Here is a 60,948-nt window from a genome sequence, read left to right as displayed (position 1 = left end):
AATATGAAATTTGGTATGTAATATCAATGTAATGGGAATGCATAAAAAAATATTGAAAAATATTCTTGATAAAACTAAATGATCAAAATTTGGTGTCAAAATATTTTATAAAAAATACAAATAAATAATGCAAAGGCGTGTCATTGTGATTTGGTCCATCTTAGCTATCATTCAGATCGGCGAAAAAATTAAAATATATATATATATATATATATATAATAGAGAAATTATATATAATAGAGAAAGTATAAAAAGGCTTTCCCTTGACTAACTACCATTTTACCTACCCTTTTCTTGGGATTTCGCTTTTACCTATGTACTATTTTACCTGCTCTTCCCAATAACCGTCCTATTTAACCTATGACGTGACCCTGCTTTTAGTAGCGGCCGTTACCAAAGGGCCCCAAATTGAAAAAAAAGGAAACGGAAAAGAACTGGACGCTCTTATTAAGAACTAAAAGAGTTGCAGAGGAAGATGAGAATTCATCCACGCAAGCTTTACACAGTTCATCAATGGCGTCTATAAAGACTTATCAAAGGGCAGGGGATTAAACCCATTTGCTCTCTCTGTTTCATCTGTTATTATGCTTGGTATTTTAAGAGAAGATGAATAGTTTAATGGCTTAGGCTCTAGTTTTCGCTTTTTCGGACTTCGTGGAATTTGTTCAGTTTTTTTTTTTCTTTTTTTCAAGAGTTTTAAGTGATTCTTGAGATGCTCAAAAGATCCACTTTCGAGAAGGAAGCCAAAACTTTAGGGCAAAAAGATTTGGAGATCAGAAAAGAAAAGCAGAGCAATTAAGTTTCAGGTATGGTGGAATCAATCCCTGCTTTCCAATTGTTTCCATAAATAGCATAATTCTGTTACTTCTCTCAGTCATGCTTAAGTGAAGAGAGAGAGGAACTGAGCTTTCAGGACTACCATTATTCAATCTCTTGTATCAAAGATTCTTCCTTTATTTCCTGAAACAGTAAGCCGTTGCGGCTATGGCATATGCTATGTGTTACTGAATGAGGGAGTCTGAAATCAAGAAGAGAATTTCCGGAAATGGAAAACATTTCATCGCCTTTTCGTGTTCTTCAATAAGCCATTTGAAAGCTTCAGGTTTGGATCATAGTAGGGAGGGAATCAGTGTGTGGATCTCTGCTATCAAACTTTATTTCCTTAAATGGTAAGATGCATAGAGCTTTCCTTCCTTTTTTTTCTTTTGACTAAGATAGATTTCTCAAAATCCTCCATTTTCTCTTTTCACTAGGCTTTAAATTCGTCTCTCTTTAGACTAAGCTTTGAATTTGAATTTTGCAGAGAAGAATCTGAGGTTCCAACTGAGAAAGGGTGAGTAAGATTCAAGTCCATTAGAGCTCCAAATGATGTTTTTCGGGCCTGATCCAGCTTCTCTGCAACTTCATCACCCATTCCCCTCCTCAGAACCTCAAGATCCGCCATTGATGCCAATTCAAAGCTCTGGAAAAGAAATACTCTCAGACCCACCATTAAAGCCACTTCAAAGCTCCATCAAACCAAAATCAAAGCAAGTACGAGAAGCAGAGCAAGAACCGGAGCCCTTGATCCCAGGCCTCCCGGATGATATCGCTGTATCCTGTCTCCTTCGCCTTCCATTCCCGCACCAGTTGAATGTCAGGTCAGTCTCGTCTTCATGGAACAGATCAATATCCAGTCCTTCGTTCCTCAAACTGAAGAAAAAGCAGAGCCCTGCTTCACCCTATCTCTTTGTCTTTGCGTTCCAAATATCAACAGCCAAGCTTCATTGGCAGGCCTTCGATCCCCGCTCTCGACTCTGGTTCCTCCTCCCCCCTATGCCATGCACCAAGCCTGTCTGCCCACCGGGCTTCGCATGCACTTCAATCCCACAACAAGGCACCTTCTTCGTGTGCGGTGGCCTTCGTTCTGATACCGAGTCTCCCATGGATTCTATTTTCGTGTATCGGGCCTCAACTAACTCTTGGTCGGAAACTACACCTATGCTGACACCAAGATCGTTCTTCGCTGCAGGCGAAATCGAAGGTAAAATTTATGTGTCAGGGGGGACTGGTGCCAACGACGCGCTAGCATCTGTCGAGTCATATGACCCAGTAACGGGTCAGTGGGCCCGTGTGGCAGACATGAGGGTGGGCATGACACGCTACGATGCGGCAGTCTTTGCCCGACGCATGTACATCACCGAGGGGTGGGAATGGCCGTTCGACGTCCCACCCCGCGGTGCGGTGTACAATCCAGAGTCCGACTCCTGGGAGGAAATGCGCCGAGGAATGCGAGAGGGCTGGACGGGTCTTAGTGTGGTCGTTGAAGGAAACCTTTTTGTGATATCAGAGCACAAGAATTCAAGAGTTAAGGTTTACGTGCCCGAGAGAGATGTCTGGGAGTATGCCGGCGGGGGGTGCGTGCCAGGAGAGGTGCGGAGGCCTTTCACAGTTAGCGCAATTGGTGATAGAATGTATGTGGTGTCGAGCGGGTTGCATGTAGCGGTGGGGACGGTAGCGCGAGGACCTGGGGGGGTCTCTGTTGAGTGGGAGGTGGTGGCAGCACCACCGGGATTTGCAGAACTCATACCCTCATGCTCGCAGGTGCTGTATGCATGAGCCAAGACTAACCGGGTGGCTGAGCATGATCATTTGCCCTCCTGAGCCCGCTTGGTGCAGAGCACAGCCTAGAAGCAACCATGGTTGAGCCCACTTGTTGTAGAGCTCGAGCCTTGATGCAACCGTGGTTGACCCACTTGTGCTCCCCAGTGAACCCAACCTCTTGGTGAAATTTTGTGTTGTGATGAATATTGTTGGGAAGTGGGAGCCTTCCTGTCTGTGTGAAATACAATGGAAATACTAAGCATATGAAATATACTGGAAGTACCAAATACATTGGGAAAAACATCTATACATACCACCTATGAATAATCAGTGTTGTTCGTGAGCTCGGCCGAGTAACTCGACAAGGGTAGGCCGAGTCCTTAGGCCGAGCCGAGTTCTTGAGCATTTACATATACACCACCCATGAATAATTAGTGTTTGTGGACTCGGCCGAGTGATTCCGCAAGGGTAAGCTGAGTCCTTAGCCCGAGCCGAGTTCTTGAACATTATAAATTACACGGAAAAAAATTACCGTCATGTAGAGTATGAGGCTCACTTGTTACAACCCCATGATGCTACTTCTCAGATATCAGCTTTGATATCAATCGTTGGATCACACATTATTTTCATATACCAAATTCCATATTTGTCTCAAGGCAGAAAAGAAACCTCTTTTTTTGTTCAAAACACAAGTTTTTGAAAAATTTACTCTCAAGATTGTCTTTTAAGACACTAAGCTGGGTTGGGGTTTTGGAAACGTGGTTGTCAGTAGAGAAAAGGTGTCAAACACCCTCTTAACGTTCTATGTCATGTGGAGGCATGAATGGTGCACAAGCAACTACCCTCTCAGTCGTTTACATTAAGATCTATGATTAAAATAAATAAATGAACCAAACTATCCTTAGAATATTTCTGGATATTTTGGTTAACTTGCTTTTCTTTGAACCATTTTTAATATTTTTTTAGGTAATGCAAAATTTCATGTAAATCCAATGTCAAGAAAAAACTAAATTAAAATAGAACATAAAAAGGTGGCCTATTATTTTCTTCCCTTCGAATATGAACGGTTGGGAGTTGCTTGTTTGAGCATTCACAATCATATATACTCCATGTCACCCCTCCATCAAGAAAAGTATGGATTTATGGAACCAAGTCATATCCTTGAACTACATGTTCTCTATAGATGGTGCATTATTAGCAACCATTTGTAGGTGCATTATTAGCAACCATATGTAGAAGAAGCGAGAGTCTTCTGGAATTGAAAGTAAAACAAACTACAATTTTAATCTTTTTCGAACTCACCCGCTTCCTACATATGGCAATTCAATCAGCTCCCGTGAAAACACACTAGTCGAATTGGTTGAATTGGATTTTATAAAATAAATAAATTTAATAATTTAAAAAATACATTATATGTTAATATTTTTTACCCAACTTCATTAAATCAATCAAACCAATCTAGTTAGTTCAAACCATTTAGTTTTGGCTGCTTTTCGGTTTTACCGGATTTTTACTTTGAACCAAACAGCCAAGATACCGATAAGCAGTCCGACCAGTCCAGTCTTGATGACTATAGGTTGAATAGGGGATACAACAATGGCAAAGGGGTAGGAGATTTTGGAATATAAGAAAAGCTTGGGGAAATTACGGTTTTCATGGTTCGCATAGTGTTTTTTGTGTTTCTAGGTGAACATGTCAATAGTTTTGGGATAAGTATCGATCGTAGGGGTTTTTGTGTTTGGGGGCTCTTTGGCTTTTTTATTTTCGGTAAGGGGAGCGAAGGGTAAAGTTTTTACTTGGGGGAGAAAAGCACGATGTCTGGCTCGAGATATTCGAGAGGAATCCTTGGGTTTGGGAAAAGTCGGACTCGGGTTTCCACTCGCCGGGTGTCCAAACCTGACCCCGCTTCTCGAAAATTTTAACAAAAATATTCGGCGATGGGGAGACATAGGCAATTGTGGGGTGGTTTTTGGGCTTGGAGCTAGCCTTAGAAGTTAGAAGAAAGAGAAGTTCATCAAAATCCACCTCAGTTACGAACTATCTGATATTTTATCAATTTTAAACCATTACAACTCATGTAATTTGATGGAAGTTTGAAACTAAATCCAAAGATACAGAAAAATGTCAAAAATTTCATCTCTTGGATTTATTTTGATGAACTTCCCCTTAAACAATGAAAGACATGGGCAATTGTGAGATTTTGTGGACCGAAATTTTAAGCCTTTTGATCCGAGCGATTAGGAGATAGGACGTGATTTTTTAAACAATGATAGAGGGAGGCCATGGTAGCAGACACACTTGTAAAGAAGCTACATCTACAGTTTGGCATTCTAAAAAGCCAGATTTTATTTTTTTGTTTTTATTTCACGATTTAGCACAATTACCTTATTATAGGATTGTAAAGAAATGATTTGTATTTTTTTTCATTAATAAAATCGGATAGAGCCTTCTCTCCCGACTAACTCACCAAAGAGAGAGAGAGATTTTGGGAGGGAGAGATCATAAGAAAGGGGTAGAGGCATGAAGATATGGGCTACCCCGCGTGGCCATGTGCTTAGTTGGGTTGGTGGGTGCGTACTCTCATGCCTGGTGGTGGTGAACGTGGTGGTGGGGCCCTAATGTGTCAAATATAGAGAGGAGTTCGCTTCAAGCTTAAGTTTCTATGAAATTTCTCTCATAATGAATTGTGAGAGAGGAAGTGGTTGTGAATGGAAATGTGTGACATAACGGCTCACCTTCCATTCTTACCATTAACAAAAAACAAAAAAAATATCTCAAAGTTAGGGTATATTTTGAACGGTGTGGTTTGTATAGAGCCGAAGCTCTAAACAATCAAATTTAGAGCCTACCTTCAAATAGTATTGAGAAATGCGGTTTCAATACTGGAAATCTTTTTTATAGCCTTAAAATATATTTTCATCTTCATTTATAGCCTTAAAATATATTTTCATCTTCTTTTATAAAGTTTAAAGCTTCAAAATAGAGTAGATTGAGAGATCTATAAAAATCTTGAAAATTGATGGTCCAAAAATACGTTACAAAATATACTACTTTCAAAACTTGAAATCCATTTTTTTCTCATATCCATGTATCTTGATGTTGAGATGATCAATTTGAAAATATTTGGGCATCAAAACAACCTCTTCTGGTGAGAGTTTTGAGGTAGCCTCGAATTTGATTGTTTAGAGCCTCGGCTCTATGTAAACTTTTACCTATTTTTTGAAATGTAGGAAAACTTGTAACCTCTTGTTTGTTGCCAACTCATAATTTTAGACTAGAATAAAATTTTAAATGATATGGTATCTTTTGTGTAAGGGCATTCAACCCTTGATACACAGCTAATGTTGGATTTTTGAGTGGGTGCTATATAAGTTGTCAATCTTAAACAATCAATGTAGGGTCATCATCATCATCAAGTTCTTTTATCAACTAATTAGGGTCGGCTAAATAATGAAAATAGAGTATACTTCTAAAACTCCTAAGAAGGTAACAATTTTGGTATCATAAGTCATTACAATAGCCTAAAAGTCCATTTCCACACATAATTATAAAATTCAAAGCTCCATAGTAGATCGAGCATATCTATAAAGACTTAAAGTTTTTGAAAATGAACAGTGTAGATAGTGTGTTACAAGATGCACTATTCTTAGGAGTAGAAATCTTTTCTTTTTTTCATATTCATACATCTTTAGGTTGAGATGACCAATTTAAGGGTTTTCAAGCATTGAGACATCCTTTCTAGTGGGTTTTACACATGTTCCTTATTTTTATAACATAAGGTTCGTCCTTTGTATAGACTTTTTCCTATATTTTCGGGTGGGGATTTTGTTCTTGAACCGACGCACTCCATTCAAGTGCGGTCTCATTTCAAAATCCATATTAGATATGAGTTTTGGGTTTAAAATTTAGGTTGTGGCTTCTATAAGACCGAGGCCCTAAACCATCAAAGTAAGGTGCGCCTTCAAATAGTTGAGTTGGCCTGAAATTTTATTTTTACCTTGAATTATAAAATTTAAAGCTTCAAAAATAGTGTAGATCGAGCATATCTGTCAACATTTGAAAATCTTGAAAATTGACGATCCAAAAATACGTTGGAAGATCCACTATTTACAAGACTTAAAATCCATTCTTTTTCATGTTCGTACATCTTGAGGTTGAGATGATCAATTTGAGGATTTTTTGACATTGAAACAGCATCTTCTAATGAATTTTTTATGTGCACTTTAATTTGATTGTTTAGGACCTCGCCCGTATATAAACTCTTTCCTAAAATTTAACAGGTGATGCTCCAAAAATTTAATATTTTATACCTTTTTGGACAATTCACTTTAATTCTTTAAAATAATGTACTTTTAAATTTTATTTTTATATCCATAATTGCAATAATCAATGAATTTTAGATCTAAAATCTATTCTGAAAACAAATTAATTTTTAAAATGTATGTGGTCATGATAACAATATATGATAACAGAATGACCTTAAAGGTCATCACTGTCCCACATGGTATGGATTATATAATCCATATGGCAATGCCATTGAGCTGGTAATCTAGGCGGCCCTATAATTGTGTTTGCCAGCCTCCAACAATCGCCACTATTGACGTGTTTAGTGGGACCCAGGACTAAAATCATCTAAGGTCATGTTGTCGACATGACCACATGGATTGATCCAATCAAAAAGCTTGTGGGACGTTTCAATTATGTTAGGTCACGCATAAATATCATGACAAAATATATTCTCATCATCATTATCATAGTCTTTTTTCAACTAATTAGATAATGTTATTTTTAAAAAGGTATTGTATAGCTTAGGTGTATTACAACGTTCAAGAAAATTTAATTTAAAGTTTGAGCTTGGTCATTGGAATAAATGCAGCCATCTAATTTCACATCCAACGATCAAGATTAATTATAACTAGTTTGTACCAAAGATAAATGGTCTCATTGTAACTTTTCTTTTAAAAAAACCATCTAATTTATCACCTAGACCTCAATATGCTTTAATATTTTAAGTCAAGAAAGTAATGCATCTTATATAATGCACTATCTAAATCATCCATTTCAAAACAAAAATTAAGTATTTTTGGATCTACTCAATCTGCACTATTTTTTTAACTTTAAATTTTTATAATTAGGGAAAAAATGAATTTTCAAATCTCACAAGAGTTGCTGGTACCAGAATTATATCTTCCAACAAAGTTTAGAGGTGTGCCTTACTTTGATTGTTTAAAGTTAGCACACCTTATGCAAACTGCACACGACAAGTAAATATTCATTATCTGATTTATTTGGTTTGGTGTGTTAACCAATGCACATATTCAAATATATTTTGTTTTAAAAACATTATTTATGGATATTGGAAATGAAATTTAAGGGAAAGTATATAATGAGACCATTTACCTTGGATACAAGGTGGTCAAATTAATCTTGACCATTGGATGTGAAATTGGGTGGCTGCATTTAATTCATTGACCAAGCTCAAAGTTCAAAAGAAATTTTATAGAACTTTGTGACACATCCAGGCTATCAGATTTCACATCATATGGTTATAAGTAGTTGTGACTTCTTTATACTAAAGGTAAATAATCTCATTGCATACAACACCAAATTTAATTAGTCAATATTCTCGACCATCAAGATTATTAATTTACCCAAAAAAATTAAAAATAATATTTTTAAACTTTTCTAAAAGATAGATCACCATTCATTTTAATTCTTCACATATCATCACTTTTCTCTTATAAAATCATGGTTCTAAACATAAATGCTTGTAAAGTAAACTAAAAAATACATCGGGTTCAAAATCCATCTCTATAAAAGGAACTTCTAAAACATGGCCACATTTGAACACGACCAAACTTCTAAAACATTACCAAATTTGAAATGCGGTAATAAGTAGGTCGGCAATTTGTTTGGCTCCATAGAACATTACCACATTTGAAATGCGGTAATCAGTAGGTCGGCAATTTGTTTGGCTCCATAGAACATTGCCACATTTGAAATGCGGTAATAAGTAGGTCGGCAATTTGTTTGGCTCCTTAGTAATTATATGGGAAAATTACAAAAAAAAAAAAAAAACTTAAAGACTACACTTTTTATGCAACTTACCCCAACCGAACTTTTTTTTCTCACTTTCTTCTCTAAAACAAACTTTCTATGAAAATACCCCCAATGAGAAAAAGTTTGTTTTTAGATGGAAATGCCATTGCACAAAAATCATTTTGGTTAGATTTGACGGAGCGCATCATCACATTGTCGGAGCATCATCACATTGTTGGAGCGCATAAGTGTCGGACCGCCCTAAGATAACTACCGGACCGAAACTGAGTACTGTCATACTGCCCTTTACATAGTACCGGAGTCCTAGAATCCAGTAGCATTTACTGCCGGACTGCACTTTACACAATACCAGAGCCCTACTGCCGAACAATATTTTACACATTATCGGAGCCTTCCTGCCGAATTACATAGTGCCAGAGCTCTACTGTCAAATCGCATTTACACAGTGCCGGAGCTGTTATTTTGGTAGGATAGAGGAAAGCGAGGCATGAGTAAGGTAAAAGTAAGGGAGGGTAGTTTAGGTTTTTTTTATTTTATTTTTGATTGGTGGGTATTTGCATAGAAAATGCATTATGAAGAAAAAGTGAAAAAAAAAGTTAGGTCGGAGTAAGTTGCACAGAAAATATAGTCTTAGGTTTTTTTATAATTTTCCCTAGTTACATTTAGTGGATACAAAACTTACTTTTTGTGTGTGTGGGATGGATCATCGTAGCGTCCTTTACTTTCCTACCATCTAATAATAATACCTCAGACTTGGCAGGAAAGAGGTCAAGGGTGTTTAAAATTTCTTGTACCCAAAAACCACCGAAATTTGCCATAGATCACATGAGCCAGGCTCATTAGGATTTAGATGGACCTGGCTTATTAGGGCAGTCGTTTTACGTGCGGAAGCGATCTAATGTTCACTATAGAAAGTGTAGGTTCCAATGGCAAAAGCAACGTTTTGATCCCCAGATTTGTAGGGGTGGACCGTTAACCCAGAGATCCATGTTGGATCAGTGTAGAAAAAATCAAACCAAAATGGTTAATTGGATGCTGGATGCTGGACGCTGTTCAACCGGCCTAACTAGGCAAGTCTCGGGTGGTTAAAAAAATGTTAAAAACAAGGCACATTCAAATGAAGTTGAAAATTAATGAAAAAATAGATTTTAAATAATCGATTTGTGTCCAAAAGTTTTTTTTGAAATTTTCTAAAAAAGATGGGAAACTGTAAAAAGAAGTACCAATGGCCAAAAACGATTTCCAATACTTGCCAAAATGAATAAAAATATTTTTAAAAATATATTACAAACAAAATCCCTTATTGTTTTAGATTTTTATTTTTTTTTAAATACCAAGCCAGTTTGCCAAAACCAGCCCAAACCAGAGCCGACCAGCCGGCCCTGATCTAACCAGGTTTAAGTGGGCGGTTAGACCCGGACTTGGACCCAAACCCGAAAGTATTCGGGTCCAAAATTTGGACCCATAGTCCCGTCAGGTCTCGAGTCTACCCGTCAGGTTCCAAGTCTAGTCGGGTCCATGGCCGCCCTATGACTACAGACTTCCTTTTTTTCTTTACCCTTTGTTTTAACATCATACACTCTATGACTATGAGCTTCTATTTATTTGCCAATAATACTGTAAATGTTGTTAATATTGTGACAATATGAACACCTAGGACACGCCTAAATGATTGCCATCATATACCCTATGACTATAGCTTCAGGTTGGGTACGGGTTGGGTCCAGCTGGACCCAAACCCAAATAATATTCGGGTCCAAAATTTGGACCTATACCCGGACTTGAGGTTGGATCTACCCATCGGGTCCCAAGTCTAGTCAAATCCATTGCCACCCGTACAAACCAAGACCCACACCATCCGAAAGCTCGTTTGGTCCCAACCGACTTCCATCCAAATCGGTGATCCGATCATAAACCACCGCATTTTAAAACACTGGGACAAAGTACTGGTTCTACCTATTTCATGGTGTAGATCATTCAAAGACATGAAAAAGAGGATCATTTAAACTCCACGAGCCAGGATCATTAGGTCAATCACCATTAATAACTAGGGACCATTGTAGAGTGCTATAGTCATAATCGTGGCCCTCATTTTCAAGAGTGGCTGTCTCCAAGCTATGGTAGCTCATTATGGTATTTTCACTTTTGGCGAAAGTTTTCCTCAAAAGATTGTTGAGGAATGCCAAGAATATGTAAATTCTATGTGTGGTGGCTATTGGATGTCTGCATTGCCATAGGGATATCAGACAGAATTATTTCTTAGGGAGATTTTCATAACAATTATATATTACTTATTTATTATATTTTAAAATAGTCTCATGTATTTTATACTTTGCAATGTAGTTCAAATTTTTTATAACATAAAGTGTCTTTTAATTTTAATTTTTTCATTTATATTGTATTAGCCTTGATTTTAGTATATTCATACTTATCACCATCACACACGTATAAAAATAAATAAATAAATAAATAAAATTCTCAAACTACCTTTATAGTATTTAGGGGTTGTTTGGTAATTTTATTTTTTAAAATTTTTTCCATATATTTAATAGGTGTATGATAGTGAGAAACATGGGTATATACCAAATTTAAGCTTCATACAATGTATATAAAAAGAGATAAAACGAAAATACACTTTATGTTCTCAAAAATAGAATTTGATTGTAAAATATAAAATATATGGAACTATTTTGAAATATCAAAATAAAATAGAATTTACGTGTAAATTTCCCTTTGAGATGAATCAAGCGTTTAGTTATGAAAATAATTTTATGAAAAAATTCCATCTATAGTAAAAGTAGAAAAAAGTTTATATAAGTCGTCAGCCTTATATTATAGGCGTAAGATACACCTCAAAAATCCATTAAAAAAGACTGTTACGAATTTGGAAAACCCTCTGATTGTCGATCTTGACTTTGAGATGTACGGATATGAAGAAAAAAAAAAAGAAATTTCAAGTCCTAAAAATACTGTATCTTGTAGCAAGTTATTCGAAGAGTCTATTGTCAAGATTTCAAGTGTTTATATATCTACTAGATCTGGACGGTCTTTGAAATTTTTGTTTTCATAATCATGGATGAAAATAGATTTTTAAGTATCAAAAGGTTTTCAATTCCAAAACTAAATCTTCATGCAAACTTTAGAGAAATGACTTACTTTATGTGTTGGTCGCCTAATATTGACGTCACCCATAAAATAAGTTTAAGAACACATTGGAAAATATTGTTTTGACACTCGAAAGCCATCGAATTGATTACCTTGACCTCAATATGTATGGATATGAAATTAACTTTAAAAATACATTGGAAAATATTATTCCGAAACTAAAAAGTTTTATCTCGACTTTGAGATGTATGGATATAGAAAAAAAAGATTTCAATTCCTAAAACAATGTACTTTGTAATGCATTAGCCCCACCATCTATTTTCACAATTTTCAAGTATTTATGGACCTGCTTATTCTACACTATTTTTGGATTTTTTGGAGCTTTGAATTTCATAATTATAGGTAGAAATAGACTTCTAGGCCATATTAGGGATTTTCATCAACTTATTTGCATTTTCTCGCAAAGTTTGAAGGCAAGTCTTATTTTGATTGCTTAAGGTTGACGCCTTACAACTATCTGAATTAAAATCTGAGAGACGAAAGTGATTATGACTTCTTTTTATAAAAAGTAAATAGTCTATTTGTATATTTTTTTAATAATGTGTGTAGGACCCCAAAGAATCATTATTCTATGAGATCCTCCCACACCAACGTATGTAGAACCCCAAAGGATCACTATTAAATTTGACACAGATCTCTAGAAAAATCAAGTTCCACACCCATGTGATAACTTTTCTAGAGATCTATGCCAAATTTAATGGATCCTTTGAAGTCCTTTACACATGGGTATGAAAGGGTCTCCTAGGATCATTACTCAAATAAATTTGTTCCTATATCGCAAGGTCAATCACTTGCCCCTGTTTGCACATTACAATATCGGTGATATAATTCCATGGATATACTGATTCTAATCTCTTTTGCTGCCGGAAATAGAATTAACTAGAAGCACAAGCCAATGACAAACTACCAATGGAGTACCTCATCACATAAAAGAAACAAAAGCCAGTTGCAGTTATACCAAGTATGCAAAAGAAATATATAATCATCATACAAAGTAAAGCATTACAACAGGAATAAATTCATTGAGCACTATATCCCAGAGAAGTTCTCAATTTCAAACACTGTAATGCTACAAAATCACAGAAAAAACTGGAGTTTATATGGTTTTTAAGCACACAAGTCAATTGGAAGGCATTCAATGTGGGCTCAGACCTTGAACCCAGCTAGCTATCAATGAAAAAGAAAAAGGAAAGAAGGGCATTCACATTTGGAATAAGTTACATGGAGAGCCACTTCTTTGTGTCTCTGAGATTTCCTGTTCACAAGGTTAGAATCAAATCAAATATATGGACACAGTTTAGGTAGTTCCAAGAACAACTTAGACATGGATCAAAATTCTCAATAAGTGCTTTTATAGCCATAATCATATTTTTTGAAAGGATTGTCTACAAAGAGACCATTTCTCTTTTGTACATGGAGATTACAATCATTTTTGCCCCTTAAATTTCAAAATGAGTAGTTGAAAGAGTGTCATCGAATAGACACAAAGTTCCAAAAAAAAAATTTTCATTGTGACTCTCTCCAAGCCATCCAATTTGACATCTAATAAGTAAAAATGATTGTGACATCCATGTACAAAAGTTAAGTGGTCTCTTTATAAAATGAGTGAGAATGATTGTGAACTCCATGTGCAAAAGATAAATACTCTCTTTGTAGACAATCCCATTAAAACCTAAATACCCCCTCTTTCATTTCGAACCAATCTCCTCTTTAAGGATGGATCCAGAGCTTTAGCTTCCCATATTTTTAAAGCTTTTTAGCTTGCATAGGCCGTGAATCAGAGTCGCATGGGTGCCAATATTCGGTAACATACCCCTACTTATCATATCATCACGAAGATCAAAAGCTTCTGTTATTCTTCCTCTGGCACAGAACCCAAAAATAAGAATATTATACACCACCTTGTCTGGCTTTACACCTTTACTCAGCATCTCATACCATAGACTCAAAGCTTCCTCCAAATCACCCATTTTACAGTACTGAAATAGAAGGGTTGAATAACTAACACAGTCAGGCTTCACTCCATAAGATACCATCTCAGTTAGAAGTTGGGTTGCCCCCCGAATGCTACCCAATTTACAGAAACCCTTCATCAAAATATTGTAAGTGACACTGTTTGATAATAGCCTTGAAAGTATTTCTTTATGCAACTCCAAAGCATCCTTCATACTTCCTTCTCTTACATGGTAGTCAAGAAAACAACCAAAAGTTCTCTCATTAGGAAAGACATTCTTTTCCACCATTTCTTTACAAAGCAATTCGGCTTTATCCAAATCACCTGCCTTGCAAAAACCATTTATCATCACAGTGTATGTTACAGTATTTCTGATAGATCCATGTATGGCCATCTCATCCCATAGTCTACAAGCCTCTAAAATGTTTCCTCCAAGGCAATACATGTCTATTATCATTGTGTATATATATCCATCTGGATTCAATCCTTTAGATTCCATCTCCTTCAAAATGTGCAACAATGAAACCATGTCTTGTTTCTTACAGATACCATAAATAAGCACCCCATAACAAACAATGTCCATTTCTACTCCCTTAGATACCATCTCTTCACAAACCTTAAAGGCATCCCTAACCATTCCTTCTCTACAAAACCCATAAAGAAGAGAGCTATAACACATCTCATTAAGCCCAAAACCTTCCCTGTTAATGTCATCAACAAATTCTTTGGCTTCTTGAACTCTGCCTTCTATACAAAGCGAGCTTATCAAAGGCCTATAGGTATATGTATCGGGTACCAATTCTCGGGAAACCATTTCATCAAAGAGCTCAAATGCTCTCACCGTGTTTCCTTCCCTGCAAAACCCATCAATTATAACATTATAAGTAACCTCATTTGGTTTCACGTCTAGCTCTATCATCTCCTTCAGGAGCTTAACTGCCTTAGGCATCTGTTTAGTCCTGCAAAGACCATTGATTAGTGTAGTGAAAGTATACACATTCGGCAAAACTCCTCTCTCAGACATCTCACAACGAAACTTATACGCTTTATCGAAATCCCCATTCACACAGTGCCCACTAATCAATGAAGTATAAGTAACAACATTAGGGACCAATCCCTTGTTCATCATCTCCCTATAAAAAGATTCTGCCTTCTCAAGTTTTCCGACCTTACAATGCCCAGCGATTAGAGAATTATAGGGATAAACTGTGGCTTTAATCCCTCTCTTGTGCATTTCATCCAGCAAAATAAGTGCACCATCCAATCTCCTATTCTTACAGTAAGAATCAATCACTATCGAGTAAGTAATCTCATTAGGAACCAGGCCCCTATTCTCCATTTGTGAGAAAAGGCCAAGGGCCTCATCTAATTTACCATTTTTACAGAGAGAATTCATAAGTGCATTATAGGCAAACAAGTTGGGTATAATTCCATGTTTTCCAAGATAACCTACCATCTCAAAAGCCATTGAAATCTTCCCCTTTCTTCGCAACGCATCCACTAAGCAAGAGCAAGTAGATTCATTGGGAAGAAACCCTAATTCTACCATTTCATACACCAGTTGAACCCCCAACTCTAAGTCCTCGCTCCTACAAAGGCCATGAATAAGAGTACAATATGTAACAACATCGGGAAATAAGCCATTTTCGAATAATTTGTTCTTGATTTCATTGGCTTCTGCAACTCTACCATTTCTGCATAACCCATTTATCCAGATATTATAAGCTACAATGTTGGTGCATTTCTTCTCCTCCATCTCATTAACCAATTCTCTAACCGCAGAAAAATCTTTTCTTTCGCAAAAGCTCCGAATAACAGCTGTATAAATATAAACACAAGGCTGAACCCCCGCTACTATAATCTCGGAATAAAGCTCCAAAACCATATCAAAAAGCCTAAGTCTCACTAGGCCATGCAAGAGTTCACTGCAAGTCCTCAAATCAGGTAAGATTCTGTGGTTCAAAATCAATTTCAAAACCCTAGAAGCATCAAAAACCCTAGAATTATAAATGTATGCCTGAACCAGTATATCAAACCCTAATGTCGACGAAAAGTGGCACCTTTCATAAGCTATTAACAAAGATTCAAAGACTTCATTTGGGTTTAGGGCTCGGAAAATCAGAGTTTGTAGGAGTGAAGACGCAGGCCATGCTAGATTAGACGCTACCAAAGAATGCACAAGAATACAATAAGAGAGAGTAGAGTGATCGAATCCATTGTGTAAACCTAAGTAATTGAAGAACCTTAGAGACGAAGCGGCATCATCTGCGTTCTCCATAAGGAGCTTCTCCACATGGCGAGGCTTCAAGAGTTGCAGAAGAGAGGAAGGCAATGTCCATCGCTTCTTCTTTTCTTTCTTGCATTGGATGAAATCATGGAGGATTCTGATGAGTCCCCTTTCTCTCTCTTCTTCTTCTCCCAGGAAATGACGAGGAGAGTTGCAGAGGCCTCTAAGTTTTGTTTTTGTGAGGAGATGGGGGTTTATGGACCGATGGGGTTTCATTGGTTTGCTCAATTAGTGTTTGGACGAGAATTTCCACGGATTTTGCAGAAGTTTGGTGTTTCAATTAGTGTTTGAACGAGAATTTCCATGGATTTTGCAGAAGTTTTGTGTTAGAGCTTTGATGGCGGATTCTTGACAGTTGAGAGAAAGGCGCATCGATTATTCGAAGAGTTTTGGTGGTGGCCGTGGAGAGAGAGAGAGAGAGAGAGAGAGAGAGAGAATAAGTATTTTCGATTCTGTGAAGTTTGGAGTTTGAATTGTTTTTGGTTTTGGAGGATTTCAGAGAAAATATATAAGGAAAAAATAATGGAAAATCATAACAAAACCAGAAAATGCAAATAAAAAGTCTAAAAAGGAAATATTCTAATTTAAAATTTTCTCCCCCCAAACACTCAAAGGGAGATTAGGAATGTGTACTCATAGGGAGATTAAGAATGAGTTTAGGCTAGACGACGAAGGTGGTGGATCACCACAATATGACGTCTTGAGTTCTATTTTTACAAATCACATACCAATCAACTGAAGTAATTAAACTCAAGTTTCGAGTCGAATGGCCCAAATCCCCAAATGATTTTAGCCAACTTAGTCAATCCCTTTTTCCCAAAATGGAAAAACAAATAAAATAGAGAAAAAAATAAATATATAATTAAATATTTAAAAATTCTTGGGGTATAAATCAAATTTAAAATAAAAAACCCTATTTGGGAAGAAAATAGTAGAAAAAAAGACAAACAAAACAAAATCTATCTTGGAGACTTTTGGTTTTAATACAAAACTTTGTCGAAGTCTTTTATAGATCAATGTAAATGAATGTTTTACATAAAATTAAATGAATTTGGTACAATAGTGAGAGAGAATGAAAATTTTTTATTTTGGATTAAAAATATCAAAATTTAGACTAATTTGATTTTTTTTGCTTTCCAATCCAACAAATTGACAACGGGCTCCAATACTAACATTTTGTATCCATAATTTAAATCACATTATAGATGATTTGGTTGACAAATGACAGAGATTGCATGAAATATATATTGGGTTTTGAGGCTCAAAAAATGGTCAGATTTTGATATATATATATATATATATATATATATATAACTTTTGATGAAAAGAAAGGTTTTTGAGAGGTAAGAGCAACTGATTTGGGTCGAGATGGATCAAAACGGTGGTTCAAATTATGGGAGATGGATTATTGGTAAAAAAAACTTAGCTATTGCTTTTATCTGGCCTATAAATAGGGGCCATAAAGTGACTTGCCCCAGTCTTGGTGAGCACCAGGTTACTGACCGGGACCCAGACCCAATCTGACCTGAACCTGGACCCAAATATCATTCGGGGTCCAAGATTTGGACCCTAACCCAACCCGCCAGGTCCAAATTTTAGACCATACCCAGACCCAAATCGGGTCAACCCCTCGAGTCCCAGGGGGTCTAGGCCCATGGCCACAGATCAGGTCTACCCCTAGAGTCCCAGGGGTCTAGGTCCATGGCCACCCCTAGCTGGTATCCCGTCAATACAAGTCAACAAAGTGATTTTTTGAATTCTAGTGAACCCCTTTGGCAAAATCACTAATGCGGTAGTCAAATAATCTAAATGAATGTCATTATAACACAAATGCCACTACTCGGTCCAAGTTTCAAACCTAGAACATATTCTTATCCATCTAGATTTCAAACCAGGACACATTTTTTCATTAAAATCTCTTTGCTCAGGATTTGGAGCTCAAACAGGAGAGAGGAAAAGGGAACATTCGTTTTTGGCCTTGGCTTTTAAAGGGGAAAACTGGACTTCTTTTGTGAGCGAGCCCCTCCCCCTCCCCCTCTTCCTTTAAACAATCACTCCCAATTTGTCTTCCTTTAAACAATCACTCCCAATTTGTTTGGGGTAAAATATCTATCACCCAACCGCTAAAGAATGTTAGCATAGTCCGTCCTTTTCTGGCAGAATATTTTCCAGACCAGAGAAAATATTGGCTTCTCAACATTGCACAGAGGGAGGGGGCCACACACACACACACACATATATAGAGAGAGAGGGAGAGAGAGCGTGTGAGTGTGTCAGATAAACAGGAACCCTGGATCCTCCTAAAAACAACATCAAGTGATGTTATTTTCAGGGCCACATGAAGCTACGGCTTCCGCATAATAGCTTCCAGTCCAGCATAACAAACACAGGAGTGCTACAGTTTGTGGAAGCTGAATGATAGCTTCCAGTCCACCATAAAAAACACAGGAGTGCTACAATTTGTGGAAGCCGTGGTTCCTGGAAGCTGCAGCTTCTCTCAAATTTCCCAATGAATTTTCACCCTAGAAATCATGTTCTCAAAAATAAAACATATTTAGCACAAGACTGTCAGTTCAGCCCGTGTCATTCTATAAACTATTGAAAAGCATATGAATAATAATGGATAGACAAAAAACCATATCCAAAAACACCATCTATTTTTGACATCACAGATGAAATAGGGTCACGAAAGATCGAGAGGAGATCTAAAACAAGTATATGCCCAAGTTGGTGCACATAAAATCGTTACATATAAAGTCCCTCAGGTACACCTTCTTTCTTCTTGAACATAACCTTCTCCTTAGCTTTCTTAAAATCTGCATGTGTTACCTGAAACAGCCCAATGGAGACAAGAAAAAGGCTCATCTCTCGCACAAAAGCGGTTCTGTCTCTCGCCAAGCATGTATGTTACAATAAACACCGAAGAAATTTGAAAAAACTAATTAGAAACGGAAGAGAACAATAAAGGACAAACCTGTGACTCAGCTACCGGTCTCGATGTCCATCCCTACCAATGCTAACCCCTTTCGAAAACTACTAAAGGTTTCATAAATTGCTAACCCACTACTAACAGTTAGCGTTTCAAAAAAAAAGAAAAGATAGAACAATAAAGGGCAAACTACAAAGAACCTGTGACAGCAAAATGGATAAAAGAGAGAGGTTCACCTCACCCAAAAAATATACCTTCCAATACCTAAGAAATTTGGAAAAATCAAGCAGAAACTGAAGAGAACAATTACGTGGAAAACCACAAAGAACCCATCTTCAGTAATCCTAATTTGAAGACACAGGTCCCCAGCTTTCCAATAAGCAGGTTGAGATGAACTACAAGCTGAAAGTGCTCCAAAATCCGGTGGAAGTAAGGGATAATCAGAGCTGACAATGCTCAGACCCACAGAGAAGTCAGAGAGTAGGACTATTTCCATAGCATACAGAGAAAAGATGAACAACTCGAAGACAGAAACATGGGAAGGAAGATACAGAGATTTTTTATACTTGATGAACAAATAACAAATGGAAAAGCATACAAAGAGACCATTTACTTTTTAGTACAAGTAGTATGCTCAAGTTAAAAAAAATTACTCGAACTTCTTCGTAAAACACCCCAAGCCATCCAATTTGGCATCTAACGGCTAGGAGTGATTGTGACATCCTTGTAACAATGGTAAATGGTCTCACAGTATACAAACCCATAACAAATATTAACAAAGTGACAAGTAAGGGTGCAGTTGGCATATGGACGCATCCGTAGCTGTAGAGGTAAGATGCACCTTCAAATTTTATCACGGTATATAATTTTGATGTAAAATGTTCTTAGGATTATCTCAAGATCTATTTTTATATCTAATTATAAAATTTTCAATTTCAAAAATGGTTAAAATCAAGTAGATCTATAAACATATGAAAATCTTGAAAATCGATGGTTTGGATTATATGTTGTAAAATGCACTATTTCTGAGACTTGAAATCTTTTTTTTTTTCATGGTCATACATCTCAATGTCGAGATAATCAATCAAAGGATTTTCAACATTAAAACTATCTTTTCTGATGGATTTTTGAGGTGCATCCGTAGCTGTAGAGGTAAGGTTGCAACCTCATATAAACTTTTTCCGATAAGTAATAGTTTAGGCACTTGTGTAAAAGATACATACAAGAACCCGTAAATTCCCTATCAAGCAACCATAAATTTCTTTGGCATGGCGAATAACAGAATAACAGTTATCATATGTGATTCACTTGCATTGTTTTCTTTAACAATCAATTTGGAGATTCTCCACATAGTTTACCTAAAATCATTTTGCATGGCATATTTCAGAGATGGAGAACATACAATATAATGCATCTGTCCATAGGAGCCAAAACATAAAACTATCAAATGACAAATAAGCTACCAAATAAACTTCTCTATATATCCCAAGCATTGTTATCAAGATTGCACTCGGCTGGCAGGTTAGAACTGACTAGCACCTTGGCCAGTTTGGTCCGAAGCAAAATCAAATTTAATTGAAAATCAGTCAAAACCAATTTTTAACTATTTTTGGGCAGACAACCTGCCAATCTGAACTCTGGTTAAACAAACTAAACAAAATTAGGTAACTTTTTTGGTAATATATTTCTTCTTTTCTTTTTTTTAAAGTGTATATATTTCATATTTTCCACTATTATTCTTATGTTCTCTTTATTTTTGAAAAAATCTGATCTAACCAATACAATGATCCCAAGGCCAACCGAGCTTCACCAAGTAAAATCAATCACAGAAAACACAACTTTTTAGGTCACCTCCCCTCCAAAGGAGGTAACTTAGGTGCAAACACAAACCCATCATTTCAAAGTAATTAATGTACTCAAAACATAGGACAAAAATAGACCAAGATATTAGAGTTTCACTAATCAACACTGTAATCCTCTCATAGCCAAGAAAACGTATTATGCCACGAAATCAATCAACTCCTGCACCATCCTATCAACCCAATTAGCAACCAACATCATCTTCTCATTTCCCTTTCTTTTTTTTTTTTGGTGGCAATAAATTAATATTGTCACCAGCTCTTCTCATGTTAAACCCATAAACTCAGTGTTTCATTTCTGCACAAAAACCCATGACCTCGTGTTTCATTTCCGCACAAAAATCCCAACAAATGGCAACATAAAAAACCATCACCAATTCAAGATCAAAAGCTGAAGAACAAGACTACCAACGAATCAGCAAATTGCAAATATGGAGTCCCCTCTCCTCTTATAACAAGTAGATCCTCCTATGGGACAAGATATGCACAACCACTCACACCCCCATCAACAATTATATGTAAGTAGGTAATTATAGTGAAAATAATTTAATGGTTACCTGGACAATGATGACCAGTAGGCCAATCCAGTGATTTAAATAGCAGACCGCTCAGCGCTTGGGCGGCCACCTAGGAGGTCCAGAAGGCCTGAGCACATCGCCCAAGCCTAGGTGGCCAAATTAGGCAGATATCCCTGGGCGCCTCCTTAGGCGACCGAGAGCCCGACTAGGTGTGCACCCAGCCCTGAGCGGCTGCCAGGGCCTGCGCCCCACCCAAGGGCAGAAATGCCTTTTGTTGAGGGGCTTTTTCTCGGGTTTTTTTTAAAAAAATTGTTTTTAAAGGTGGGTTTTAGGTTCATTTGAAACCTAAAACTATAGTTGTTGGTTGCGAATACGTTCACAAGAGCGGAAGCGGGCTTGAGTCCGCGGAACCGTGGATTGTTGGAAGCTCCTTGGGGTTGAGATTTTTGTCCATACAATCCTATATCAAGGAAGCACGATCCTTTCACAGGGAAGTACGATTCCATGGGGAAGGAATCACAATAGCATGTTTTAAGGGATCAAGAATGATGTGTAGGTTCACAGTACCATTGGGCACAATATTAAATATTGCATATAAATCAGTGCCAAATAGAAAAAGTCATATGCACTGTGTCATACACTTGAGAACCATGGTTCCAACCTGCTGGGAACGCAGATCACAATATAGGGATCCACATTTCATCCAAGATTCCTAGCTGGAACCATGGAATTGAGTTTCCGGAGCCGGTCCGTGACCTTTCCTACAAGGTTCCAGCAACTATGCTTAAAACCACATTTTAGAGAGAGACAAACCTCTCAAAAAACTAGATTTTATGATTTTCATTAGATTGAAGAGTTTCTCGACGTTACAAGAAATGGATCCAAACATCACCCATTAATATTAAATTTAGTTTTGGAGTTTTTTTAAGCCTATTAGATGGTGTTTTTTGGAGATATTAGCACTAGAAAACATCTCAGAGGTGAACGTTTGGAGATCAAGCAATCAAAGTGCAAAATTTTATTTTTTAGATTGCATGTATTATTTTGAGATGTCTTCTTCGGGATCTAGTCGAAATGGTGATCTAGGTTGGAAATATGGATATAACCCGAATCTTATGGATAAAAATTGCATAAGATGCAATTATTGTGAAAAGGATACAAAATGGGACATGAACCGGTTTAAGAAACATCTTGCCGGCATTAGGGGGGCTATTGCCCCTTCTGAAAATGTTCTTGAAGCTATCAGAGAGGAGATTAACCAATATATGAGTTCAATAAAACAAACAAGAACAAAATCCTTGTCATTTGAATAGGTCTATTTCTGGTTCTGCTAGAAGAGGTGATCCGGGTTGGAAGTATGGTTATAACCCGAAACCAAATGATAAAAATTGTATAAGGCGTAATTTTTGTCAAAAAGATACTCATGGGGGTATTAACCGATTCAAGAAACACCTTGTTGATATTAAAGGGAATGTTGCCTCTTGTAAAAAGGTTCTTGAAGCCATTCGGGATGAGATTAGACAATCATTGAATTTAGTAGAACCAGAAAGTGAGCCTTGTTCTGTGGAAATATCTTCTCCAGGTTCTTCTAGAAGTGGTGATTCGGGTTTGAAGTATGGTCATAACCTGGATGTGAATGACAAAAATCGTATTCGGTGTAATTATTGTGCAAAGGATACTAATGGGGGCTTACCGGTTCAAGAAATGCCTTGCCGCTATTAAGGGGGATGTTGCCCTGTAAAAATTGTTCATGAGGCTACCAAAGAGGAGATTATACAATATTTGAGTTCAAGGAAGCACAAAAAGAAAGAAAAGGGTTAAGAGGCACCAAGAAGAGCAACCAAGGCTCCTAGGGCCTCATCTGCACAGAGTAAGAGGGAGGTAGAAGAAGAAGAAAAAAAGGCAAATTCAAAAGAAACAGAAGAGGACGAACGTTATGTTGAAGAGGGAGATGACTCTGATGATGATGGCCTCGAGTCTGATGCATATGATGAGGCTTACCCTACTCCTGATGACGATGATGATGATGACGACAATGATGATGATTGAAGAATGAAGACATTTGACTCTTGGTGTTGACTATTGAGTCTTAGACTATATATTTTCTTTTTCTTATTTTTTAATTTTTAGTTTCTACAATCTAACTCTTGTGTGTATCCTTGTATGGTTCTAGCATTGTATGAAAATATGGATTATGGACTATCCAAATTCTCCTCATTCATAGAAATATGGATTATGGATTATGGATTATGTGCTATATAGTTATACTGTTAGACTTAAACACTTATACTACATACATTTTTCTTTCTACTGGCCGCCCAGGTTCTGGGCACCTACCTAGGGGGCAAGCCGAGACCTCCCCGACCGCCTAGCGCTTTTTGAAACACTGGGCCAATCACAAGTGATGACGTTTTTAGTCAAGAGATTTGCCAAAATGTAGAAGTCAAAAGCCAAAAGATATCCCCTCATATCAACAATTCCAATTTCCCAGCTCAATCGTCTCTCCCTCTTTCTAAAACTGTCAAGAGAAGCACATAAAAAATATTTGTAGGGAACAACTTAACTGACTTTCAAGGTGGGAAATAAAAAAAATACATGGCACCCTAGGGTTTTACTCAAGCAAGATTATAGGACGAAATGACGTTTGAGACAAATATCATGATCAGCAAAGCCCCACCCAGGTTTTCTTGGGGTAAATGTCCCATTTAAGATCAAAACATTGAATACCAAAAAATTATTACACGCTCTAATTAAATGATAAAAGAAGTAACAATAAACATCTTAAGCATCACATAGCAGTATTTTATATGCAGGCATAATACTATGAACCCTTACAGGTATGTGGTAACATATACTAATTCATCTATCCATCAATTGGTCTAAGCTACCATCTATCAATATATTTCTTCATTCACATAACCATGTAAGATATCAGAACATTTTTCAAAAGAACCTAGCATTTCCCCAATGTGACAGATACCTCACCTTCATACGACGTTCCCTAAGGGCAAGCAGACCAGCCTCAGTACAGATGGCCTTGATATCAGCCCCCGAAAATTCATCCTTGGTCATTACAAATTCCTCCAAGTTGACATCATCTGCTAACGTCATCCTTGATGTGTGTATCTATTATCCATATGAAATTAAAAGTTAGCACATAATTTAGAAGTTATCACACAAAATAGTGTTAACTTGAAAAACCAGCACAAAACCAAAGAAATTCTTCCACAAGAGCACAATTCTGACAGCCAGCAAGTTCGATCTCACAGGATTTTGTAAGAAATGATGTACACTAACCTGAAAAATTCGCCTCCTTGTTTTTATATCAGGGAGTGGAAATTCAATTTTTCTATCAATTCTCCCAGGTCGAAGCAAAGCTGGATCAAGGCTCTCAATTCTGTTTGTAGCGAGAATAACCTTAACATCTCCTCTTGAATCAAAGCCATCCAACTGGTTTAGTAGCTCTAGCATAGTTCTTTGGATTTCACGCTCACCACCCGAATGAGCATCATATCTGCATAAATAGTTGTCAACGAAGTCCAGTTTTAAACAACACACAACAAAATTGCATTTTATTTAAGTAACATGATTGCATATTTTCTGTGATAAGTACTCTGATGCAATGGTTTTTTGGCAAGCATACTTTAATAATATGGCCTCTGGATATGGAAGAGCCCTAGTTCGTTAGACCATCACTGTCTGATGAAATGATATGATGGATGCTGATGGAGAGTAGGATCCACCAGAACAGGACATGAACCCAAATGGGGAGGCCCTCGCTCTCCCCAACAGCATCCATCAGTTCAGTTCATAATGATGCCCATATGGACTGAAATGGTTTTTAGAATACTTTCCTATATTCATTCAACTAGCATTCGGCTACATACCTTTTAGTACCAACAGCATCTATTTCATCAATAAAGACGATTGATGGAGAAAGATCATCAGCAACCCTAAAGAGCTCCCTTACTAGTTTTGGACCATCTCCCAAGTACTTCTGTATGAGTTCACTTCCAACAACCCTCAAGAAGGTTGCTGATGTTGAATTAGCCACTGCCTGCAAAGATAAACTTTGCTAAAACCAAACATGGAATAGAAATTTTTATTTTATCCACCCAGGTGAGTGTAAGCAAACACTGTGACAAAAAATGAGAAGGCATCCCATGACTGTGTACTGTTCCCCAGTGAAATATAATATTCACTTCACTGTAGACAGAAAAGGTACATAGTCAAATATATACATAAATATATATATGTACAAACGTTGACATCACATTACATAATAGCCATAAAGACCGTTGACCTAATATTCAATGTTCACAATGTAACACAGAAACAAGCAATCACATAATGGCCCACAATCCTGCATAAGTTAGGTGACTATCATAAGACAAAACTGATATGTTGTTAACAAATCTATCATCCCAATCAGTGCCAAAATAAATAAAAGACAAAAGTTAACAAAAGGACAGGACAGAACCGCTCCAATTTGAGGGTACTGAAAGCAGAATATGGTAGATGAAGAGTATCCATAATATCATAAATTCAATAAGCCATAGCCACATAGCATCTTACCAAAAAACAAATTCTCAAGAGAGCCCAAAAGCAAGAAACATCAGTTTAAGTATTGAATTAACCATATATGGCAGGGAAAAAAAAACTACATCACTATACTAGTGAAGCTACATGCAACTTACGGTGTAAAGCAGGAAAACTCTTACAAAAGCAACCAAAAGCCAACAAAAAGCCAACAAGAAACATCAGTTTAAGTATTGAATTAACCATTGGCAGGGAAAAAAAAAACTACATCACTATACTAGTGAAGCTACATGCAACTTACGGTGTAAAGCAGGAAAAACTCTTACAAAAGCAACCAAAAGCCAACAATTTACCCAAAATAATAATAATAATATAATCAAATACTCATATGAAAAATTCAATTAAGCTGAGCCCAACAGAGATCCAACACATAAAGAATTTAGTGTCAAAGCAACAAGAAAAAAGAATGTTAAAGTATAAAGCACCTTGGCAAGTAGTGTCTTCCCAGTTCCAGGCTCCCCATACAGTATGACTCCTTTGGGAGGCTTGATACCAATATCTTCGTACAATTCTGGATGTGTAAGAGGTAGTTCTACCGCTTCTTTGATTTCTTGTATCTGGGCATCTAACCCCCCAATGTCAGCATACGATTCCAATGGTGCCTTCTCCACTTTCATGACGGACACCATAGGATCAACTTCATCTTGCAAAAGCCCGACAACAGATAGAACCTACAAAAGAGAGTCATTAGTTCAAAGCCAAATAATGCTTTTGTTTACTATAAATCAATAAAGAATCAGTTGCGTTGTCTATTTCCTAGAAGCAAAAATTCCACTCTTTGAGCAATGAGCATTTCTAATCTACATGGCCTTTAATTGTCCATAACAAACTTAGAGTTTAACAAAGGGCACAAAACATGTATTTGCATGTTGATGGACAACCATACTCCAAAAATGGAGAACACATTTTACAAAATGTGCCTCTGGAATAAATACCTGCTCGCCATGATACTCCCAATCGATATTCCCTAAACTATAGCAGCTCCGGCCAGAACTAACACAAAAAATCATATCTTTTGTGAAACAGGCATCCAAATTCCAAATTTAGACTATTTCCTCGAATCTCAAAACAAAAGCTCAAATAAACCCGAATCCAACACACTCAGAAACCATTTGCATCCGCCTAGGGCCCTGAATACATGTTCCTCAAGCAACCCAAACCCTAAAGCCCCAGAAAAAACACTCACAAATTTAGAAAACCAAGCAAAATAGAAACTAAAACTCGCCTTCCCATTTCTTAAGAAGTCCCAACCCAAAATTTCTTCAACACAAGGTTAAGAAGTACCAGAATAAAAGCAGTGCATTGTCTTTCATCAACACTGAATTGTTTCTTATATTAAAAGAAATGCATTCCAGGTTGGGCTCTATTTCATTGGTTAATATTGAAGATATTTGCAACGCACACATTTTCCTAATGGAGCAGTCGAGAGACGCAGAACGGTATAGTAGTTCTGCAAAGAGTTGGGTTATGTCTCAGATAGCAGTTCTCTTCTCTCAAGAGTATCCCTCTTTCAGTCTACATAATAAAGGACACATCTCGTACAAACTTTCCATATCCTTCTTATTTCTTACTTTTAACCTTGGATTCAATATGCCTTTGTTTCTCTGTATGAGAATTTTGTGTACCAGACTATGCATCTTAGGGACTTAACCCTGAATCCCTGGCAATTGTATATATAAACTCTGAAAATCAAGACTAATAAACAAAAGAGAATAATGCAATAAAAACAGTAGGGAATCTAAAGTATAATGTATAAATTCGTTGAAAGTGAGCATATCAATATCCACATGACAAAATCCAAACATGCAAAACCAACACCCAGACCCTACATCCATACTGAAAACCCCATCACCATATCTGCAACCAATCCCGGGCCCAATTCGGTAAAAAGTCATATAAAGCCGTAAAACAATAATAAGGAAAATAAGAACAAAAAATGAAAGAGATAGATAACACAATTAAAAAACGGTTCAAACTCAACGTCTAATTCAATATTGCAAGACCCTAAAAACCCAAATCCAATTCCCAAAACCTAAACTCCACATCCTAAACCAATCAAACTCACCCCAAAAACCTAATTCCCAACAAAATCATTGCAAACAAACCCTAGAGTCAGCAAATCAAAACCCAAATCCAAAAAATACCTCACCTTGTTATGCATAAGAATCGCACACCCAGGCTCAAGCTGATCCTTGTCAACAAAGGAAAGTATCCCCACATAATACTCAGGCCCAACCGATGAAGAAACAATGGCGTGGTTCTCATCAATCAACTCCTCGAGGTTACCAACACTCATGGGAGATCCTCTGAGATCATCAACCTTCGATCTATCCTCTTCATTTTTGTCCTCTTGAGGTTTCAACCTCTCTTGACCACTAACAAATTCCTCCTCCATTAAAAGGTAATCCTTTATTCTCTCGAGTTTCAGGAGACGAAGCTTACACTTCGTTAACGGCGTCACAGTGGGCAATCGGGCTGCCGCTTCAGGGCCCTTTTGCTTGCGTTGTTTGCGCCCCACTCGAGAAGGAGGAGCTGCTGGTTCGAACTTCTTCTCTTTCTTGTCATCGTGTTTTCTCTCTCCCGGTAATCCCTGCTTGTTCATGCCCCCTGGTGATCCTTGACCCATGGTTGCCCCCTGGTTTCTCTCTCTACTTTCGCCTCTCTCTCTCTCTCTCTCTACTTTTGCTTTCGCTGCTGCAAAACGAGGGTTTCTTCTCTGTTTATAGAGAGAGAAAACTGGATGAGAGTGTAAAAGGCATTTACATAGTTGTTTGGGTTAGACGAATTTAGGCCTACGACCTTGAAAGGTTAAACCTTATTCTAAATGACAACGAAAGATATGAATGGGAACATGGAAATTTGAAGTGACCGATTTTGGTATTTTAGATTTGGTTGTGGTAGGCAATTATAAAATAAAACTAATTCATCTTTTCTTTCTTGGAGTGGAAGTCATCGGAAAATAGTTTTACAGGGGGCTGCTGCCCTGTCCCATAGAGTAAAGCCTCACTTAATAACCCATTGAAAATTAATATTACATCGAAATTTCAATTCATGCAATGGAGAAATATTACATCGATGCTTGAATATTTGAAAAATTTTGTGATTTGAAGTTTTAAAAATAGTCTATATTATAATAAATTATCTAGATCATCCATTTCACATTAACCGTAAATATATATGCAAGATTTATAATATTTTTTTAATTTAAAATTTTATTTTCTGTTTTAGAGCTATCATCAATATTTCTGCTGCCAAAAGTGTTTTATGGAAATTGCTTTGAGATGAGGTTTCTTTTGTTTTCATAAAACCTAAGCTTTATATAAACTTCATCCAATCATAAAATATAAACATAATGGGCATTGCTCATCAACATTCAAGTTGTAAAACAGGAAAAACATTAAAAAGGAAAAATAACAAAAGCAAAATTAATAGAAAAAAAATAAGGCCATTCACTAAGAACTATTTATATACTATAATTTTATTTTTATTAAATAAGGTATTTCTTCAATAAAAGGCCAACAATTAACGACTGTGTGATGGAGTAATGAATAACAAACACCCATAAATTGATAAGACAATATTTACCCAATTTCGATAAAATAAAAAAAAAAAACCATAACGCAATACCACTATTTTTTTGGGAATAAAATAAATAGATTTTTAAGAAATTTTTGTGATTTGTTTGAAATTTGTTTAGACCAAAAGTTGCCGATCCAGATCATCGATCCGTCAATCTAATTCGGTTATTGGGATGGTCGATCCAGGTCACTAATCTATTTTTTTTATGATTTACTATACTTACTAGAAGCAATCAATTGATAAAAAATATAAGCATCAATTTTTTGTTCCTTTGATTCCAAAATAAATTTTTTAAAAATGATATAGCATTTGAGCATTGGGTAGATTTGAGTATCGGCTTGATTGACAAAGTACTAACTAGTGTTCAAAACAACGGATCGGGTCGACTAGTTTGTCTTGACCCGATCCAATTAGTTGGACTGATTCCAACTAAATCGGCCGATCAGTGGCCCCATTTTTTTGAAAAACAATATAATTTCAGTAAAAAATCCCAAATAAATCTTAAAAATTTCCAAAAAAAATTATAAAAAAAAAATTAAAAATTTACATTTATTATTTATATATATTGTCACATAAAAAAATAAAATAATAAAATATTATAGACATAATTGGGTTTTGGAGAACAAAAATTGGCATGTGAAGCCATGCTTTTTAGGCGATCAAACTTTAACTCGTTTATAGGGAGAGAGAGAAAATAGAGTCAGAGAGACGTTGGGGCAGGCTGTTCCAACAGTTAGAGAGAGAGAGGGTAGGCCTGCCCAAAGAGAGAGACAGGTGAGAGAGAGAGGTGGCGCAATCCCTTGCCCCAACCATTAGAGAGAGATAGAAAGAGTGAGTGAGTGAGAGGTGAGAGAGAGAATGTTGGGGTAGGGACTTACCCCAAGAGAGAGAGAGGAGAGAGGTTGGGGCAATTAGTTAGAGAGAGAAAGAAAGCACGAGGTAAAAGTGAGAGAGAGAGCTTGTGTAGTCTCCTGCCCAACAGTTCTAGAAAGAGAGTGAGAAGCATTGGGGCAGGCCTACCCCAACAATTACAGAGAGAAGCGTTGGGGCAAGCACCTATCCCAACAAAGAGAGAGAGAGAGAGAGTGAGATAGAGGTTGGGCAGACCCCTGCCCAACAGATTCTGAGAGAGAGAGAGAGAGAGCAACATTAGGGCAGGGACCTACCCCAACAGAGAGAGAGGTGAGATATAGGTGGGGTACTCCCCTCCCCAACAACTCCTGTTTGTGTGAGAGAGAGAGAGAGATGAGATATATACTCCCCTGCTCAACAATTCTTGAGAGAGAGAGGTGAGATATAGGTGGGGTACTCCCCTCCTCAACAATTCCTGAGAGAGAGAGAGAGAGAGAGAGAGGTGAGATATAGGTGGGGTAGTTCCCTGATCAACAATTCTTGAGAGAGAAAGAGGTGAGATATAGGTGGGGTACTCCCCTCCCCAACAACTCCTGAGAGAGAGAGAGAGAGAGGTGAGATATAGGTGGGGTAGTGCCCTGATCAACAATTCTTGAGAGAGAGAGAGGTGAGATATAAGTGGGGTACTCCCCACCCCAACAACTCCTGAGAGAGAGAGAGAGAGAGGTGAGATATAGGTGGGGTAGTCCCCTGATCAACAATTCTTGAGAGAGAGAGAGGTGAGATATAGGTGGGGTATTCCCCTCCCCAACAACTCCTGAGAGAGAGAGAGAGAGGTGAGATATAGTTGGGGTAGTCCCCTGCTCAACAATTCTTGAGAGAGAGAGAGGTGAGATATAAGTGGGGTACTCCCCTCCCCAACAATTCCTGAGAGAGAGAGAGGTTGGGCGAAGGGATCTGCCCCAACCCAACAGAGAGGAGAGAGAGAATGAGAACCCAACAAAACACAAAAATCTCCATCTCAATCATGGAAATTCTTCACAATGTCTCTTCCCAACATTGGGAAGAGAAAATGGGTAATAATAGAGCTCAAACCGATCTTTGCAATACTAGATGGCAGTGTTCAAAAGTCATATAAGAACAGTGCACATTTGATCGATTTGTACTTATTCGTTAAAAAATCGATTGATTAGTGCACTAAAAAAAATTCAGAATACATGACCATCAAAAGCGAGACAAATTGGGATCAGCCGGTGACCAATCTCGATTTAGTCGGCCGATTTTTTAAAAATCGGCCAATCTTTTGAATTAACTAAGGCAACCCTACTGATTCTGATGTTGTACTACCTACCCAAAAGGATAGAATGATCGTTATAGGTGGATGGCAATCTAAATTGAAGTGTATTTGGAAATGGTGCAAAGCTGTAAATGTTCCGACAATTTAAGGAAAAGGGGTAAGTTGATTGTTAATGTTTGTATTTTTTTTTGTAAGCGTGATGAGGAGATTGGAGATCATCTCTTTATGTATTGTCCCTTCACTAACTTTTTATGAATGTGGGCTTCTCAATCCGGGAGTTTCTCCTTGTCTTTGCCCCTTAGACACACAAACATTATTGATCATCTGGCTTCCTAAGAAAGGTAAGATAATCTTGGAAATCTTTAAATGAATCTTGCTTTGGGAGGTATGGTTGGAAAGGAACAATGGTACTTTTGAGGACGTTGCAGAGTGAAAGTCAATATCATTCACAAATCTTTGGTTTTGGTATTCTAATACCAAGGAAGGAGAAGGAGTTACTAAAGTGGAAGTTATTATGAAACTTTACGATTTGGTCAATCAATCTTCCGTAAGTAATAGGGATTCCTCCATTGCAAGGCCTGTATCAAACTTAAATTTTATGGGAGCTCTTGTGGGAATCTAGGACAGACAGATGGGGATAGGTGGTGTTGTTCATAACTGAGGGTGTTTGGTTTCTCTGTGTGGTGTTTTTACAACTAATAATGCATAAATGCTAGCGGTTTTACCGGGCCTTAAGCTTATGAGAGGGAGATGCTAGCGGTTTTACCGGGCCTTAAAGCTTATGAGAGGGAGATGTGTTGATCATTGTTGAGTTGTGGAAGGCGACTCTCTTAATGTCATAAACACGCACAATAAAGTTGGCAAACCTCCATGGAGCTTGAGGGGAATATGTATGGAGATTATAGATTTATGTCGATCTAAGGAGTTAGTCTTGGCCATATCTATATGGAGGGCAATGATGTGACAAACTATTTGGTTAAATCTGGGGTCGATTCTTCACAGTTAGCAGGGTTTAATTTTCTACCTCTGCAACAGTTTGCATTGCTTCATTCAATTAATAAAATTATGTGCTCTTTTCAAAAAAATAAAAATAAAATAAAATAATAGTCGCAATAAGAAACGGAGGTTCAGAAACTTTCAAATAAAAAAAGTTTATGTATAATTATTTTATTTGTGGTTTCCAAATAGCAATTTACTTTGCAATTAATAAATCGTATATATATTTTTTATATCAAATTTTTTTCGTGTTTTTAATTTGATGCATAATGTTGCTAAACATATGTGCTAATCCTAAAATGAATGTAGATTTGTAGAAATTAGCGCTAATGTTTTGTCGACACTAGATTCGATTTGGTTATTTTCATTGATTGTTAGCATATCATAGCAAAGGCAAGTTTTCTACTATATAAACTCACTCTAAAATCAAGTACATCTATAAACATATGAAAATCTTGATAATGTACGATCTAGATAATGTGTTATAAGATGTACTATTTTTTAGACTCAAAATCTTTTTTTTTCTATATTCATAGATATCGTTGTCGGGATGATCGATTAGAGGGTTTTTCAACATTAAAACAACTTTTTTCGATGGATTTTTGAGGTGCAACTGTAATTCTACATTTAAGGTTGCAACCTTATATAAACTTTTTCCTTCTACAAATGCACACAAAGTAATAGAAAGTAATTAAAATAAAAACCACACCATACATTCGCCAACAGATGAATATGTTTATTAAGAATCAAGAAATGGCCAAGAATACCTGTTTTTTTTTTGTGATAGCAATAAGTTTGGTGTAGAGAAATAAATTATATATATATATATATATATATATATATATTAATGCAAATACTCTACAAATGCATATATATGTACATATCACATAAAATGATAAAAATAACAATAGTTAGGGAATATAGTTGGAGGATATTAAAGGTACGAATATAAAGATATGATTTTGATGGAAAACATATTCTCAACGTAACTCCTTTCTAGATCGACTCTATAAGAGTAAGGGAGATCACGTATAGGTACTAATATAGATGTTTACCTTTAGAGAAGGATCCCTGCCTTCCATTATTTCTAATGATGGGTTGCCTTTTTTAATCTTAAGATACTTAGAAATATATATATATAAAAAAAAAAAAACTTAAATAAATATTTAATGAAAATTACAAATACTACTGTTTGATTATATTTACACATCTTACAAAATTATGCCAAAAGTGTTAAGGTATAAAAACATTGGCAAAATAAAATAGAATGGATATAAATTATGTAAGGACCCAGTTTCTATGTGTCTAAGCCCGCATATGTAGAAATGCGGGCACCTTAATAAATATATTTTTGAGATGGATTTTAAGACTTAATTTTTAAAGATATATAATCTGTAGCATGGAGATCATGAATATCAATAAATAAATAATTTTAAAAAATTTTAAAATAATAATTTTAGTAAGAAACCATTTGGACTGTTTCTATTGTTTTTAGATGGAGCACCTACTTGCATCCATCTTTAAGATGGATGCTTTACACTTTTCTGGACCGCATATGTAGAAATGCTATCCAGCCCACATGAAACAATTTTTCGTTCTATAATATTAAAAATGTATTAATTATAGTTTAAAGCGCAGATCCACAGAGTTCTCAAATGAAAGCCTCCCCAGATTTATGCTTTTAGCTATTAAAATTTACAATCGGTGAAGAATCGTGGGATCTGTCACATTACAATTCAAGTATAATCTCGATCTAGAAAGATTAGCCTTATTTGAGAAACTTCGGTAGAGCTAGTTTAAAATCACGCAAAATCTATAAAATAAAAGAAAGCTTAGAAACTGAAATTAAATTGAATTAAACTAAAACTTTAAGAAAAGAAAGAAAATGAAGAGAAACTTATCTACCTAAGCTAGTACATCCAAAGACCTGGGGTTGGTGCCCGCATCTGATTCTTTACACCATTTTTCTTTTTCTTTTTTGAAGAATTTGGCTCGAGCATGTTCATCTCAGGGATTTTGCATTAGGGTAAGGTTTGACGATTACATATAATTGGCTTAGGGTTTCCTAGTTCCATGGTTAGGGTCTCTAGAATTACAGGGTTTCTAGAGTATTGGCTAGCCTAAAAGATTTTTGGGTATTTTCCTATGCTAGGGTTTTTATTCTATGATTTGTAATCTCTTTGGGGTTTATGCTCTCTAATATCTAAGGCTTTTCTAAGTTTTTTTTTAAAAAAATTAGTTGATGAACTATTAGACTGTACGGGATTTATATAGGGAAAAAGTTTATATAGAGCCTAGGTTCCAAACAATCAAATTAGAGCCTACCTCGGAAATAGAAGAGGTTGTTTTGATGCCTAAATATCCTCAAATTGATCATCTCGACATCATGATGCATGGATATCAGAAAAGAAAATGGATTTTAAATTTTGAAAATAGTACATCTTGAAATGCATTTTTAGACCGTCAATTTTCAAGATTTCCAAATTTTCATAGATATGCTCAACATACACTATTTTTTAACCTTTAAATTTTATAATTAAATATGAAAATATATTTTAAAGCTATCATAAATATTTCCAATATTGAAACACTATTTGAAGGTGGGCTCTAATTCGATTGTTTAGAGCCTCGACTCTATACACCCCTTTATATAGTTTTGATTTAGGGAATAGTTAAGAAATATTCCTAGTAGTCCTACGAGGACTGTGCATTATGTTCTGAACGAGATCTCATTCAATTTTGACTCAATTTTGGGGCCTAATCTGGAGTTTTCCAAGGATTATGGAGTACAAATCCGGATGTATTTATGTTGTATGGTGCCTATGGTTCATGGTATGGATTTGTGGAGTTTCAGGGTTTTAAGAATCAGGGAAATTAGCCTCCACAATTATAAAATTTGAATTTAGTCGTAGAATTACTTGTGTAAAAACTTTAACTAAAAGTTTGTCATTTTGTACACCATATAAATTTCCTACTTCCTATTGTTGTAAAAAAAATTTAAAGTATTTACCAATTTACTTAAAAAGTGTTAAAATTATCCATAAACTAATCTCATAGGATGAAATATTGAATGAAATCATTCATAAATTTATTTGAAAACTATAAGTTAGAAGGTCAAAACATAAAATATTTTTAAACTTGTATTATTTGGTTGTAAATACAAAATATTTCACTCAAAGTGTTTTAAAATTACATAAAGTATTGTTACAAATACTTTTAAAATAATAAAAATATTATTTAAGAAATAAAAAGAAAATGAAAAAACTATGGTTTCACATTTATTACTTTGCTAGAAAAAATTGCATAAGTTATATGGAGCATCTAAGAATTAGTCACGAGAAAGTTGGGAAATGGTCATAAACAACTTTTGAGAATGACTGTTTTTTATGGTAAAAAATTATTTTTCATAGGTCAAAGTTCTTAAAAAATAAAATGATTCATAAATAAAAATATATAGAAAATAAAAATATAATAAGTTTTAAAATGATCTACTACTATTACAGCCAAGATAAATTATTTGAGCCGTTTCAAAACTCTTTATTTAAATTTGTATAATTTAGTTTTTTTTTTTTTTTTTTATTACAAATATCAGTAGCTCTTTATTAAAATAAAAAGATCACCCCGTAGGGATTACATTATTCAAAATAAAAAAAAAAAGATAAGGATGCCCACAATTTAGCCAAGGAATCAACTAAAGAATTGGCTTCCTTTAAGATATGAACAAAGAAAACCGTCGTATCCTCAACCAAATCCATCGCCTTAATACTCGAATCTAAGTTTCCCAGGAATTATTTGTTCCCTTAATTAAATCCATCACCTCAATCCAATTGTATCTAAGTTTCCCAGGAATTCTTTGTTCCCTTTTGCACCATTTGATTAAGTCTCCTTCAATTATGCATATTGCCCCCAAGTTTCTACTATTTAATATTTTGAGTCCCTGCAGAAGAGCTGCCGGTACCTATCCCAATTGGATTTGTATAATTAAAAACAATAATACCACTACATTCACGGACCACACCCCCAATACCTACCAAACTAGGACTTCTGGCTTAACGCCCATCAAAATTCACCTTGAGAACACCCCATGTGGGAAGGCTCCAACCAGTGTTTTAAAAAACGTTGAGTCGAACCGGACTCGTCCGATTCGACTCGAAAATCGTAATGGGGGGATCGTATCGGCTAAAAAATCGGGAATCGTCCGGTTCTAGAGAGAACCGAACGATTCTGCATAGTGACTCGCCGAGTCATTGTGCGGAATCGGCGAGTCCGTGAAGAATACGGGTTGCACAGTATTCTTCACGGGATTCTTTGAAATTTGTCATTTTTTTATCATTTTTCTCGTTTTTTTTGGCATGTGATCTAATTTGCAGGCTGTAAACAGCTTTATTCAGCTTTTTCAAAGATTAAATGGTTGAAAAATTTGGTGTTTTTGGATTACGAAACTTGCTTTTTTAGGGTTTCCGCCTTTTCTGAAAGTTTCATGCCAAATAGGGCATGAATCTTTCAAAATTTGTAGGCATTTTGATCTTAAAGCTGTAAATCAAAACCTTTTGTTACTAATTTGTGATAATCGTTGAGAAAAACATAGTTTTTTGGAGATTGAAGGCTTCGGTTCACAAAATCAGGTAAGAAGTTTGGGTTTTTTTTTTTTTCCGCCATTTGATTTATTTCACGACATATTTTGAACATAATGAGTTCAATAATTAGGGTTTTTAATCTTTATTGTGTCTAGTATGATTTAAAATTTTCAATTTTACGTAATCTGGTCAATTACAGCATGAAATTTGAGATGAACACTGAGATGTCTGCGGAACCAAAATTCCGCTGTTTTTTTTTTTTTTTCCGCCTTTTGATTTTGTTTTCATGATATATTAGAAATAATGTGTTAAAAATTTAGGGTTTTGATTCCTTATATTGTTGTTTATCAGAAAATATACTCAATTGGATGTAATTTATTCATTTAGAGGTGGATTTTTTAGTTAAAATGGCTTATGTAAAATAGCTCTGTGAAGAACATATTTTTTTTTCTTTTTTTTTTTCTTTTTTTTTTTTTTTTTGTAATTCATGATCGAATGTTTTGTAATACTTGATCGATTTTTTTGTAATCCATGGTCGAAATGTTTTTTTTTTTTTTTTGTAATCCATGATCGAATTTTGTGTAGTCCATGATCGAAATGTTTGTTTTTTTTTCTTGTAACCCATGATCGAATTTTATTTTTTATTTTTTATTTTTGTAACCCATGATAGAATTTTTTGTAATCCATGATCAAATGTTTTGTAATCCATGATCGAAATGTTTGTTTTTTTTTTTTGTAATCCATGATCGAAATGTTTGTTTTTTTTTTTGTAATCCATGATCGAATTTTTTGTTTTTTGTTTTTTATGTAACCCATGATAGAGTTTTTTGTAATCCATGATTGAATTTTTTGTAATCCATGATCTACTTGTTTTTTTCTTTTTTTGTAATCCACGATCGAATTTTTTGTTTGTTTTTTTTGTAATCCATGATCGAATTTTATGTAATCCATGATCGAATTTTTTGTAATCCATGATAGAATTTTCTGTAATCCATGATCGACTTTTTTGTAATCCATGATCGAAATGTTTGTTTTTTTTTCTTGTAATCCATGATCGAATTTTTTGTTTTTTTGTTTTTTTTGTAACCCATGATTGAATTTTTTGTAATCCATGATCGAATTGTTTTTTTCTGTTTTTGTAATCCACGATCGAATTTTTTGTTTTTTTATGTTTTTTTTTTTTTTGTAATCCATGATCGAATTTTATGTAATCCATGATCGAATTTTATATAATCCTTGATCGAATTTTTTGTAATCCATGATTTTATTTTTTGTAATCTATGATTGAATTTTTTGAAAATTTGTGATTTTTTTTTTTAATCCATGATCGAATTTTTTTTTGTAATCCATGATCGAATTTTTTGAAAATTTGTGATTTTTTTTTTTTAATCCATGATCGAACTTTTTGAAAATTTGTTAAATTTTTTTTTTAATCCATGATCGAATTTTTTTTTGTAATCCATGATCGAATTTTTTGAAAATTTGCTGTACTTTTTTTTTTATTATTTCTTTTTATCCATGATCGAATTTTTTGAAAAATGATGATTTTCCGAAAAGATGTGAAAATCGTGATAAAGTTTTGATTATCATGATGTATTAAACCCAATTTTTAATTTTTATTGTTTGAGTTTGCTGTAATTTTTTTTTTTTTTTTTTCCATGATCGAATTTTTTGAAAAATGATGATTTTCCGAAAAGATGTGAAAATCGTGACAAGGTTTTAATTATCATGAGGTATTAAACCATATTTTAAATTTTTATTGTTAAAGTTTTTGTTGAAAAAATTGTATGTTGATGGATTATTTATTGAAAAAAATGCATGTTATTATATTTTTAATGCAAAACTGTATTTTTTTTATCTGTTGTTCATGGATTTTTTAGTTGGAATGACTGATGTTAGCTGGCTTTTTGAAGAATTATTTTTAATATTAATTTTTTAATGCAAAAAATGTATGTTCTTGATAATTGAGTTGTAGCCATGTTTGGAGCTTGCATTTTATATTATATTATTCTGAATGTTTGTAATTGATATGTACGAAAATATTATTGTCAAAAAAGGTATTTTGCAATAACAAATAACAACAAATATGACTACATGAACTACCGCAACATATTATCACTACACATGGTGATTATTTTTCTTTTTGAACTGTCAGGTTAATTTTATACTTTTTACATCTTAAAACAGTTAAATCATGTCAAGATCTGCAGAAGACCCTGCATGGCAACATGGGATCAGACTTGATCCCAACAAGAAAGACAAAATTATTTGTAATTACTGTCAAAGAGTGATAAGTAGTGGGGTACATAAGTTCAAGCAACACTTGGCAGGGGTTAAGGGAGAAGTTTCTGCATGCACTAGTGTCCCTAGTACTGTAAAAAAATAGATAGTGGCAATTCTTAATGCTAACAAAGGTAAAAAAATTGCCAAACATAGGATGAATGAGGAGATAGCTAGTTTATATACACCATCAAGCATGAATGATACAAAAGAGCAATATAATAATGACCTAGAAGAACAATATAATAATGAGTTGGACATGGCCACAAGAATGAGTTTACATGAACAATATCAGAGGGAACGTGGGTTTAGAAGGCCCGGTGGATCTAGCTCAGACATGCATGGTGGGCCTAGCTCCGATATGCATGGTGGGCCTAGTTCAGATATGCATGGCGAGCCCAGCTCGAGCATGTATGGCGGGCCCAGCTCAAATATGTATGGAGGGGTTGGTGGCAATATGTATCAAGGAGAATCAATTGTTGAAGAAATTGTTTCTAGGTTACCTAGGAGTGTCAGTATTGCAGGTCATGGTCGTAAAGACCAATTTCTCTCAAAGCCTAAGTCACAACAGATGACCCTAAAAGGCATGGTCAAAGGTATAAGAAACATGTTAGGGAGATATGTTGGTAAATAGTTCTACGATAAAGGGATTCCCTTTGATGCAGCCAATAGCTCATATTTTCCACCTATGATTAGTGCAATCCAGAGAGTCGGGCCCGGGGTAAAACCCCCGACGGCATATGAGCTCAGTGGGCCAATATTAGATGAAGAGGTGGAAGAAGTTAAAAAGTGGATTGAAGAATATAAATAGAGTTGGCCAAGGACAATAATTACTCTCATGAGTGATGGTTGGTTGAAAAAAGTTAGCAAAAATGAATTTTTAAACTTCTTGGCCTATTCCCCAAAAGGTACAGCTTTTTTGTATAGCAAAGACGTATCAGGGACGAATAAGGATGCAAACTTTTACGTACGACTATATGATCAAATAGTGGAGGAAGTGGGAGATAAGCATGTAGTCCAGTTTATTACGGACAATGCGCGTGCATGTGTTTCTGCGGGCAACAAGTTGATGGATAAGAGGAAGCATCTAATATGGATCTCGTGTGCTGCACACAACATCGATCTTATGTTAGAAGAGATCGGTGAGATCAAAATTGTGAAGGAGACTCTAGAGGAAGCAAGGTTGGTGTCGAGATTTATATACAACCACTCTAAAATTTTACTTATGTTTAGATAACACTCTAAGAAAAAAGAGATAATCAGGCCTGCCATAACCCGCTTTGCGACCGATTACTTAGCTGTAGACTCCATTCGAGAATCTGAAGGTGCATTAAAGAGATTGTTTACTTGTGAAGAGCGGTTAAATGACCGCCTCTCGAAGTCCAGTACCGGTATAAAAGTGGACAACATAATCTCAAATAGGCTGTTCTGGTCTCGATGTTCCAGTGTTGTAGAGGTCACTGCCCCTTTGGTTACGGTGTTAAGAATGGTGGATGCTGACAAGAAAGCTACCATGGGTATCCTTTATGAAGGTATTGAGAGGGCGAAGTCAGCTATTGGGGAGAAGTGTAATTTTGCTAGCAAAGTGATCGAGATTATAGAAAAGAGGTGGAACACCAAATTTGGACGTCCAATTCATTATGCTGGTAAATATATATTTATATCATTACAATGTTTCAGTTTAAATCATTTTTTTATGAAATTGTAAATGACATTTTTCTACTTATATATTTTTTAGGTTACTACTTCAACCCAAAATTTTTCTATTTGACACCTGAACAACCCCACAAGATTATGGAAGGGGTTAGATACATTATTGCAAGGTTAGAGAGAAGCCATCGAAACCAAGTAGCAGCAATACAAGAGGTATTATTTAATGTTTGGGTAAGAACTTCATTGAGTCGTTATATTTGTGAGGAATAATGCACTAAAACGTAATATATTTGTTTTAGCTTGCTATGTATAGGGATGCTATCGGATCCTTCGGAACTAGACTTGCCAGAAATTCTCCGACTATGATGGATCCAGGTTATCCCCTTACTAATATTTTGTTCATTCATATATTTAATCTTATGAATTGTTCTTGCCCTTGCAATGCTTTTTACATTTTAATCCAGCTGAATGGTGGGAGATATATGGTACTGATGCACCTCACCTAAAGAGGATAGCAATCAAGGTGCTCTCCCAGACATGTTCTGCTACTGGCTGTGAGCGCAACTGGAGTACGTTCCAATGGTTGCACACTACTAGGAGGAATCGACTCGCTTCTGAGAAGCTTCATAAACTAGTCTACGTTCATTATAATTTAAACCTCAGAGAGCGACAAATAAGAAGGAAGCTTGAAGACTATGGGCCGATAGACTTAGATACAATATTTGTCACAGACACAGCAGACCAATGGGTAGTAGAAGAGAAGGAGCCAGTGTTGCACAAGAGAGCGTTCATTGAGGCTATCGGTGATGAAGATATTGAAGAAAGTGATGAGCAGCATGAAAGAGGAAGCAGCCAGCCAATGTATCCACAATATGTCGGTGATATTGCACCTAATGAGGGAGAGTGGGAAAGGGGTCTAAGAGAAAATGAGAGAGATGTTCTGAGGCCACCCTATCCCAGCCATATTATTCACATATCGAGTCCCAACAGCAACAGTGTAGGGATGAGCACGACAGTGCAGGTGAGCATGAAGGATGGACAAGCTTCGGGGATTTTGGATTGGAAACACAACAAAACACTAACACTCAGGGATTTAGGAATAGTCAGACGCCTGCTAATATCGATTATTCGTTTTTAGATCGAATCAATGAATTGTCAAATGGATTCAATCAATGGCACCAGCGTGAACAAAAAGAACAACAACGTCGTCTATCATTTTATTTTTAGATCATATGTTACTAATTTTATGCTTTATTGTAGTCCATATATGCTGATATACTTATTCCATGATAATTCTATGTTTATCCTTTTGTGTGATGTAAATTAAATGCTGAATGGCGGTTCATGCAGGGAAAGAACATATCAATATTCGCATATTCATTCAAACACATGAAATTCTTAATGGAGTACCCTCATTTCTTATTGAATTCCTAAAAAACAATGTTTATAATGAATTTTAATAATTTTTCGGAATTTTTTGAAGCTTTATTCTGACCGATTCACCCGATTCCCGATTCGGATTGCCGTTTCGCCGATCCGGATCCGTTTTTTGGGAGCCCGATCCGGGTCATCTATCCGTTTTTTAAACCATTGGCTCCAACAAATAGTGGGTCTAGAAACTAACATTCCCATTGCCATCACATTATGAAGATTAATCGTTACATCCACCTCCGACATACCCCTCCCTTCTTTAGAAACAAGGATTGATCTCCATAAAAAATGTTTAATGTTAAGCAGGACTCATCGAAAGGTTGACTGATTCCCTAAAAAACTCTTCTATTTTGCTCTTTCCAAATTTCGCACAACATCATACCTCTCGCAGTTTTTTAAATAAAAACTCCTACCTTTGGGAGAACTTGAAGGTTGTGTGATGACTCCAATAACATTATCCGTTAAGCCTAGAGAGACACCCATATCTCCAAAAAGCCATTCCCAAATCCTTGAGGCAAAGGGAGAGTGTAGCAGCAAATGAGGCCCATTTTTTGTGTCACCAAGAGATATTTGGTAGGCACTTACCTCTTTTAATCAAATTATCAACCTTCATGATCTTATCTTGAGCTGCTAACCACAAAAAAAAATTGAACTGCATAATTTAGTTTTTAACGGCCATAATAGTGTAGAATAGCAACCAAGTAATGCAATCATTAATGGAAATATGGCATTCATTGATATTATTGTGCAATAATAATTTTGTTATATCATTTATTAAAATATCAAAAAAATGTCAGATGGGCATAAATGGTATTCAAAGAAATAAAAATATTAAGAATCACAAAAATAAAATTAATCATAAAGGTCATTTAGGATCATAGAAAATCAGAAACTAAAAGCATAAAAGGCTACACTTTTTTGATATTTTATATTGCAGCAAATACAGTAAACTAATATAAAATTTGATAATTTCATAGCAAAAAATTTCTTATTTTTAAAAATACTGGAAAGCAAAAATAATCAAAATCTAAAAGGTGTGGTTTCTATAAGGTTGCAACCTTAAACAATCCAATTAAGGCGCTCCTCCAAATTTTATCATAACATGTAATTTTGGTTAAAACATTCTTAGGATTATGTTAAAATCTATTTTCATATCTAATTATAAAATTATAAACATAAAAATGGTTAAAATCAAGTAGATCTATAAATATATGAAAATCTTGAAAATAGATGGTCTAGATAATGTATTGTAAGATGTACTATTTTTGGAAATCAAATTTTATTTTATTTTTCATATTCACACATCTCGATGTCGAGATGATCAATTAGAGGATTTTTCAACATTAAAACAACCTTTTCCGATGGAGTTTTGAGGTGCATTGTAATTCTACATTTTAAGATTGCAACCTGATATGAACTTTTTCCAAATCTTAAAGTATGTAAAAGATACAAAGTTTTCTGCGTAATGGAAAGTACTTTTACCAATTCTTTAGAAAATTTGAAACATTTAAGACCATAATTTTAAATTCCCAATTTGGTCATAAATATTTTTAAAGCATATAAATGTGGCAAAAAACGAATTTTAAGAAATAAAACGTCTGAAACATGAAAAAGTGGGTAATTTAAAGTAAATTAAATAAATAAAAAATTAAAACATATATCAAAATTTCAATTTACCACATAAAATTGAGATAAAAGCTCTCACTAAACATCAAATTATCCTACAAACTACTAGATTGCATATGACCTCAAAGTTAAGACGCTAATAATGGAAATGTCTTAGATTAAAAAAATGAGGATAATAAATCAATATTTAGAAAAAGTGTTCAATAACGACAAAGAAGCACATAAATAATGCAAAAATTCAAAACAGACAACTTAATAGATCTAAATAAAAAATAATCTCAGTATGAATAAATATTACAAAAATAATATGCATAAACTATGCCAAGATATTAGTTCTCTAGTGCTAAAAGGAGGAAAATTTTAATTTTGGTTTTCTTAATATTTAGATCTTACCTCCATTCAATCTTGAAACAATATGGGGTTACATGTTAAATTATACATCTCTCATATAGGTATATTTTGATAAATCCAGTAATATGTAATGTTAATATGGTGGGGATGTGCTCACAAGCTGTTCGAAGTAGTGTTTAAAAAAATTGCCCATCTGGACTGGGAATTGGTGGGGATTGACCCAAATCCTAGTTGGAACCAGCAATCAGTGAGATTTCGATAGACTCGCTTAGTTCGGTAGGGCATGTTTGGGTGCATGGATTGTTAATATATTGAATATTGTCAAAATCCATTGTTTGGATTGTTTAATGACTAGGATACTTAAAATCATAAAAATCAAAATAGTGGAAATAAGACCTATTTTCCCATGATTTCATTTCCATACCAAAACCTGTTTCTTAACATTTTCAAAGCCCATGGATTTCACTCATTGGCATAAGGAGCATTTGGTAGGTGTGAAAATTTTAGAGAGAGAAAATACTTAATTTTTTAAAGAGAAAAACTATTTCAAAATTTTTAGAGAGAAAAACTATTTCAAATTTTAACTTTTAGAGAGAGAAAGTATGTTAAAATTTTAGAGAGAAAAAGCATGTTAAAATTTTAGAGAGAGAAAAATTATGTTAAAATTTTAGAGAGATTAATTATCTCAAAATTTTAGAGAGATTAATAATCTCAAAATTTTAGAGAGAGAAATTATCTCAAATTTTAACTCTTACAGAGAAAGTATGTTAAAATTTTAGGGAGAGAAGTACGGAATTCTTTTAGAGAGATAAACTACCTAGAAATTTTAGAGAGAAAAATTATTTCAAATTTTAAGTTTTAGAGAGAAACTAACATATTTTAGAGAGACAAAGTACATGCAAATTTTTAGAAAGATAAACTATCTCAATTTTTTAGAGTGATAAAGTACTTCAATAATTTTAGAGAAGAAACAATATCATATTTTAATTTCTATTGAGAGAAACTATATCATATTTTAGAGAGAGCACCTAAAAAGTATTAATTTAGAGAGAGTACCTAAAAAATTTTAGAAATAGAAATTATCTCAAAATTTATAGAGAAATAAACTATCTCAAATCTTAAGTTTTTTTTAGAGAAATAAACTATCTCAAACTTGAAGTTTTAAAGAGAAAAAGCATCTTAAAATTTAAGAGAGTAACTATATCAAATTTGAAAGAGAGAGAAAGTACATAAATTTTTTTAGAAAAATAAACTATCACAAAAATTGCAGTGAGAAATTATCTCAAAATTTAGCTTTTAGAAAGATAAAGTATCTTAAGGTTTAAGAGAATAACTATATCATATTTTAGAGAGAGAAACTATCTCAAAATTATTGAATAGGGGAACTATCTCAAAATTATTGAAGAGGAAAACTATCTCATGTTTTAAATCTTAGAGAGAGACTATCTTAAAATTTTAGAAAGATAGACTCTATTAAATTTTGGAGAGAGTAAAGCACCTAACAATTTTAGAAAGATAGACTCTATTAAATTTTGGAGAGAGTAAAGCACCTAACAATTTTAGAAAGAGAAATTATCTCAAAATGTTTAGATAGACAACTTCAAATTTTAAATTTTGGATAAGAAGAATATTAAATTTCAGATAGACAAACCATATCAAATTTTAGAGAGATAAACTATCTCCAAATTTTTATAGATACACTATCCCAAATTTTGAGTTTTAGAAAGAGAAAGTATATAATAATTTTAGAGAGATAAATTGTATAAAATTTTGTTACCAAACAATAGACATGGAAGTGATTACAAGGAATCCATGAAAATTTTGTATAGTTTATGCAAATAAGATATTTGCATAATCCATCACAAAAATCTTTGATATTGAAAATCTATAGATTTCTTTGGATTTCAAATATCTAAGATTCCTAATTTCCTTCAATCCAAAGAGACCTTTAGAGAAATATACAAGTTTGTCAAGGAATCGATCAAATCCAGATCGTCCAATTTACCAGGTTCAACTTTTATTTTTTCAAAATTTGTTTTTATATTTAAAATTATTAATACATTATTTTTGGGATCAATCTAGCCCAAATTAGATCGATTCATTGAGTGTCAGATATCCAAAGTAGCACAATGACCGAGAGGGACTACCAATCCGAGTTTTAAAAACATTGGAATTGGATTGATTCAATAAGTAGTACCATGACCGATAGGGATTACTAATCCTCGTTTTAAAACACTGGTTTAAAGCCAACATGTTAGCATAGACTGCTTTTTTCATGACCAAATACATAATCGAGCCTACCCTATTTTTTATTTTTGGGTAACTCAGTGAGAAAGACACGCCCCTACCCGTTTTTTAAGTAGATTAGGAGTTAGCTTTTTGAAATTAACTTTGTCTCTCTTATTCCTCGCATTCAATTTCTATGCTTCCCATTACATGAGGGGGCTAGGGCCCATGTTCTTGGAATACAATTCTTTAACTAGTGGGACTCTTGTGCACTACACGATTCTAGTGCAAACCCATGTGTCACATACCTAAAATGTTGCCCAAAAAGATGGGTGAAAGCCCACATTCCATGCTCCTAAAAAAAATGCATAGGAATTGAATAATTCATTTTCGTGCTCCCCTCCATGTGCTTGAGCCTGTATCAGCAATGATGTTGGACAATAAAATATTTTGATCAGGATCCCTAGAACGGTTGGCATTTTTAGGAGTGCCCAAAGTATGATACCAAATAACCCAAATTTATAAGTCCCAGGTTCTCATTTTTGTTTTTTTTTGTTTTTTATTTTTATTTTTTGCAGTGCGTATGCATGCTCTCACGTGAGCATATATTATACACTAACTCTCTTGGGCAGAAGTGTTGTTTGGTTTTTTTTTTTAAAAAAAATAATAATTAAAGATATGGGATCCTCTTACAATCACTAGATGATTTTTTTAAAAAATGAATTTTGAGTTCTTAAATGCTTGGTCCGAACCATTGAAAAATCGGAAGGCCTTTTGTTCAATTTCATGACATTGTCTTTTGGAGGCACATACCCAATCCATTTGATTCCTTTTTATTTATTTTTCGTTTTTATTTTTTAGGTTAAGGGGATTGCATCACTATAGTCTTAACCTGAGGTTTATCCAATGTAGTTAATGAACAGTATATACTCCATGGGAGCAAGAAATCATGATGTTTTTTTTTATTATTCTTCCGTGTCTTCTTTTTGGTTTTTGGAAGTGCATGATTAAAGATATTCTAGCATATTTACAATAAAGATGCCAATAAAAAAGAAGAGACTTTAAGAGAGAATCGTGACACCTCATCGGGTTTTAAGCTCATTTGGATGGTATGTCTCGTTCTTAGAAAAAAGTTCTCATGAAATTTTTTCCAAATGAAATTATTTCCCCATGTCATGGGGTATGGAGTTTTTTTCCACACAAATTGATCCATTATATGATAAACTACTCTGCCATGGGTAAGTTTTCACATGTTTTTGACATGTTTTTGGATGAACCATACAAACACTAAGAAAATTTCATATGAAATTTTTTCATGTAAACTTTTTCATACGAACCAAACGTACTAAATACGATCAAACTAAACAAAAGAATTAAATAAGAGAAAAAAAGGGCTGAACAGGGCCGATCAAACTAAACAAAAGAATTAAATAAGAGAAAAAAAGGGCTGAACAGGGCCGAACTGCGCCGCCCTAGAGCAAAACAAGGCCAAGCCCAGCCCATCCCTAGTCCGTGAGCCGTGGTAGCTAGTCCTGGTCGGCCATAATTATAATGATTATTAGTATTATCTCTTCACAACAATATTATTGTTGTTATTAGTAGGGCTGAAAACATACGATGTGGGAAAGAAGCCCATTCTTTGAGGGAGTGGTTAAGACAAAAAGCCTTTTATTTATTCCAAATGGGAGACCCCTTCATGTAAAATCTTATACGTGCCCCCAGGAAAATAACATTCTAAAATTGCATCGAATCGTCAAATTTTTAAGGAAATTCAGCTATTTATCATTACCATTGAAAAAAGTTTATATAGAGCCTAGGCTCTAAACAATCAAATTAGAGCCTACCTAAAGAATTTCACTTGAAGAGGTTGTTTTGATGTTCAAATATCATCAAATTGATCTTATCGACATCAAGATGCATGGACTTGAGAAAAAAATGGATTTCAATTTTTGGAAATAGTGCGTCTTGTAACGCATTTTTTAACCTTTAATTTTTAAGTTATTCAAGTTTTTATAGATCTACTTGAACTACACTATTTATGAAACTTAAATTTTATAATTAAGGATGAAAATATATTTGAAGGCTAGTCAAAAATTTTCAGTATTGAAACCACATTTCTAGACACTATTTGACAATGGGCTCTAACTTGATTGTTTAGAGCTTCCGCTCTATACAAACCGTAGCCTTTATCATTTTACTTGTATATTTTGATCTAATTTCAAAGTGCCTGTCAAAACGACTGTTATTTTTGAGTTGGAATATTATAAAAAAGTAAAATATTAAATAGCTGAAAAATATGGTGTATTTTGATAAATAATTATATACAATGGGACCATTTATCTATTGTATAAGGAGGTCACAATTACTTATTACAAGATGCAAAATCTGATCGCTTGGGTATGTCTGAAAGTTTGAGAAATTTCATATTGAACTTTGAACTTGGTTAATGGAATAAATGTAACCACCCAATTTCATATCCAATGGTCAAGATTAATTGTGACCACCTCGTACTAAAGATAAATTATCTCATTGTATACTTTTTTTTTTTTATCTTTTTTCTGTTTTTTTGTTTTTTTTTAACGATTAGATCTAAGTATTTAGAAACTCAAAATCCAATCTTCTTTCGTGAAGATCAGGCCTTATGTGTAGAAGTAAGTTTACAATGTGCACCCCCAGGAACAGCTCATGAGAGAGCCCTTTAGTTATTAGTGCGATGGGGTTGGGCAAGAAATTAATTGCTTGTCGAAATTAGTGCGATGGGTTTCAGTGCCTTAGGCTCCTATGATTCCCTAAAAATATTCCTATGCTGATAATGAAAAATGAAAATAGAAAAATAATGCATATTTAACATACTTGTGAACACTTTAGATAACCATTTTCAAGACTTAATATCCATCAATTTTTCACATTCATAAATATTGAGGCTGTGGTGTTTTTTTTTTTTTTTAAACAATTTAAAAGAAAAGTAATTAGTGCGTCAGATGACGCAATTCCACAACAGCATGCCCTGACACATCCAACATTTATCTAGTAGATAGATTTTAAAGAACAGTGGCCCAACCAAGATATGAAATTAAGGGTATTAAAATCATGTCCTTTTTTTTTTTTACTTGTTTGTTTGGAGTCATGCTCATCACGGTTTAGTTTTTCAATCTTTCGAGTTTTAGATCTCTAAAATAGATTTTAAAGAGATGACTAACTTTAAAGAAAAAGTTTACATTAAGTGCAAGGCTCTAAACAATCGAATTAAGATACAAATCAAAAATTATTTTAAAAAGGTCGTTTTGATACGAAAAAATCTTCAATTTGATCATCTCACCCTCAAGATGTATAAACATAAGAAAAAAAAACTTTCAAGTGTTCATAGATATGTTCGATCTACATTATTTTTTAACTTTAAATTTTATTATTAGAGATAAAAATAAATTTCTTGGCCATCATAAAAGTTTGTAATATTTAAACAATATCATTTGCTACAATTTAAAGGTCAGATTGTATACAATGAGACCATTTGTCTTTAATACAAGGCGGTCACAATTCTTTACAACCATTTGATGTGAAATTTGATAATTTGGATTTGTGACATGTGTCGCAAAGGTCAAGAATATTTATTTTGAAACTTGAGCTTGGTCAGTGGAATACCCAATTTCACAAACAGCACCCCTCACTTAAGTAGATGATGTGGACTTACAAACACATGGGCCAATCTAAAACCCCGTCCATGAGACATTTTCTTTGCTCCTACATCATAAATTCAATAGGCATATTCTATCATGCTCAAAGATTATTCTTCGCCGAACGTCGGTGCTGATATTTGATCCAAGGACAAGGGCATTTTTGTACACCCACCCCTTCCCTATACACATAAGCCCCGACTCCTTAGTTATAACTAGTAGTGCATGGGTCGCAAAATGTAGTATTAAGGACCACATGCCTCTTTGGCCATGACTCATGCATACCAAACTTGGGCCGACCCCATAAGGAGCAGAGCCAGGGCTAGCCGACCTATTTGTGAGTGGGCTGACCCTATAAGGAGCAGAGCTAGGGCTAGCCGACCTATTTGTGAGTGGGCTGACCCTATAAGGAGCAGAGCCAGGGCTAGCAAAGCTAGAGCTACTAGTATGGTCGCCATATCTCTAAAGGGTGCGTTTGATAACAGGAAGTGTATTCTTAGAAGTTTATAACTTCTTAATACTGTTCAAGTTTTGTGTTTGATAAAAAAACTGAATTTCAAACAAAACTTCAAGGAACTGTTCAAGTTTCAATCTTGCTTTAAAAAAAAAGTTCCAACTAAACTTGAGACATTTTTTTTATGAAACCCCCCATATATAAAATGTATATATTTTATTGTATAATATACAATATAATTTATTGTATAATATATAATATAATTTTTTTGTATAATATATAATATATTTTATAATATATCATATTTTATTTATATAATAGATATTTGTAATATTATATAATAAAAATATATATTAATAGAATCAATATAAAATACAATGTATAATATACTATATTATTTTATATAAATATATATTATATAATGAAATATATTATATTACATAAATGTATAATATATATATATATATTAAAAATAAATATAATAGATATCTATAATATTATATAATAAAAATATATATTAATAAAATAAATATAAAATACAATGTACAATATACTATATTATTTTATGTAAATATATAATAATAAAATAAATAAAAAGTACATTTTTATGTTATATATATTATAAATTTATGCAATATAATAATTTTATTATATAATAAAATAAATTTAAAATACACTATATTATATATTTACGTAATATAAGATATTTTCATATATATATATATTAAAAATAAAAAAAAATACAGTATATCATATATTATAATATGTTATAAATATTATATATTTACATTTAAATTATTATCAATGTAAATATAAATATAATAGATTTACTATATATCCCTATAATTATCAAAACATACAAACTATAAACTTCTTAACTTCCCGAAACCATGAACTTCTTAAATAACTTTTAATTTGCAGTTCTTCAGGATCTTCCAACCTACCGTTGATTAACTTGCTTCTAGTTATCAAACATGCCATAAATATAACAGTGGCAACATGTTCTGTTAGTTATGGATCGAGCGTGACCTAGATTTTATATGGACCTAGACTAGAGTCACCTAGATTTTATATGGACCTAGACTAGAGTCAGGTCCAAGCATTTGAACTCAAACTCATGTCCATAAAATAAAAAACAATTTATTTTATATTAATATTCATATATATATAAAGATATTTTATATTAGGTCGGGAGGACGCCGACCTCAACCCGACATGACCTGATACAAGCCTGATACGGGAGACCCAGCCCAATCCATCTGGTTCATGTCGAACCCACACCTACACCGGTTCAACTCCTGACCCGATTGAAGCCCCTATCTACTGCTCGTTCTATATTTGGTACTTTCTCTCTCTCTAAAATAGATTTCTCCCTCTTCCTAACCGCCGACCCTCGCTCGACCTGCGGCTTGACGTCATTACTGCGGCTCTAAAAAGCGAATGGAGATAAACGGATTCTCGGTATACTTGCCCTGCGTTTGCCACGTGTCACTGACCTGGCAGCTAGGGAGCGCATCGCGTGAGGCGAGGAAGAAACCCCTCTCTCCCTCTCTCTCTCTTCTCCCCTCTCTCTCTCTCTACCTCTCTTCTCCTATTCTTTCATCCGTAATAATATCCCCTAAATTCCACCTTCAAATTCGCACCCTCTCTCTCTTTTCTGCTCTCGATTGCTCCCTCCCCTCCCTCCCTCAGAATCCCTTTCTCTCTCTACATGTGTGCGTGTTTAGATCCAATGACTTTGTTGTAGCAGAAAACCCCATATATTATCGCTATCATCGTCTAGGGTTTCCTCTGCTCAGGTAATTCAGCTGGTTATATAGCATTCATCAGGCCTTTGAAATCTGGTCTCTATTTTGATGCGTCGTGTTTGTATTGCTTGGTTTGAAGTTTGACTGTATTTGGTGGAGAGGGGGATAATCTATTTGAAATTAGGGTTTTGTTTTTGCTTTGTTCTGTTTGGGACTGTGAAATTTGATTGAAGTGATTTGGGTTTTTTTTTTTTTTGTGATAGCTGTGATTTTGATCGGTGGCTGGGGATTACTGGCGTTGATTGGGCCTGTGTTGATGCTTTTTGGGGTTTATTGCTTGCTTTGATGTTTTGTGAGGATTTCTATGTGATGTTTTGATTGAAGAACACTGGATCAGATGCTGGACAAGGGTTTCCATTGAGCATTGTTTTGGAATTATCTGAAAGGGCAGGATTTTGGGCTTCACTCTCAGAGTGGGCCGGGGGGTTTCTGCAAATTTGGGTTTTGATTCGAATGGAAATTATTACGGGACCAATGTTTGTATGGTCTTTCTATAGCTATGGGCCATGCCGTTAAAAGGAGGTGTTTTGCAAAGGAATCACTAAGGGATTCACCATGGTTTTCTTGTTCAGAGAGATTCAAGGATGGTTTCTTTCTCTTTTGGCCTCATCACTCTCTTTTTCTCTGACCCTTAACTTGGAGGGATTCCTCCCTTGCTCTTCTTGATCCTCATGTGTAAACACGAGCTTGGATCTCTAAGATCCTCACAGTCTGAAACCACCCCTATCGCAGACCAGGCTGTGTCAACAATGGAGAACTCTTCGAATGATGATGCCCCTAAAGTCAAATTTCTGTGTAGCTTTGGCGGAAGTATACTCCCGAGGCCATTGGATGGCAAGCTCCGCTATGTTGGTGGAGAAACACGAATTGTTAGCGTGCAAAGAGATATCATTTATGATGAGCTCATGGAAAAGATGAGGGAACTGTTTGATGGGGCATCTTCGCTCAAGTATCAGCAACCTGATGAAGACCTCGATGCCCTCGTTTCAGTTGTTAATAATGATGATGTCACGAACATGATGGAGGAGTATGAGAAACTTGGCGCTGGAGATGGGTTTACGAGGCTTAGAATATTCCTGTTTCCCCACCCTGACCATGATATCGTTCCATTTGACACCGATGAGAGAGAAACAGAGCGTCGATATGTGGATGCTTTGAACAGCTTGACTGATGCGCCTGAATCCAAGAGGCAATCTGAAGTTGATAGGTACCAAAGAGAAGCCAACCTGGAGAACTGTGAGATTGGTGTACAGAGGAATAATGAGATCCCATTGCCCCCCCAATATAACAGGCATCAATTGGCGATGCCGCATCAACGATCGGGGCATTGCAGTCCAAGATATGGAGACATGGAGACCCCTTGGAGCCCTGCATATTATTCATCTAGTCACCAAAACCCCCATGATTCGAGGCCTGGTTCAGAGTTTCCATCTTCCCCTTCAGGTGGGCGCTACCGTGTAGCATTTGGAGATGTACAGGATAATTTTTCAGATAGGATTCACGAAGAGACTGGGTACCCAGTTGGTCAGTTTGCCCCGATGAATAACTTGGCACACTATGAACACCAACCACCACCTTATGTTGATAAACCGATGAACAACTTGGCACACTATGAACACCAACCATCACCTTATGTTGATAATGTGGTTTGGGTTCAACATGGCCCGATTCAGGGGGAGAATGCAGGTTTCCATTGTCAATTCAATCAATCGCATGGAACTTTTGAAGCAAACAATGGGTGTGAGCATTGCCAGATGGGTTTTCCAAGGAACCAAGCTTTCTCAGAGCCTCGTTATATGGACCCACGTTGGAAACATGCTCCCCATTTGGAGCATTCAAGCTCCACGAATGAGATAAGCCAGACGTCTAATCCGTGTACCCCTGTTGAATGTTTCGTAACGAACCCAGAGATGAAATTGGACCATGGAGTGTACCAAAAAGAGCATGGAGACCCTCGTGTGATATTCAAAGATCCTCACAACCATGAGAGGAGTTGGCTGAGGCACCAGTTGAATCAAGATACTAGGACCCACTTAACAGGGAGGGTTGGTGACCGTCATGTTGTGGATGGAAGCATTCATAATGCTCCTTTCCCTCATGGATTCGAGCATGGGTTAGAAGGCCCAAAGGACCAAAAAGTTGGAGTTGGACCATACATGCATGTTCCTGTACGTGAGGACGCCGGCATCAGATTTGATAACCTGTCCTCCTCCTCTATTAAAGAGGACTTCTATCAAGCTTCACGTGTGTCTGCATCTCCACATGCTATGAGACTGAAAGCACAAAATCCCATGCGAGCCCCATTACCGGAAAGCTCTGTTTTTTTGCCACACTCTAATGGGTCATCCAATTCAGGCTTTTCGAGAGGAGCTGAGCAAGGGGGAAGTCCTAGGTTTTCTCGTGTTGGGGTGGAGGATCAGAATTCTTGGGTTAGACAACACGGGTCTTCACATGCTGGTGGTGCCTTTGATGTGGCTGCAGCTCCAGACTATCTTGCTCAACTTACTCTACATGGTGGGCAAAATCAACTCGGGCTTCATTTCAATGATGATGGTGAGCAAAGGGGCGAGCCTTCTGTTGGCATGGTGAAGGGGTTCATGAATGCTGGTATGAGTTCTCCTGATTCAAGGAGATATGGTGTGTTTGCCCATGGTCCTGGAAATTTGAGCTCAACTCCAGAAATAGCTAAACTTGACATCTTGGGTGGTCCTGCCCATCCAGAGGCTACAAATGTACTGCACCCATCTCCTTCTCTGATGGATGAGGACCTGGTTACTTTGATTCTTCCTCCTATCAATCTTAGTCCAAAAATCGATTCTAATTCTACTGGAGAGATCGGAATGCCTTTAGAGCAGGATGCTACCGAGGAGTCTTGCCAGACTAAGCTTGTGGACGCTTCATCAGACTTTGATTTCTCTAGTATATCTACTTTCACCAAGGACACTGAGATGAATGCTGGCTCAAATAGTAGAAGGCCTATCAAAGAGGGTGGGGGTGCTGCTGAATCCGTTCTTGAACTTAATTGTCATTTATCTGGATCTCCACAACTGTCAGATTGTTTGAGTTTCATTCCAGATTTAATGGCATCTGCAAAGAGGGCAGCCTTGGAGGGTGTCGAGGAGGTTCGCAACAGAGCTTGTCAAGATGCCAATGCTTTAAAAATGGAGGACAAAGCAAATGCTGGAAACGGTTATTCTCACTCTTTAATGAATAAAGGATCGTCTCCTCATGAATTGGACCCTCCGGTGAGCATGCTGATTAGCTATAGTACCATAATTCAGTAAATTCACAATAAAAATATGATTCCTTTGTTGCAACATTTAGAGCTGTAATTTTCTTATTTTCTTTATTTGCTTTGTTTTTTTTTTAATCTGCAGAATCCCCCTGTGGAGCCAGATGAACAACATGATAATGAGAATACAAGTAATTCCAAGATAGAACCAACCAATGCAGAAGCAGAAGCACTTGCTATGGGATTGCAGGTTGTAGTGCTTCTTTTTCATTTCTTATTTATTTTATTTTATGAACAATGGTTGTTGTCTTTTTAATTAGTACAAAACTAATGAATGTTTTCCTGTGCTATTGTAGACTATCAAGAACGATGATCTTGAGGAAATACGAGAACTGGGTTCTGGTACATACGGATTTGTTTACCATGGAAAGTGGAAAGGTTCAGATGTTGCAATAAAGAGGATAAAAGCAAGCTGCTTCAATGGGAGACCCACTGAACGAGAACGTTTGGTAAAAACTTATTGTTCTTTCCAAATTACTGTTATGAGGGAAAAATCCATTGGTCGGTGGTATTGGCGATCATTGGTTGCTAATTTTAATCTAGTTGTGAATTCTCAAAAAAAAAAGATTAATTTAGCTGTGTTGTGGAGTAATTATGAACATAAGCAATCTAGAGTTAAACAGGATTCCTTGAATGTGTGTATGCAAATGTAGCAATGTTAACTGACTTCTATCATGTTACCTCTGCCTAATAGATTGCAGATTTTTGGAAGGAGGCTTCGATCCTTCATTCCTTGCACCATCCAAATGTGGTTTCTTTCTATGGAGTAGTCCGTGATGGGCCTGATGGAACTTTAGCAACTGTTACCGAGTTTATGGTTAATGGGTCTCTTAAACAAGTTTTGCAAAAGAAGGATAGGTAGATCTTGATTGTGAATTTTATCTGTGTGTTAGGGTGTGGAATAGACCAATCTTATAATTTTTATTTAGGGTGTGAAATAGACAAGTTCTTTAGTAGGGGCTTGTAAAATAATCTTAGTCTTTGGATCTGGAATCCAGAATTACATAGTGCTGAATTCTAGTGCAATTGAGCAGGACAATAGATCGTCGTAAAAGATTAATCATAGCTATGGATGCGGCATTTGGAATGGAGTACTTGCATGGGAAAAATATCGTTCATTTTGATCTGAAGTGTGAAAATCTTTTGGTGAACATGAGAGATCCTCATCGTCCTGTGTGCAAGGTATGCCCAAGGACATTATATTCTAGCATGTTGGTAATGAATGTTGGGATTCTACTTCACTTGTTTTACCAACATAATAACCTATCCAATATTGGTTTTGTACACATATGGGATGTTTTTATGGATCATAGATTTTTTTAAAAATATTAGATTTCAAACTCTACTGCCAGAGTCCTTGGATACGAGTCATATTGAATGGCTGCTTATTAGGTTTCAGTTCTGTTTTACTCCTATAGATCTTGATGAAATCAGTTAATCTTTAACAATTTCACTTGCAATTCTTGTCTCGTGATTCTTGACTCGATGTTTATTAATAGAAGTGCTTTTTGCCATCAACTTGTCTTTTTCTGCAATCTTCTATTAGATTGGTGATTTGGGCTTGTCAAAGGTAAAACATCATACTCTAGTATCTGGAGGTGTTCGTGGAACTTTACCGTGGATGGCACCAGAACTTCTAATTGGGAAAAGCAACATGGTGACAGAAAAGGTAGGTAAATAGTGTTTGGTTATTTACAGTTTTAAGCTTCCAATTTATTGATTTTTCCTTTGTTGAGTGTGTTTTGTGATCAAAATTTCTTCCATCTTGTCTTATTTGTTTTCCTCTTTTTTGGTGCTTGCGTGTAGATCGATGTTTATTCATTTGGAATTTGCATGTGGGAACTGCTTACTGGTGAAGAGCCTTATGCAGATATGCATTGTGCATCTATAATAGGTGGGTATAATATTATAAATCCTTCAAAATGTGGTATCCTCATTTCCTTGATGTCGGTTCCCTTTTCTTGCCCAACTCTTGCATGTCGTGAAGTGGACATTGTTTCATCTCATGTTTTCTTTGTGACTCAACATATGTGCACTACTTTCGTGGTTGGATGTTGGTCATGGATTGATTCACCACCTTGTTGAGTCTACTTCGTACCTCTTTGATGCTTTGATTGAGGTTGTTTAGACTTTTAAAATTTGTTGATATGTAAAATATAGGGGACATAAAGGAACTTAGAAAGACAAATCAACAAAAATGGTTAAAGAGGACCAGGAGTAGGCATATAATTATTGTGATGTGAAAGAATAGTTTTGGCTCCCTTGTCTTAAATACTTAGTTCTACAGCCTGACTTCTCTTATATCTGTGCACCTAAATATTGGTATTTTTGTTACAAAAGAACAGATTTACTGTTGTGGTGTTCTTCATTTCTCTTTGTGATGCTATCTCTCTAGCTGAAAATAAGAGTGAGATACACTTTATTTGCATGATGTGAAGTTTGTAGTTCTCTTCATTGCTGTTGTGAGTTTGACTCATACTTGAATTTGCCCATAAGTTATAGCTAATTGCATGTGGTTACATGAACATAGAAAAGTTTGAATATAGGAACAAATCAATGACAAGAAGAAACAGAACACAAATGCTTTATCATATAAGATAGGAATTCCATATTTGAATTTCATTTTTATGAAATTATATTGATTTTTCTTTTATTTTGTATATGAATTTTAGTTTATTTGGTTCGTGTTAATATTTTATAATATTGTTTCTGTTAATTTTATAGGCATAATTTTAAGTCCAGAGCAAAGTATACTACTATTAATAAAAATGTGGTCTCAAAATGAAAGTTCAAAAAATTGTAAGAAGATACTTAGAAGTTAATCTACATATGATAGATCTGATGCAATTAGGCTCAAGCTAAACATATTTGAGGAAACCTGTTATTTCTTTAAATATGAGTTTTCAAATACTAACCCAGGCAATTATCATCCCAGTCCACACTGGTTTGTAATCTCATTAGGAACCAAGTGACAAAGCTTCCTAAAATGCATTTGATTAGAATGTCGATCATGCTAGGACTGAAATAATAAAATTCTAAGAAAAATCTGTAGGCTAGTTGTATGTATGCATGCGAAAAAGAAAGCACAAAATAAATTTTTATCAAATATAAAAATATAAAAAACATTAAAACAGTTTGGACATTCTTATAAAATGAACGACATTGCATATGTAGAAAATTTACTTATGAATTGTATAAATTTCTAGTACAATATGAAAAATTGGGAGTGAAACATGAACTGCATTGAACTTCACTTCTTGTAGGAAACAAAAGAAGATTGGTGGTTATCTGAAAATAATAAATCATGTAGCGTCTCCGGTAGGATATGGGTCTTAGAGCCTTAACCCTAGGCAGCAGGGTCACCCAAAATATCCTGGTGAGTATAATATACTATTAATCTAATAATTGATGGTTATGGAAGTGATGTGATTATTAGACGTCACATGCGATAAATGATTAATATTATTGGCCGCAATGCTAGTAAGGTGGACAACTCAATCGAAAATTACTCTGAAGAATTTACACTGGCAGGGTTTGCACAGAAATTTATTTAGCCATAAGATTTCATGCTCATGAGGGAGCATTCTGGCCATTTGCTCACTTGGGTAAAACCCTTTCTAGAAGAAGTATTTTCTGAACTCCAAATTTTGGGGATGTAATCTCAACCATATACTGGTGTCAATAAATTTTTTTTTTTTTTACATCTCATTCTCTATTGGCTTGTTGGAAAAGAATGCCTCTAGATTGAATAGAAACCATCCAATCTTTGAAGGGTGAGGTAAGAATTAGAAAAACTCAAAATTCAAGTTGTTTCTTTTGAACACAATCCTCTAATGGTTTTTAGGTGGTTCCCAAAATTTCGGGTCAAAACAAAATTCCTGAGTAATACTTCTGCCTGAGGGAGTAAGTGTACAGTAAAATCCCTTGGGAGCATACTATATGCCCTCATTTAATTATGTGGCTGCCATGTTTGCATTATCAAGAACATATTCCATAATGCTTGATGTATAAGATATGTGACTGAATAATGTTGAACCTTGGGCATTGTTTTAAAAAGCGGATTGCCCAGCGCCTGGACCAACATCTAGGCGGTCCAGAAGGCCTGGGCGCATCGCCCAGGCCTAGGCGGATATACCTGGGCGCCCGCCCGGGTGGCTGCTCAGGGGCTGAAATGCGGCTCCTTATGGGTATTTTTGGGTCATTTTTTAATACTAAAGGGCAAATTGTGGGTTTTCATTAGAGGCTATTTAGAGAGAGAAAACCCCAAAACAAATTTTTTTTCTACTGGCCCGCACAGGTTCTGGGCGGCTGCCTAGGCGCTGGGCGGCTTGGACCCCCCGACCGCCTAGGACCGCCTAGCGCTTTTTGAAACACTGACCTTGGGGTCCTCGACCAATTGGAGGCCCTGTAACTCTGGAACAAGGAAAAATTCCTAAATACATGAGCAGTCAAGTGAACTGCATTAATAAGGATGACTTTGTTTATCAATTTATTATATCATATTTTTGAGGCTTATGATTTATGTGAAATATTGGAAATGTAAGGGATGTAGAGTGAACTACATTTAATGAGAACTTAGAACTTTGTTTGTCATATTTACTGAGGAGATGATTTATATGATGGATTATGATTTATACCACATGGTGGCACCTCATTTGGCCATGTATTTGGATGAATGAGCACCCAAAAATCTCCAAAATGACTCTCGTACTCTCCAATATCAATCTTGTGAAAAAAGAACTGGTTTGGAGCTTTGATTTTGCTTACACCTGATTTTAGAAGAAGGGGAAAAAATGTTTGTTCTTGAACATTATTCCAATAGTTGTATTGATTAATATGTGGTTTCTTACGTTTTCACTTTTCAAACTGGACTTGTATGCTCTCCAGTCATGCATCCA

General features: G+C 35.5%; 4 protein-coding genes across 4 annotated transcripts in view; 2 read left to right on the top strand and 2 right to left on the bottom strand.

Moving 5' to 3' along the window:
* The first annotated feature begins 410 nt into the window (after positions 1 to 410).
* Positions 411 to 2,884, top strand: AFR (Galactose oxidase/kelch repeat superfamily protein). The gene is made up of 3 exons (XM_006845533.4): positions 411 to 806; positions 970 to 1,169; positions 1,304 to 2,884. The coding sequence occupies exon 3, from the start codon at positions 1,366 to 1,368 to the stop codon at positions 2,596 to 2,598; it is 1,233 nt and encodes a 410-aa protein (XP_006845596.1). The 5' UTR covers positions 411 to 806; positions 970 to 1,169; positions 1,304 to 1,365; the 3' UTR covers positions 2,599 to 2,884.
* A 9,888-nt stretch (positions 2,885 to 12,772) lies between these two features.
* On the bottom strand, positions 12,773 to 16,649 carry LOC18435488 (Pentatricopeptide repeat (PPR) superfamily protein). Its single transcript, XM_006845532.4, has one exon. The coding sequence runs from the start codon at positions 16,263 to 16,265 to the stop codon at positions 13,539 to 13,541; it is 2,727 nt and encodes a 908-aa protein (XP_006845595.1). The 5' UTR covers positions 16,266 to 16,649; the 3' UTR covers positions 12,773 to 13,538.
* Positions 16,650 to 18,602: 1,953 nt separating this feature from the next.
* Positions 18,603 to 28,647, bottom strand: LOC18435487 (26S proteasome regulatory subunit 4 homolog A). Its single transcript, XM_006845531.4, has 6 exons — positions 28,104 to 28,647; positions 26,380 to 26,625; positions 25,243 to 25,412; positions 24,653 to 24,869; positions 24,341 to 24,481; positions 18,603 to 18,878 (listed from the first exon to the last, which is right to left on the bottom strand). Exons 1-6 carry the CDS (start codon positions 28,578 to 28,580, stop codon positions 18,795 to 18,797), a joined length of 1,335 nt encoding a protein of 444 aa, XP_006845594.1. The 5' UTR covers positions 28,581 to 28,647; the 3' UTR covers positions 18,603 to 18,794.
* Positions 28,648 to 52,338: 23,691 nt separating this feature from the next.
* The window catches only part of LOC18435486 (kinase superfamily with octicosapeptide/Phox/Bem1p domain-containing protein), a 10,015-nt gene continuing 1,405 nt past the window's right edge, over positions 52,339 to 60,948 (top strand). Inside the window, exons 1-8 of the mRNA XM_006845530.4 lie at positions 52,339 to 52,749; positions 52,962 to 56,003; positions 56,136 to 56,240; positions 56,347 to 56,499; positions 56,745 to 56,908; positions 57,085 to 57,232; positions 57,597 to 57,719; positions 57,857 to 57,944. Of these exons, the coding sequence (XP_006845593.1) occupies positions 53,430 to 56,003; positions 56,136 to 56,240; positions 56,347 to 56,499; positions 56,745 to 56,908; positions 57,085 to 57,232; positions 57,597 to 57,719; positions 57,857 to 57,944 (3,355 nt within the window). The 5' untranslated portion in view covers positions 52,339 to 52,749; positions 52,962 to 53,429. The remainder of the gene's footprint in view (positions 52,750 to 52,961; positions 56,004 to 56,135; positions 56,241 to 56,346; positions 56,500 to 56,744; positions 56,909 to 57,084; positions 57,233 to 57,596; positions 57,720 to 57,856; positions 57,945 to 60,948) is intronic.

The sequence above is a fragment of the Amborella trichopoda genome, chromosome 12 (assembly GCF_054954075.1).
Source record: "Amborella trichopoda isolate Santa Cruz 75 chromosome 12, AtrichopodaSantaCruz75HAP2 v2.0, whole genome shotgun sequence".
NCBI classification, from domain to species: Eukaryota; Viridiplantae; Streptophyta; class Magnoliopsida; order Amborellales; family Amborellaceae; genus Amborella; species Amborella trichopoda.
This window is presented reverse-complemented; position numbering and strand designations above follow the sequence as displayed.

Coding starts and splice junctions, on each gene's coding strand:
- LOC18435488 (XM_006845532.4), bottom strand. CDS start 16,265: ATGAAACCCCATCGGTCCATAAACCCCCATCTCCTCACAAAAACAAAA.
- LOC18435487 (XM_006845531.4), bottom strand. CDS start 28,580: ATGGGTCAAGGATCACCAGGGGGCATGAACAAGCAGGGATTACCGGGA. Junction 24,870..25,242: donor GATGCTGTTGGTACTAAAAG/GTATGTAGCCGA, acceptor CTATTTATGCAG/ATATGATGCTCATTCGGGTG. Junction 24,482..24,652: donor CAAGGAGGCGAATTTTTCAG/GTTAGTGTACAT, acceptor TATGGATAATAG/ATACACACATCAAGGATGAC.
- AFR (XM_006845533.4), top strand. CDS start 1,366: ATGATGTTTTTCGGGCCTGATCCAGCTTCTCTGCAACTTCATCACCCA.